Here is a 72,089-nt window from a genome sequence, read left to right as displayed (position 1 = left end):
CAGTTAAAATGAAAATGAAGAGAATACTACATATAACACTGTGGCAAATTATTGAAAACCTAAAGGAAACATGTTTCTTAGTAAAATTTTAAGTATCTAAAATTAACAAAATAATTCATAGAAATTGCAACTAGCCCAGTTTCTAGAAGAGATTTGAGGATTAAGATTTACCATTGTAAATAGGATCCAAACTAGAAGGTTACCTCTGAGTTTGAGCATATAAAAATTTTTTTTGTTATTATTGAAGTATAGTTGATTTACAGTGTCATGTTAATTTCTGCTGTACAGCAAAGTGATTCAAATATATATATATATATACACACAACTGTATATATACATTCATTTTTTTAATATTCTTTTCTATTTTTTTATCATAGGATACTGACTATAGTTCTCTGTGCCATACAGAACCTTGTTATTTATCCGTTCCATATATAATAGCTTACATCTGCTAACCCCAAATTCCCATCTCATCCCTCCCCTAACCCCTCCCCCTTGGCAACCACCAGTCTGTTCTCTGTGTCCCTGAGTCTGTTTCTGTTTTGTAGATAGGTTTATTTTTTTTCATATTTTATATTTCACCTATAAGTGATATCATATGGTATTTGTCTTTCTCTTTCCAACTTACTTAGTATGATAATCTTTAGCTGCATCCATGTTGCTGAAAATGGCATTATTTCATTCTTTTTTTGTGTGTGTGTGTGTGGTATGCAGACCTTTCACTGTTGTGGTCTCTCCCGTTGCAGAGTACAGGATCTGGACATGCAGGCTTAGCAGCCATGGCTCATGGGCCCAGCTGCTCTGCAGCATGTGGGATCTTCCCGGACCGGGGCATGAACCCGTGTCCCCTGCATAGGCAGGCAGACTCTCAACCAATGCGCCACCAGGGAAGCCCTATTTCATTCTTTTTAGTGGCTGAGTAATATTCCATTGTATATATGTACCACATCTTCTTTATGCATTAATCTGTTGATGGACATTTAGACTGTTTGTATGTCTTGACTATTGCTAATAATGCTGCTATGAACAAAGGGGTGTATGTATCTTTTTGGATAACAGTTTTTCTGAATATATGCTCAGTAGTGGGATTGCTGGATCATATGGTAGTTCTATTTTTAGTTTTCTGAAGAATCTCCATACTGTTTTCCATAGTGACTGTACCAATTTACATTCCTGTCAACAGTATAAGAGGGTTCCCGTTTTGTCCACATCCTCTCCAGTATTTGTTATTTGTAGAGTTTTTAGTGATGGCCATTCTGACAGGTGCGAGATGGTACCTCATTGTAGTTTTTATTTGCATTTCTCTAATAATTAGCAATGATGAATATCTTTTCATGTGCCTATTGGCCATTTGTATTTCTTCTTTTTTTTAGTAACAATAACAAATGTTATTTATTGAGCAAGTACACTGTGTCAGCTCTATGCTAAAAGCATCATATACTCACCTCACTTAATGCTCACAAACCTATGTCATGGGGAACAGTATTCATGCCCATTTCAAAGGTAACAAAGATGAGGTCTAGTAAGTATAAGTATCTGAGGTTCCACAGAACAGAAGTAAGTACTCAGCAAGTACATGAACACAGATCCATATAAGGATGGTCATACTTAGCCCACAGTCATTTGGGGAGATTCTTAAAAAGCACCCCTTCCTCAAGTGAATAAACAACAACTTATCATACTATTACACAACCTGAACAGCTCTGTCCAGGGGATTTTTTCCAGAGCCCTGACAGGCAGCTGACCTGGCTTCATGGGTGTGGGCAACTGTGTAGTGTATTTCTTCTTTGCATAAATGTCTATTTAGGTCTGTCCATTTTTCAATTGTGTTGTTTGTTTTTTTGTTGTTGAGTTGTATGAGCTGTTTGTATATTTTGGAAATTAATCCCTTGCCAGTCACATCATTTGCAAATATTTTCTCCCATTCTGTAGGCTGTCATTTTGTTTATGGTTTCCTTTGCTGTGCAAAAGCTTGGAAATTTGATTAGGTCCCATTTGTTTCTTTTTGTTTTTATTTCTATTGCTTTGAGAGACTGTGCTAAGAAAACATTGTACAATTTATGTCAGAGAATGTTTTGCCTATGATGTCTTTCAAGAGTGTTTTGGTGTCATGTCTTATGTTTAAGTTTTTAAGCCACTCTGAGTTTATTTTTGTTTATGGTTAGAGGGTCCATTCTAACTTCATTGATTTACATGTGGCTGTCCAACTTTCCCAACACCACTTGCTGAAGAGACTGTCTTTTTCTCATTTTATATTTTTGCCTCCTGTGCAAAAGATTAATTGACTGTAGGCATGTGGATTTATTTCTGGGCTTCCTATTCTGTTCCATTGATCTATTGATTTTTGTGCCAATATCATGCTGTTTTGATTAGTGCAGCTTTGTAGTATTATCTGAAGTCTGGGAGGGTTATGCCTCCTGCTTTGTGCATTTTCTTCAGGATTGCTTTGGCAATTCTGCATCTTTTATGGTTCCATATAAATTTTAGGATTATTTGTTCTAGTTCTGTGAAAAATGTCAAGGTAATTTGACATTAAATTAAATCTGAGCACTCTACAGAGTGCAGTAAATCTGTAGATTGCTTTGGGTAGTGTGGCCATTTTAACAATATTAATTCTTCCAATCTAAGAGCATGAATCATCTTCAATCTCCTTTATTAATGTTTTATAGTTTACGTGTATAAGTTTTTCACCTCTTTGGTTAGGTTTCTTCCTGAGTATTTTATTTTGGGGGGTATGATTTTGAAGTGTATTTTTTTATATCCCCTTTCTGATATTTCATTGTTAGTGTAAAGAAATGCAAATTATTTCTGTATGTTATTTTTGTATCATTCTACCTTGCTGAATTTGTCAGAGCATTTTTAAAGAACAAATGATTTCAAGTTTACATAAGTTATTCAAGACCAAAGAAATAACAAAATTATCTGAATCATTCTAGTAAGTCAACACAACATAACACTAAAAGCTTATAAAGATAATATAAAAATGACGTTTTCCTGACTGAAAAAGTGTTTCCATATAAAATATTAAGATGATCCAGCAAAATCACATGAGCAAGGGATACTGATAAAGCCGACTTTATTTAGATTATGGGAAATGTATTGCTTAAAAAAAATTGTTAGCCTAATTCATGAAATCAACAACTTGGAGGAAAAAAATTGATACTTACCAAACTACAATATATAAAAAGTCAAACATTTCTTTAGATGGTATATTATATATATATATATATATATATATATATATATATATATATATATATATATATATATATATATATATATATATATATATATATATATATATATAGCTTCTTTTTCTTCCTAATCCAGCAGTAAGTGCCATTTAGTGGAATTAGATAAAATATTACATGCTCTAGGGCTTCCATGGTGGCACAGTGGTTGAGAGTCTGCCTGCCAATGCAGGGGACACGGGTTCGTGCCCCGGTCCAGGAAGATCCCACACATATGCCGTGGAGTGGCTGGGCCCGTGAGCCACGGCCACTGAGCCTGCATGTCCGGAACCTGTGCTGTACAGCAGGAGAGGCCACAATAGTGAGACACCCGCATACCACACACACACACAAAATTATTAGGTGCTCTATAGGGAAAAATTGCAAAATAATTAAGAAAAAATTAAATATGAATATGGATAAAGAAAACATCCAAATCTTATTCAATACCAAGAAATGAAAATAGAAATATATGCTGTCATTGTAATAGGAAGAGATAATAGCATAAAAATCAATTCTAAAAATTGATATAATACTAATTTGAAATTAGAATCCCATGGAAAATTTTAATTTAAATCAAATAAACAACCTCAAATCTTATATGGGGGGAAAACAGTTGTCCCTCGCTTTTAGATTATGCCTATCATCTTCTACACTTACTTAGCTTAAGAATTGTCAAAGCAAGTATGAAAAACAATAGTGAAGGACATTTTGCAAAACATATTACAAGGCCACCAATATAAATTAATATAGTATTGTTATAGAAATTGATACATAGATCAGTGGCAGAAACAACTTGGAAATAGATCTCAGTATAAATGAAATATGGATATCTTAAAAGGAAAAAAGTAAAACACAGTGGAGGAAAGATAGGTTATTTAATAAATGGTGATCGCACAAATATCTATGCATCTGGAAGAATATAAAATACAACTTCTATCTTTGATCATATGCAAAAATATATTCCTGATGGTCTAAAAACATAGGTGAATAAATAGAGTAAACATACTACAAGAAAATGTAGGAGCAGAGGAGAACTTTTTAGTCAAAATTAGTAACAGATGTCACATGTTGTGGCTTATACTTTAACATTAAATGCTATACTTTAGCATTAAAGTGTCACTGAACTAACTTGCTCTAATATAAGACATCATAAGTAACATCAAAAACAGCCAGTAGATTTTGGAAAAAAAAATAGCAATGTAGAAAATAAAGTGTTTATATCTATAATAAGCAGTGAGCTTTTACAAAATCATAAGAAAATATCTAATACAAATGTAAGTAATATCAGGAGGGGATTTTTTTTAAAGATCAAATCTAGGTAACAATTCATATTTAAAACTGCCCACATCGCCAGTAGCCAGTGAAATGCAAATCAAGTAAAACAATTTATTACATTAAACTGTAAGGCCAAAACAAAACAAACTCTAGCACCTGCTACTGGCTTGGAGAGTGAGCAAAAGCTAGAGTCATACATTGCTGGTAAAAGCAAACTGGTAACTTCTTTAAATACATGGGTACTTTTACTCTTTAAACCCAGTAATTCCATTTCTTGAAAATCTACCCTTTAGGCATAAAAAAAATTAAACATGTAGAAGGATTTTGGGGGGGTTTATAGTACTAAAACCTGTCATCTGAGTGAATGCTATCATAGGAAAATGGTGGAACATACCATAAAATATGTTAGACACAATAATAAATATACTATTATTATATCTGTTGTTTTGCATGATTTTCAGAGATATTGTTGAGTGGGATATAAACAAGATACAGAAAACAAAAAACATATAGGTTCATAAGTGTTTGTGTCTATAAGTTATTTTAATAAAAATACATGAGCATGAAAAAATATGGAAATGGTTATAAAAAGTCATTAACATCAATGACCAGGGGTAGAGAGCAGTGCCTGTTAGGGTTGGAATGAGAAAACGAGGTAGAGGAAAATTCAAAAAAAAGCAAAAACAAAATAATTGTTTTTCTGAAAAAAATATATGTCTGGTACATACACACATATATGGTACAACACTGTTTTATAAAATTATGGAAATGTGCTTGTGTCTCATGGATTATCAAATGAATACTGGAGAAAAGAGGCAACATTTTATTAAAGTCTTTTAGCTTGGCTTTTCAATTTTAATTAAATCTAATATGGTAATATTCTTTCAGCTTTGCAAACATAATCTTTATTTTAGCTTCATTCTTTCCTTTTTTATTATGAAAATACATTTAAGTAGCTAATAGAAAGTCAAATGCCCATGCTATCTCAGTATGGACAAGATGATTTCAATTTCTATGCCCCCAAACATATCTATTTCCATAATTTCTAAAGATTTTTATCAGTTATTTATAGGTTGATATATAATAAAGCACATCCCAAAGATTTGTCCAGAAAAGCACTGCCTAGACTATGAAATGATTAGCTACTGCAGATCTGAAGGTTGTCCAACAGATATGCACAGGTACAACGTCTTCACAGGAATTATAAAGCTTACTACAGATGCATATAAATTTGTTTAGGGTAAGTAATGACTGTTTTAATGTGTTAGTAAAATTGTCAAATTTTAAAGTGTCTGGATCCAATGCAGAACAAATAATTATTTTATTTCTTTCATAATGATGAATATTTCAAATGGATTATTAATTAGGTTATTGCATTTCCTTTCTCTTTACATTTATGATTGATATGTCAGTTTCTTTATTAATTTACTCATTTATTGAAATTGACAAATATTCTGAGATGCACTTTCATGGTCCTTCACTTTATGAGTGTAATAACTTGGTGACCTTGACCAACTCCACTCATGTCTAAGACAAACTCAAATTGTATATAGAAAAGGTTCTGAGAAGCAAACTGAAGATTCTTTGAGATGTTTTATGAATAGAAATCCTAATAGATGATATGATGTGGAATAAATTATAGCTTTCATTGAATTATTTTTTATTTATTTATTTTTTGTGTTACGCGGGCCTCTCACTGTTGTGGCCTCTCTCATTGTGGAGCACAGGCTCTGGACGCGCAGGCTCAGCGGCCATGGCTCATGGGCCCAGCCGCTCCGCGGCACATGGGATCCTCCCAGACCGGGGCACGAACCCCTGTCCCCTGCATCGGCAGGAGGATTCTCAACCACTGCACCACCAGGGAAGCCACTCATTGCATTATTTTTATTAAAATATTTTTGAATCTTATATACTGTAATTCTTTTCATTAGTATTTTTAAAAAATAAAAACAATAGCTTGAAAATTATGTGAAAATAATATTGTGCCATTTAAATGAAGCAATATGTTTACTCAATTGAAAAGAACTACATGTATTTTTATAAACCTGGTGAACTAGTCTCTCAAGATTTTTGTCAGCTATTCAGCATATTCAATTTATTGATAGTTCATCTCCATGAATTTTAGATAGTTTCCTCTTTTATTTTCCCAAAATACAATTTGTGAAGCTATTTTTTCTCCTGAAATCTGCTGTAAGAGTTGCTTCCATTTCTTGAACACTTAATCTTAGGTATGACTCTCTATATATTTAAAATACATATAACTTTATAAACATCATGGAATCTAATATGAATAAACATTTATATAATTTAACCACAAATGGTATTGATTGAGGGAGAGAAGAAGAGTTGGTCAGCAAAATAAAAATAGCTATCCTGCTACATTGTAGCAACATTTTAATGGGAAAGGAAGTGATATAAACAAAGAAACTCTTTGTATTCTATTTACTGTAATTCATTGTGGACATCAAGACCTGGGGTTGATGATAGACCTGTCTATACTGGTTTCTGATTTATATTGTTCAAATAGATCTGGAATAGAGCAGTCATTGGTACATGCATTAAATAGATAGAATTTTCATTCTTAATAACTCTCTGTAATGAAACAAGACTCCCCTGACCAGCCATAACTTCACTTTTTGTTTCTAAAGACAAAAGTCTTAGGAAGCGTTTGTGGAGAAGCTAACATTCACCATCAGTCCCTAGGAATTAGGAATAACTTGTACATTTCAAAAATGTACAAAAATATGTCCTTTCTCTGAACCTAGAAGGTGAGAGAGATGGAACACTGGTCTGGGACATAACGGATTCAGGGGTTTCCTCAAATGAAGGGTTTGGAGACCTTGGAAGGAGGAGGTAGGAAACTTCAAGCTCATTTATGTAGCTTTTCCCAAATAGTCAGAAAATATAGTTTGCCTATACTAAAAATTAGTGTTTGGTGGAGGGTAGCAATGTTTTCCCCTCCAGTGCCTTCAGGTCACTAACGTGGTACTGACATTGAGACCAGGCTACAGTTCTCAAATTTTCAGACTGGAACATTCAACTCTATTAGGCTTTAGGAATTGATTGTTACTCAAAATTACAAGACTCTGATTGAAAAATTAAATTGGAAATGAACACATTTATGAATGGACCTACAAATTTTCACTATTTTAAATACCAGCTTATATCCCATAGTGTAATCCTTTCTCAGTATTTAGGTACTTTGAAAATCAAGTTTTTGTCAGAAGGTTGCTTACTGAGCAGAAATCTGGAAAAAAGACATGATGGTCTTGTAAATCTTTTCCCTGTGCTGAGGCACATTTGGTCACCTCTTATTATTCTAAAAAATAATAATCAAGTACCATGTATGTCTAACAGATTAGATAATTCCCTTGTTCGGTGTTCATTTATTACAGTGAGATACTGTTTTGTCTACTTACTAAAAACACATTTTAAAACACAACAGGAAGGTCAATCCTGAAATGATTGATACACCGCTTATTGGCAAGTTTAATTTTTCTGTTATACAACAGATGAGGAAGGTGTGATCAGTTATCTAAAAATTAAAGAGATATATTTTCTTGGTTGACTCAAATGAAGTGTATAACTGTGAATTTAACACTATAGGCATTATTCAAGTCAGAATAATGCTTAAAATATTAAACCCTGTTTGAATCTAAAGTGTTGTGTAAAAGTATAGGATATAAGATTGCTAATAAAAAGGTAGGTGAAAGAAAGCAATATTTTAAAATTGGGTGTAGACTGCTGTATGCTTTATATGTGTTTTACATGCATTATATAGTACACCACTGTCAAAATTTTTTTCTTTTCTGCTCACAAAAATCTTGTTAGGTTTTTGAATAGGCAAAAACACTAAGGTTCAGGGGAATAAAGTAACTTTTATCACATTTTTGAGATTATTATCTGTAAGTACCTTCCCTCCCACATACACGCAAAGTATCTTTCATAAACATTGATGTCTCGTTGCTTTTTGTAATTCTCATTTTTGACTGATCACATATTTTCGTCAAAGGACCAAACCTTATTTTTTATATCTACACTATAGATCTTTATAAGGATGTTATATATGATATTAGAATGATTATTTTCACAATACTATTTATATTACATTTTAGTAGTAACTCTTTTTTTTAAATTGGTGTACAGTTGCTTAACAATATTGTGTTAGTCACTGCTGTACAACGAAGTGAATCAGCTATATGTGTACATATATCCCCTCCGCCTTGGAACTCCTTCCCACCCTCCCCCCCAATCTAGGTCACCACAGAGCACCAAGCTGAGCTCTCTGTGCTATACATCAGGTTCCCCCTAGCTATCTCTTTTACATATGATAGTGCATATACGTCAAACCCAATCTCCCAATTCATCCCACCTCCCTTCCTCCCCATGTCCACACGTCCATTCTTTATGTCTGCATCTCTATTACTGCCCTGCAAATAGGTTCATCTGTACCATTTTTCTAGATTCTACATATATGTGTTAATATATGATATTTGCTTTTCTCTTTCTGACTTACTTCATTCTGTATGACAGACTCTAGGTCTATTCACTCTCTACAAATGACCCAATTTCTATCCTTTTTATGGCTGAGTAATATTCCATTGTATATATGCACCACATCTTCTTTATCCATTCATCTGTCGGTGGACATTTAGGTTGTTTCCATGTCCTGGCTATTGTAAATAGTGTTGCAGTGAATATTGGGGTACATGTGTCCTTTTGAATTATGGTTTTCTCAGGGTATATGCCCAGTAGTAGGATTGCTGGGTCATATGGTAGTTCTATTTTTAATTTTTTAAGGAACCTCTGTACTGTTCTCCACAGTGGCTGTATTAATTTGCATTCCCACCAATAGTGCAAGAGGGTTCCCTTTTCTCCACACCCTCTCCAGAATTTATTGTTTGTAGATTTTTTGATGATGGCCATTCTGACCAGTGTGAGTTCAGTAAGTTCTACTACTTTTAATAGATTCCAAAAAGTGAGAAGAGTATTTTAAAGGGAATGAACATATTTTCTCCTTACAATGCCAACCCTTTTGAAAGTAACAGCTTCAGTAAATCTTCACCAATGTTGGTTATTCTAAGTTTTAAAATGTGATTAATTTAGTAGGCAATAGAATGATATATATCAGTTTTAATTTAGTAGGTAATAGAATGATATATATCAGTTGTTTATTTTTGAGTTTATATTTTTCTTTGCTTATTATGTCATTCATTTTAAAAACATAAACTGCTTATATGAGAATACATTAAATATTTATATTTTCTCAGTCCCTGATATACTCTTGACATATACTAAGGTAAAATTATTATGTAATTATATTTATGAATAGTTTCTGTGCAAATATAATCATTTTTATCTTAGACTGTTATCTCTCTATAGAATTAGGCAATATTTTAATTTTCTAATATCATTCATAGTCTATTCTTTAGATAAAGTATATATATATATATACACATAGTGTGACACAACATTTACCTTATTCCCTTTGTGAATTTGCCCTGATATTATTTATAGGTTATGCTTTCCTAAACTCATAGAAATCATAGTATTTATTTCCTTGTGTGTGTGTTATCTGTTTACTCATGTCTTAATACTATACTTTTATTTTAGCTGAATTTAAATATTTATATCTGATAGAAATACTCAAAACAATTTATTTGTTCAAATAGTAGCTCTATCCTTTCTAGATGCATTTTGGAATAATTTTAGAGATAAAACCCTATGTGGTTTGGATTAAAATGCATTACATTTAGGAGTCAGCCATCTTTGCATTATGCAGTCTTCCTACCCAAAGATATGATATAACATTCCATTTATTCAAATCTTCTTTTACATCGCTTAATAAATTTTTATAGCATTTTTTATAGCGGTCATGTTTCTTGGTCATGTCCCTTGTTAAATCTATTCTGTGGCATCTTATGGTTCCTATAGCCAAGATCTTTTCTATTGTTTACTATTGGTATCCTTCCTGCTAGATGGTTATATCTCATAATTTGCATCACCTTTCACTGGTCTTCTGGCCTTCAGCTCCCTCCCCTACATTGAATGAGTCCCCATACTGACAAACTTAATTAATCTTGAGATCTGTATTTTTTAAAGTGCAGTACTCTCAATGAAAGCCAAAACAGATCTAAGGAGCAGCAGAATCTTTTGAGGGGACTGTAAAAGAAAGATGGTATCAACTATAGCTTAAAAAAAAAACATATTTTAATGATTTTATGGTTTTGACAATTTGGTCGGCATGTTCTCAGCTGGGTAGCTCTTTTTGGAATGCTTTTCTATCTCTTCTCAATTTATGAACCCCTACCCTTCAAACCACACCTTAAATATCCTCTATGTTAGGTTTTCTCCAATAACTTCTGAAGACCTCTCACCCAAAATCCTCAAATTGTCTTTGCTGAAACACATGTAGAATTTATCCATAATATCTTCCATTTTGGGTATTTCTATGTGTGCATTTTCTCTTCCAGACAGGCAAAATACTAGATTATTTATTCACTCAGCTATTCATTCACTAATTGAATAATGAGTAAGTTACCTACATAAAATGATATCTGACCAAAATACAAATATTTTCTTAGGAAGTGAATGCTACAAAATAGCAAAGAGAAAGACGATATGGTGGAGGGTGCAGGTGATCTCTATAAAATATCCATTGAAGAAAATATTCAAGTTATACAACTTTAATAATAACTACTATAATGCGTGTCCTGCATGATATCTATCTTCTAAATATTTTATATATATTTATTCACTTAATCCTCATAACAACCAAAGGGCTAGTTTTTTTCATTTGTTTTTTATTTCACCAACTTTACAGATTTAGGGACTGAAAGAAGAGGGATTAAGTAATTTGCCTATGGGCACAGAGCTTCTATGAGTCAAACATGCATTAAAACCCAGGTAGTTTAATTCCACATTTATGTTTTTAGACACCAATCTCTAATAAAATGGTTTAGCACATCTTATTGTAAACAAAATTTGGAGGTATTTTCCTATCTGTATAGTATCATCTATTATAATAAGCCTATAAAATATTATTTGGTTAACTCCTATTCAAAAGCCTTCAACTGCTCCTTGCTAATAAATATGTTATTGCTGTATCTGCAATAAATTGCATAGAGAGCTTGTTACTCTTAAAAAATACAATAAAAATATGTTTAGTGGCTAAAGGAGTACCTGAAACTGCAGGGACAATCCCCTATTGAAAAAGGCATTGTTCCTAGGTTACTAGGCTATTTGTTTTTCTTCATCTCTAACTAGACTTAAACTTTTCTTTGAGGGGAGGCTATTCTTTCAAACATAAAGAATAATTGCAAAAATAGTACAATACTATCTGGCTTACTTCACTTAGTAAGATAATCTCTAGGTCCATCCATGCTCAAATGACATTATTTCATTCTTTTTTATGGCTGAGTAATATTCCATTGTGTATGTGTAAACACACACACACAAACAACACATCTTCCTAATCCATTTGTCAATGGACATTTAAGTTGCTTCCATGTCTTGGCTATTATAAGTGGTGCTGCATTGAACCATGAACATTAGGGTGCATGTATCTATTAAAATTAGTTTTCTCCAGATATATGCCCAGGAGTGGGATCACTAAATCAAATGGCAACTCTGGTTTTAGTTTTTTAATGAACCTCCATATTGTTCTCCATAGTGACTGCAAAAATTTACATTCCCTCCAACAATGTAGGAGGGTTCCTTTTAACACATACCCTCTCCAGCACTGATAATTAGTAGACTTTTTGATGATGGCCATTCTTACCAGAATGAGGTGATATCTCACTGTAGTTTTGATTTGCATTTCTATAATAATTAGCGGTATTGAGCATTTTTTTTGATGTGCCTGTTGGCAATCTGTTTGTTTTTTTGGAGAAACGTCTATTTAACATTTTTTAAAATAGATCTTTATTGGAGTATAATTGCTTCACAGTACTGTGTTTGTTTCTGTTGTACAACAAAGTGAATCAGCCATATGCATACTTATATACCCATAACCCCTCCCTCTTGAGGCTCCCTCCTACCCTCCCTATCCCACTCCTTTAAGTCATTGTAAAGCCCGGAGCTGATCTCCCTGTTCTATGCTGCTGCATCCCACTAGCTATTTTACATTTGGTAGTGTATATATGTCAGTGCTACTCTCACTTCTCCCCACCTTCCTCCTCTCCCCACCATATCCTCAAGTCCATTCTCTATGTCTACATCTTTATTCCTACCCTGCCACTAGGTTCATCAGTACCTTTTTTTTTTTTAGATTCTTTATATATGTGTTAGCATATGGTATTTGTTTTTCTCTTTCTGACTTAACTTCACTCTGTATGACAAACACTAGGCCCATCCACCTCACTGCAAATAACTCAATTTTGTTTCTTTTTATGGCTGAGTAATATTCCATTGTATATATGTGCCACATCTTCTTTATCCATTCATCTGTAAGTGGACACTTAGGTTGCTTCCATGTCCAGGCTATGGTAAATAGAACTGCAATGAACATTGTGGTACATGACTCTTTTTGAATTATGGTTTTCCCAGGGTATATTCCCAGTAGTGTGATTGCTGGGTCATTTTTTTATTGGGTTCTTTGTTTTTGGATATTGACCTATATGAGCTGTTTGTATATTTTGGAAATTAATCCCTTTTTGATCACATCATTTGTGAATATTTGCTCCAATTCTGTAGGATGCTTTTTCATTGTTTTTTTTTTTTATGGTTTCCTTTGCTGTGAAAAAGCTTTTAAGTTTAAATAAGTCCCATTTGTTTACTTCTGGTTTTATTTCCATTACTCTGGAGATAGTTTGAAAAAATATTACAGTGATTTATGTCAAAGAGTGCTCTGCCTAGGTTTTCTTCCAGGAGTTTTATACTATCTGATCTTACATTTAGGTCTTTAATCCATTTTGAGTTTATTTTTGTGTATGGTGTTAGGGAGTGTTCTAATTTCATTCTTTTACATGTAGCTGTCCAGGCTTCCCATCACCATTTATTGAAGAGGATGTCTTTCTCCATTGTATATTCTTGCCTCCTTTATCAAAGATAAGGTGACCATATGTGTGTGGGTTTATCTCTGGGCTTTCTATCTTGTTCCATGGATATATATGTCTGTTTTTGTGCCAGTACCATACTGTTTGCTTACTGTACCTTTGTAGTAGAATCTGAAGCCAGGGAGCCTGATTCCTCCAGCTCCATATTTCTTTTTTCTCAAGATTGCTTTGGCTATTCGGGATCTTTGTGTTTCCATACAAATTGTAAAACTTTTTGTTCTAATTCTGTGAAAAATGCTCTTGGTAATTTGATATGGATTACATCAAATCTGTAGATTGCCTTGGGTAGTATAGTCATTTTAACAATATTGATCCAAACCAAGAACATGGTATATCTTTCAATCTGATTGTGTCATCTTCAATATCTTTCATCAGCATCTTATATTTTACAGAGTACAGGTCTTTTTCCTCCTTAGGTAGGTTTATTTCTAGGTATTTTATTATTTTTGATGTGATGCAAAATGGAATCATTTCCTTAATTTCTCTTTCTGATATTTCATTTTTAGTGTATAGAAATGCAACAGATTTCTGTGTATTAATTTTGTATTCTGAAACTTTACCAAATCCATTGAGGAGATCTAGTAATTTTCTGGTAGAATCTTTAGGATTGTCTATGTATAGTATCATGTCATCTGCAAACAGTTTTACTGTTTCTTTTCCAATCTGTGTTCCTTTTATTTATATTTCTTTGGTGAGAGTGGTCATCCTTGTCTTATTCCTGATCTTAGAGGAAATGCAAATATCATATGATATTACTGATATGTGGAATCTTTAAAAAATGATACAGGGCTTCCCTGGTGGTGCAGTGGTTGAGAGTCCACCTGCCGATGCAGGGGACATGGGTTCGTTCCCCGGTCTGGGAAGATCCCACATGCCGTGGAGCGGCTGGGTCCATGCGCCATGGCCGCTGAGCCTGCGCATCTGGAGCCTGTGCTCCACAATGGGAGAGGCCACAGCAGTGAGAAGCCCACGTTCCGCAAAAAAATAAATAAATAAATAAATAAAAAATTATACAAATGAACATATTTACAAAACAGAAATAGACATAGGAAAAAATTACTTATGGTTACCAAAGGGGAAAGGGGGGTAGGGATAAATTGGGAGTTTGAGATTAACAGATACACACTACTATGTATAAAATAGATAAACAGCAAGGACCTACTGTATAGCACAGGGAACTATACTCAATATCTTTTAATAATCTATAAGGGAAAAGAATCTGTGGAATATTACTCAGCCATAAAAAGGAATGAAATTGGGTCATTTGTGGAGATGTGGATGGACCTAGATTGTGTCATACAGAATGAAGTAAGTCAGAAACAGAAAAGCAAATATCATATAATAACACATATATGTGGAATCTAGAAAAATGGTATAGGTATAGATGATCTTCTTTGCAAAGCAGAAATAGAGACACAGATATAGAAAACAAATGTATGGATACCAAGGGGGAAAGGGGTGGGGTGGGAGGAATTAGGAGACTAGGATTGACACATACATTATTGACACTATGTTTAAAATAGACAACTGATGAAAACATACTATATAGCACTGGGAACACTACCTAATGCATTGTGGTAGCCTAAATGGGAAGGAAGTCCAAAAGGGAGAGGATATCTGTATGTGTATGCCTGATTCATTTTGTTGTACAGTGGAGACTAACACAACTTTGTAAAGCAAACATACTCCAATAAAAATTAATAAAACAAAACAAACAAAAGAACCTGAAAAAGAATATATATATATATATATATATATATATGCATAACTGAATCACTTTGCTATACACCTGAAACTAACACAATATTACAAATCAACTGTACTTCAAGAAAAAAAAAATTAAATATAATACTAAAAGGAACTACTTTATCTCCTTTTTCCAGATTCAAAAATTGTTTACATTTTATCCCAGTTGGTTGTTTATCAAACTCTTTTAAACAATTTGAGAATAAGAATACTGTGTTTATCCCTAAATATTTCATTGAGCATTTTTTTTACAAAGACATCCTCTTTTATGACCAAAGTAAGATCATCATAATCAAAATTTATCAGTGACATGATATAATTTTCAAATTTCTAGTCTCCCTTCAAATTTAATCTATATTCCCAAAATATCTGTTTTGAGGAATCGATTAAAGGGAATGCTATTTTATATGTTTTTGTTTCTTTGACTTTTTTGTTTTTAAATTTTTGGGGTCACCTGGGCTGGAGTTTGGCTGGCAGCAGCAGTTCCTCTCTGGCTTCCATGGAGGATATATTCTGCCTGCTGCTGCCCTGGCTCCACCCTTTATGCTTGAAAAATAATATTCTAAGCTTCAGGGAAAAAATAACACTGTACCAGGACTTTGTATATTAATTCAAGTAGATGCTTACAACTGATTTTAAAGTGTTTCATAATTAGTATTATATCCCTTGTCATATTCTTTCATTTTGAATTCTCTGTCTGGTTTAATTTATTCTACTAAGAGTTAAAAAAATAACATGATGTTAAAATTAATCTTATTGAAGACAGCAAACATTTTATTTTTGATGAGAATTTTAGTTTCTAATATTTAAGCCCTACTAACTAGGATAAGTGACATTATTTAAAAAGCTGTTTTAAATAAAACTTTCTAAATGCTACCATATTTTTATTTCAAATTTTATATATATAGGCAAATTCTTATAAAGTTTATTAATAAGGAACCAATCTGACAACCATGTATATACAGATAATCTGAAAAAAATATATTTGATGCATAAGCATATGTCATCAATATAAAAACCCTGAAAATCATATAGTAAAGATCAACTATTATATTTTATAAATAATTTTATAATATTACTATGTGTTACACATATATATAGAAATTTATATATATTATGATCTGTCATATTATCATTGCATCATGGAGGCTTTAATGAATCTATTTTCAATACAATATGGACATTTATTTTTCTCATGTAGCCTTTGTATTCAACAACATTTGTCTAGGTCAAAATGCCTTTTGTAGAATGAAAATTTAACTTGGATGACAAAGAGCATAGAGTTATTTCATGTATATAATTAATTGGGAGGATAAGACATAGGCAAAATCGTTAAAGATGTAAAGTAGTTCAGTTATGCACATTTGTAGTTATAAAGCTCCTTTAATATCAAATAAAGTTAAGTACAAATTTACTACAAAAGAAAATATAAATAAGTTAATGAACATCACCAAAAATCATTATATAAAATAATTTACAGTTTAATAATCATTTCAGTACACTAAGAAGTATTAGAATAGTATAATTAGTGAGGATTTTCATAATTATACATTCCTTATTCTTAAATTCATGTCTGTTCAATTAAGTGAGAACAAACTAAAATATGAAATACACTCTAAGCCTACCACAAGGTTATTACAAAAGTTGTTACATGAAACATTTGTAAAGAAAATAGGAAAAAAAATGTCTTCTGGCTTAAAGAGCTATGCATAATTAATTGAGTAAAAGCTGGAATAAATGATTACTGAGATATTTTTGTACAGTATTTTTGACTTTTGAAATGTCAAGATTCTCTATAATATCAGCAAGAATTTCAAAGTGCTTAAAAATGGTTTTCATGACACTGATATAGGAACTCTTTAATTCAAAACCTCTGTAGTTAGCTATTGAGATAATCTTTAATTTACCATGTTTGGTAAGGTCAGAAAATAAGTTTAAACTGTACAACATAAAAACTTTAGTGAGATCCTAGGATGAGTTCCAACATAGTCTTTGAAATGATCCAAGTCTGTATAGGTTTTACAAAAGATCAGCCTCAATACTTTTTACTCACCTGCCTTAAAACCACACCATATTTAGTATAGTTCACTATGATGTGAATATATCAAGCACCTTAATTCTTTGATGTTGTGAAAACGTTTTATGAAAAACAAACAAAAAGGCAGTTCTCTGTACTCTGTCAAAGGTCCTAGATTCATTCTGTAACCCAGCTCTTTTCTGTAAATGTATAAGCAACATATACACAGGTATTATAGCTAAATGACAGTAGGTGATTTTGACCTTATACTTTTTAAAAACTTATCTTTTCTAAGTTAACCACAAAAAAATACATTATAATAAATATCATTAAAATTAATTTCTTATGTAAGAATAGTCCTCTCCTTTCTTCAGTTTCAGTGACACAGGAAGTTCTGAGGCTATTTAAACAGGGAGATCACAAAGAAAAAAGCAAGCATAGAAGAAAAATTTTTCATAATTATCAACATGAAATAACTATGCCAGGCAAGTGGTGCCAATCTGTGTTTTATAGAACCCCAATTTGGTACAATTATATATTTATTTTGTTTAATTGTATACATAACCTTAATAATAGATAGTTTAAAAGAAATTACATAGAAATGTATAGCTCTACATACAAATATTTGTCTGTAGCTTACAATATGGGTGATATTTAGAAAATTAATTTTCTAAGCCTTAATTTTTTGTTCATGGAGACATAAGAGATACCTTCAATGTTGTAAGAAGGATTAAATGAGAAATTTTTAAACATGTGATAGAAATGGAAATTAAGATATAGTAAAGTAGATAATGCCTAGGACATAGTAGTGTTCAATAAATTGTAGATATAATTATGAAGTTGCTCTTTATATTCTTCTTGATTGATAATTTAGAGGTATTCTAAAACATTTTAACCCCATAAATGTCATTGTAAATACTTCTAGAATAATAAGGCTATTCTCCTGTAGATATAAAAATGTAACCCCAAATAACTAGCAAAATACAAACCTGGCATTCTCCTTACTCGAAAATGCATTTGGATGCAAGCCAATGCTGTGCTTATGGTACAGTCAATCTGTATGTTCCTCTACTACTATGTATTCCATTTATTACATTTAAAAATAAGAACAAGTAATAATTAAAAATTGTTTGGAATTTTGAAGAAACTGATTTATCAATAATTCTATTTCCCCTTCAATTTGTTAGTGCCCAATCCTGACTTGCAAAATCTTTAATATCATAAGTGAAAAAAGAATGTACTTTAAAAATAGAAATCTTTCATATTACCCAGATATTGTAAAAGAGAAAAGGCAGAAGAAATCCAAACAACAGTCAGATTTTTTTCTAAATAAATAAAACCAACCAAACTATGCATTTCAGCATAGCATTTCCATCTTCAACTTTTATGATTTTTTTTAGATTAAAAAGTTGAAAATTAATCTAGCTAAAAGTTAAATTTGTCAAATGTACTTGTTAATATACCTTCTCAATTTTGGTGACATTATTTCATTAAACCAGTATTCTCAAGGGAAAGCAATCTTAGTGTTTAGCTATTTTAACTTGCAGTTGTGAAGCAACATTTTTCAATTTGGGGAAGTCAACTGAGTCAGAATCCAATCAGACAATATGTCTGATTATTGCAAACAGGCATTTTTATATGTTAGTAGAAGTATATATCTAGTTAACAGGCCCTGGAGAAAATATGAATTTTGCAATGTGTACTGCTTCAGTGTAAGATTACAACTTGGCTTATGATTTAGTTTATGTTTAGATGCAGTGTTTGTTAAGCATGGATGCCATCACTCTCCTAAAGGGCTTTTGGGAAAATGGAAGCCCTTTTTGGATGTTGTGCTTGTAGGTTTATGTAATAAAATTTTGTGGGTAGAGTCAGGAGCAGTAATTCTTTTATAATAAAAGAGGCATTTCTATATAAAGAAGAATTGTCTCAACCAAAATGCCAAAACTCATAAAAATATTAATATGCAGTATACTTTTGATTTATAAATTCTGTATCAAGCACATGACAGAGGCTAGAATAAAATATGAAACATTTCCATGGAGCTATAATACATGAGAAACTGTTATACAATGAAGAGGTAATAGGGAAGGCATTGCAAGTTCTAAGTAGAGACAGTGTGATGTGGAACTGCCTGGAAAATGAAATGAAAGTTGAAGACACATGACTTGTTTTAAAATGTAACTTTTTTGTTTCTGAAGTCAAATGACTCTGTAGACTATAATACTTTACACACAGTGGTCTCATAAAAATTGTACATTAATGATAATAATGGTTGTGGTTGGAATAGAAGTTTTAAAATCTGAAAGAAATGTGAAGTAATGTAGTCTACATTTAAAAGCGTTATATGAAAAATACTTCTGGGACATTTTTACAATAGGATGGTCACTTGAAAACTTTCTATTTAAGATGCTGATGTATCCCTTGGGTTAATAGAATTTGACTATTGGGATTTCTTGAAAAGAAAGCAGCCTCCTTGTTTTATTGTACCTAAAATAAGATAATATTTATTAGCTTTAGCAACTACATTGGAGAACAAGAGCAGGAATTCTGATGTAATTTCAAGGTCTTTTTGGTTATCTTGGATTTTTTCCATACTTTCCTTATCTGCCCCTACTGCATAGTAACTCATGAGTTCTGATTCATCCAATCTCCCAGAGAACAACCTGATAAAGATCTTAAACCAAATCTCTGTTTGTTGGAAAACATAATCTATTTTCCAAACTTGGTGAAGCTTTTTTTAATTTTTGTAAAACTGGATACTGTCATTCTAGTAAGCCAGTATCTCTCAGCCACCAAACTTCTTCACTACTGCATTGTGTTTGGTTTTCTAAACACTGAATAGCATGTCAGGGCTGACTAGGTTTGCTAATGACTTACAGCTTTGAAAGTATCAGAAAAAGATTTTGTCCTCTATAATATTAGAGACTGAAGAGAAATCTAACTATTCTGGATCCTTTGGATTTGTTTATATTACAGTCAAGCTAGGGAATGTTCAACTCACTAGGGAAGTGCAGAAATAATAGATTATATGTAACATGTCTTTCCTTTGACATACATAGCAATTATCCATCTCTAAGGCTCCAGAGAAGGTGTATTTACCAGTGATGAAATTTACAAGGGGTAATAAATAAAATTCCTTTTTGAGAAAAAGAAAAAGTAACAAGATATTAACTATTCCTGTTTTGATACTAAGGGAGACATATTTTTTAAAACCAGTGTAATTGATTTTCTGGGCAAAATCTATTTCTAAGAAAAGAGCATTGAAGGGCTTGACATAAATTTGAGGGTTGAAATAATTTGTATATTTTTTTCAATCTTTACCCTGAACAAGAGAACATTCTCTGTAGAAAATGATACATCATTCATTTTAATTAATAAAGTTAATGGCTTTTCTATGTGGGAAGCCACCTTGTGTCTCTCTGATGTAGTAATGATCATGAGTAGGGTTTAGTGGGTTAAGGACAAACACATAAGTCCTTAATTTATTCTGCCACCATTTCCTCCCAGATTATATATTAAGATATCATGTAGAAAACAGTTGTCTTAATACTGCTTACTTCTGCCTGGCACAAAACACACAACAGAATGTTCTGTAGGCTAAAATCCAGACTGGAGGTCTGGAACTAAAGAATAAAATGTAAACAAATAAAAGTTATATTTCATTACTCTCTAGAAACTTTATATAACAATCCCAGAAATTTTTGGAGGTGAATTTTAATTAGTAATAAAATGTTCTTTGTTCCATTTAACATAATCTTTGTATTTAAAAGACAGAAGAAATGGTGCAAAAGTAACATCCTGGAAGCCATGTGCAGAATATGTTTTGATAAGAGAGCATTAAGGGAACATTAAACTGTGTTCAGTGTAGCTTATATTTCAAGCAAGATTAGGACTGGCAATTGACTGCTAGAGTTAAAAAATGGACCTATTTGCTAAGAGCTGTTTTGGGGCATGGTTGTGGCTGCAAAAGCCTGATTTAAGTAAGTTCAAAGAGAACAAGGACAAGATAAATGCCTAAGTCTGGAGCATGATCAAAACAACAGAGACTTCTCCCCACAACCCCAATTGCCAAGCTAACTAATATAGTTTGAATAACAAATACAGGAAGAATACTTCTGTGACAGAAGAGGAACACAAATATGCAAGAAAATTTTCCCAGTAGAAGAGAGACAGGCTAAACTTCTCCAGAAAGAAAAAAATGATTACAAATATAGGAAAGAATGTAAAAGAAAAGCAGAACACAATGTAAAAGTTTATCATATGTATAGCTGGAGTCATATATGGAGAGGAGAGTGGGTGGAAGGGAAACAATACATGAAGAAATAGAGTTAATGACTTTCAAAAAGTAATAAAGGGTGGTATTGGCCCAGAAGTTCAAATTATGAAACCTCCAAATGGAGAGAGGGAGGGAGAGAGAGAGAAGGAAATCAAGAAAAAGAGTAAAAAATGAATAAAGAAGGAAAGAAAGTCATTTATCAGTAAAACTGCCAAAAATCATAAACAAAAAGAAAATCTTCAAAAGCAGCCAGAGGAAAAAAATGTTTACTAATAAACAAATTGTAATGTATTCATTCAAAGAAACACTTTCTTTTATAACAATGACAAATATAAGAGCACACAACTTCATGGAAGAATCTCACAAACATAATGTTGAACATAAGAAACCAGGCATGAAGAAGCATATAATCATTTCATTTTCATAAAGTATAAAGATAAATAAACTGAGAGTTTTGAATTCAGAATAATGTCTACCACTGGATAATATAGTAATAGGATGGGTCTCAAGAGAAGTTTCCAAGGTACCTATTGTGGATTATATTCTTGACGTTGTTGGTGGTTATATATATGTGTTCACTTTGTGAAGACTGATTTAGTCCCATACATGTGGCTTATGTATTAACACATATTTGTTTTACTTCATAACAATTTAAAAACCTTTATATTATCAGGGAGAGGATAGAAAGTAATGATATTAAATATCTCACTCTTTTCTTTATAACTCTCCCACAATTTTCTTTTTAACCCTGGGAGAACCTGACAGTCTAAATGTACATATTTGAAATAGTACTTCAAGTGCTGCAGTTAAGATCAGATTGAAAGCCTTGGAGTTTGTACCAGTTTAGATGACATAGAGCATGTAGGTCTAGTTGTGTTTGGCATTCTAAATAGGATGAAGAAACTTTGGATAAATCAAGGAATAAAGAACAACTTTATAGCTCAAGCAAGAAGAGTAGTATGGGGATCATCCATATTATGAGAGACATAATGACAACTGTAGTGATGGTAAGGAATGCCCTAAACTTGTATATAAAGTTACAACTTTTGAAAAATAAAAATATAGATTTGGTAAGTGGAAGTCTAAGATACTCCCTCAAAACTCCTGTCTCCTGGCGTATATGCTCTGTATTACCACGTCTCCTGGAGTTTGGGTGGTCCTGTGAATTTATAGTATATCCACTCCCTTAATTAAGTTACATTATTTGACAATGGTGATGGGACAGACACTTCTATAATTATGATATATAAGACTCTATCAATCATAGCAGAGTTAGAAAAAGTTATCTTGCTGGGCTTGCAGATGTAAGCTAAGATGTTATTAGAGGACCTATGGGGAAGGGGCATGTGGCAAAGAGAGGGTGGTCCTTTGCCAACATCTCACAAGAATATAGGGACTTCAATAGAAAAACTACATTAAAAAAATTCTACCAACATTTGTGAGCTTGGAAGAAGATCTCAAATCTGAGATGAAATTATAGCCTCAACCAACATTTTGATCACAGACTGGTGAGATCCTTAGCAGAGGACACAGCTAATTCGTTCCCAGACTCTTGACCTACAGACGCTGTGAGATAAAAATAGTTGTTGTTTTATGCCATTGTGGTAATTTGTTATTCACCAAAATAATATGAATACAATAAATAGGAGTATTGATTTGAGTGTGTGCATGTGTACATTCTCAAGCACATAATTATTACACTAGATGTGTTATGAAAGATGCAATTTTATGAAAAAAATCTTAGGTTGCTTATTACCTGCATTAGACAATTTCATTTTGCTTTTGCAACCTAACTTTACCATAGGGACTTAACAAAAACTAGCTGGTTTGGACACATAAACAAATCCAGCTGTCTATAATGGCCACTAACTTATGAGCTGGACAAGTATGAAAACTTTATACAACAGACAGGATCCATAATGGGTTGTTATAGTCTTATCCAGTTAAAATGTCTCTCAGTGAGTTTGAATATCAACTAAATGGAATTCATGAACAGCTGTTGAGAATGACACAAAATGAAAGGATATCAAACAGGAACAGAGCAATAGAATCCATGAGGAAGCAGAAGCCTTGAAGTAGAAAAGAGTGCTAGAGAGACTCAATGAAAAACAGAATAGGAAAAAGAGAAAATATGGATATAGTGTTAAGTAGTGGAAGAACTAAGTCATGAACAGAGCAATCAACTAGATGTATTGCTGGGGCATTAGACCTGCTTTCATATCTAAATGTCTTCCGTAATGTGCCAAATATTGTACAAATTCAAGTTTCCAAGAAGTTTAGTTTGAAGCTTCTCAAACATTTCTCTGAGTAATCATTCAATAAATCCCATTTAACTAACATAGTGTGTAATTTGAACCTCATAATTCAATAGAATAAAACTAAAAAATTAAAAGACTGTGAAAAATGAAGCAAATTATATGATCAAGCAATTAACACAAGCAGAAACAGATTACAAATTAACATGTTAAAGTCAATTTTTCTTGTAACAAATGCAAATTTAAGCAAGCATGAGAGCATTCTTAAAGTCTCAAATTAACAAAGATGTAAAAATAATAGTGAATTTTAGGACATGTGTAGTTAGGTGGACATGTTAATAATTCTTTGGATTATAAATTACCTGAAAAGTAATTTCACATTTTACCTAGAAATTCAACATCCATGAATTGACACAAAGGGCTACACAGTCAAAGTCCTCATAGGCTGGGCAGATAGTATGAGTAAATGCCAGTCATGAGGCAATTAGGAATAGTGGAAATTTCACTTGTAAAACCTGACTAAAGGAATTTGAATTCAATTATACTATTTTGGGAATGATGTCAGTGAATAGAGAAGAGTAAGAACCACAAAAATCCTTGTCATCTGTAAAAGTAACAAGAACATTGGAAAGAAATTTGTCAGAATTAACTTTTTCAGAACTCTAGACCTTAAAAAAAGGCTTGCATCAGTCTGAGGCTTACTTATTCAAAGGAAACTACTGAATCTCATTTTCAACAGAAAATTACAAGTTATTCAAAGAAACAGGAAATTATGTCCCATACACAGAAAATAAAAAAGCAGTCAATAAAATCTGTCTTCCAGGAAGCTCAGATATTGGAATTATTAGACAAAGATTTAAATCAGTTATTTTAATTATATCCAAAGAACAGAAGGAAACTGTCTTAAGACCTAAAGGAAGATATGAGAATGAGGTTTCAGCAAATAGAGAATGTCATAAGAAATAGAAACTATAAAAAGGAAACAGAAATTCTGAAATTGAGAGCTACAATAACTGAAATTTTAAAATTCACTAGAAGGCACAGCAGCAGTTTTGAGTAGGTAGAAGAATGAATTAACAAATTTGAAGAAAGAGGTCAAGTGAGATTAACTGGTCTTTAGAAACAATTTTTAAAAAATAGAATCCTAGAGAAATTTGAAAATTAAGCCTACAGATAGGTATGCAATGGGAGTCCCAAAAGGAAAAAAAAAAAAATAGAAAAGAACAGAAAAAATATATATTTGAAACAAAATAGTTGAAAATTTCCAAAATCTGGTGAAAAATGTTAATCTACACATCGATGTAGCTCAATGGCCTACAGATTGGATACATTCAAAGAGATCCACACCCAGGTACATCATAAACTGTCAAAATGTATGACATGGCGAGAATCTTGAAAGCATAAAGAGAAAAATGATTCATGACATTCAGGTGCTCAATAAGATTAATTACTGATTTCTCAGCAGAAATTATGGAAGCCAAAGACAGAGAGATGACATTCACAATGTTAAATTAAATCAAATAAGACTGTCAACTAAGAATTCTATATTCAAACATATATATATTTTTAAAAATTAGAGAGAAATTGACATGTAAAGAAAAACAAAAACTGGGAAAAATAGTTCCTATCAAAGCTTCTGTATAAGATATAGTATAGGGTCTCTGTTAGGCTGAAACAAGAGGACACTACACAGTATCTCAAATCCATCTGAAGAAATAAAGACATGGGTAATGGTAGCTAAGTAGGTGAATATAAATTATGATATCACTGATTTTTTTTTGGTTTCTAACTGCTTTTTTCTCTTATCTGATTTAAAAGACAACTGCATAAAGCAATTATCAAATGTGCTTATGGAAACAATGTATAGATATATAATGTGTATGAACATAAAAGCGCAAAGAAGAGGGAATGCAGCTGTATTGGAATAGGTTTTATACACTCTTGAAATTTAGCTGTTAGTAATCTGAATTAGATTATAATTATTCAAGCAATCACAAGGAAGAAAACACAAAATATATAGAAAAAGAAATGACAGTGAGGACAGGACAAGCTGGTGGAGGAGAAAGACGTGAGCTCACCACTTCTTACAAAAACACCAAAATCACAACTAACTGCTGAATAACCATCAACAAAAAAAGAATGGAACCTACCAAAAAAGATGTCCTACATCCAAAGACAAAGAAGCCACAATTAGATGTTAGGAAGGGCAAAATTGTGATGAAATCAAATCCCATACCCGCCAGCTGGCTACCCACAAACTGGAAAATAAATATATCACAGAATTTCTTCCACAGGAGTGAAAGTTCTGAGCACTAGGTCAGGCGTCCCAGCCTGGGGGGTTGGCAATGGGAAGAGTAGCAACCAGAGAATCTGGCTTGAAGGCCAGAGAGGTTTGATCACAGGAATTTTACAGGACTTTGGGGAAAAGAAACTCCACTCTTGGAGGGTGCACATAGTGTCTCATGTACATCAGGACCCAGGGAAAAAAGCAGTGACCTCATAGAACATGAGCCAGACGTACCTGCTAGTATTGGAAGGTATCCTGAGGAGATGGGTCATCTGTGGCTCACTGCAGGGACAGAGACACTGGTAATGGTAGTTCTAGGGAGTACTCATTGGCGTGAGCCCTCCTGGAGGTTGTCATTTTCTCACTGAGACTGAGCCCAACCCAACAGCCTGTAGGCGCCGGTGCTGGGATGCCTCAGGCCAAACAACCAACAGAGTGGGAACACAGCTCCACCCATCAGCAGACAGGCTGCTTAAAGTCTTCCTGAGAACACAGCTGCCCACTAAACACACCACTTGACATGGCCCTGCCCACCAGAGGAAAAGACCCAGCTCCACACACCAGTGGGCAAGAACCAGGCCCTCCAAACAGCAAGCCTGCACAAGCCTCTTAAACAGCCCCAGCTACCAAGGCACAGACAGCAGAAGTGAGAACTACAAACCTGCGGCCTGTGGAATGGAAATGCCTTCAGAAAAAGTTAGACAAAAGGAGATGCAGAGGAATATGTCCCAGATGAAGGAATAAGATAAAATCCCAGAGGAATGAATAAGTGAAATGGAAATAGCCAATCATCCCAAAAAAGAATTCAGAGAAATAATAGTAAGATGTTCAAGATCTCATAAAAATAGTGGAGGCACAGATCAAGAAGATTCAAGAAATGTTTAACAAACACCTAGAAGTACTACAGAACAAAAAACAGAGATTAACAATACAATAACTGAAATGAAAAATACACGAGAAGTAATCAATAGCAGAATAAATGAGGCAGAAGGATGGATAAGTGACCTGGATGAGAGAAGGGTGGATATCACTGCCACAGAACAGAATAAAGAAAAAAGAAAAGAAATGAAGACATTCTTGGAGACCTCTGGGACAGCATTAGATGCACCAACATTCATATAATAGGGGTCCCTGAAGTAGAAGAGAGAGAGAAAGGACATGAGAAAATATTTGAAGAGATAATAGCTGAAAACTTCCCTAACATGGGAAAGGAAACAATCACCCAAGTCCAGGAAGCACAGAGAGTCCGGGGCAGGAAAAACCCAAGGAAGAACAGACCAATACACATAGTAATAAAACTGACAAAATTTAAAGACAAAGAAAAAATGTTAAAAGCAACAAGGGAAAAGCAACAAATAACATATAAGGTAATTCCCATAATGTTATCAGCTGATGTTTCAGCACAAAATCTGCAAGCCAGAAGGGAATGGCATGATATTTTAAAGTGATTAAAGGAAGAACCTACAACCAAGAATACTCTACCCAGCAAGGCTCTCATTCAGATTAAATGGAGAAATCAAAAGGTTTACAGACAAGCAAAATCTAAGAGAATTCAGCACAACCAGACCAGCTTTGCACAAAATGCTAAAGGAATTTCTCTAGGCAGAAATAAAAAGTCCACAACTAGAAACAAGAAAATTATGAATGGAAAAGCTCACTAGTAAAGGCAAACACACAATAAAGGGAGGAAATCATTCACACACAAATATGATATCAAAACCAGCAATCTTGAGGAGAGTACAAATGCAGGATACTGGGAATGCATTTGAAATTAAAAGAACAGCAATTCAAAACAATCTTGTCTATATATAGAATGCTATATCAAAACCTCATGGTAACTGCAAACTGAAAATCTGCAATAGATACACAACCACACACAAAAAAAGAAATCAGAACACAACACTAAAGTTAGTGAGCAAATCACAAGAGAACAAAAGAGGAAGCAAAGAAAGAGGACCTACAAAAACAAACCCAAACAATTAACAAAATGGCAATAAGAATATATATATTGATAATTACCTTAAATGTAAATGAATTAAATTCTCCACCCAAAAAAGCACAGACTGGCTGGATGGATACAGAAACAAGACCCATATATATGTTGTCTACAAGAGACACACTTCAGACCTAGGGACACATAGAAACTGAAAGTGAGGGGATGGAAAAATGTATGTTATTCAAAGGGAAATCAAAAGAAAGCAAGAGTAGCAATACTCATAACAGACAAAATAGACTTTAAAATAAAGAATCTTACAAGAGACAAGGACAGACCCTACATAATGATCAAAGGATCAATCAAAGAAGAAGATATAACAATTGTAAATATTTATGCACTCAACATAGGAGCACATCAAAATATAAGGCAAACACAACAGTTATAAAAAGAGAAATTGATAGTAATGCAATAATAGTGGAGGATTTTTAACAACCAACTCTCATCAATGGACAGATGATTCAGACAGAAAATCAATAAGGAAACACAGGCGTTAACTGACATGTTAGACCAGATGGACTTCATTGATATTTATAGAGCATTCCAACCAAAAGCAGCAGAATACACATTCTTCTCAAGTGCACATGTAATGTTCTCTAGGATTGATCATATGCTGGGCCACACAAGCAGCCTTGGTATATTTTAGGAAATTGAAATCACATCAAGCAGCTTTTCTGACCAAAACACTATGAAATTAGAAATTTACCAGGAGAAAAAAATGTAAAAAACAAACAAACAAACACGTGGAGGCTAAACAATATGCTACTAAACAACAAATGGATCACTGAAGAAATCAAAGAATAAATCAAAAATATCTAGAGACAAATGAAAACAAAAGTACGGTGACCCAAAACCTATGGGATGCAGCAAAAGCAATTCTAAGAAGGAAATTTATAGCAATACAATCTTACCTCAGGAAACAAGAAAAATCTCAAACAACCAAAACTTACACCTAAAGCAACAAGAGAAAGAAAAACAAACAAAATGAAAGTTAGCAGAAGGAAAAACTCAAACATAAAAGCAGAAATAAATGAAATAGAGATGAAGAAAACAATAGAAAAGATCAATCAAACTAAAATCTGGCTCTTTGAAAAGATAAACAAAACTGATAAACTTTTAGCCCAGACCCTTCAAGAAAAATGGAGAGGGCTCAAATCAAGAATTTTCTTTATTTCAAATTTAAAATAAGCTACAATGAATACCATAGAAATACAAAGGATCATAAGAGACTACTACAAGCAACCATATGCCAATAAAATGGACAACCTGGAAGAAATGGAGAAATTCTTAGAAAGGTACAATCTCCCAAGACTGAACCAGGAAGAAATAGAAAATATGAGCAGACCAATCACAAGTACTGAAATTGAAACTATGATTTTAAAATTCCCAACAAACAAAAGTCCCGGACCAGCTGGCTTCACAAGCAAATGTTAACAAACATTTAGAGAAGAGTTAACACCTATCCTTCTCAAACTATTCCCAAAATTTACAGAGGAAGGAACACTCCCAAGCTAAATCTATGGGGCCACTGTCACCCTAATACCAGTACCAGACAGAGATATCACATAAAAAGAAAATGACAGGCCAATATCACTGATGAACATAGACACAAAATTCCTCAACAAGATACTACCAAACTGAATCCAACAATACATTAAAAGGATCATGCACCATGATCGACTGTGATTTATCCAAGGGATGCAAGGATTTTTCAATATCCACAAATTAACCATTGTCATACACCGCATCAACAAATTGAAGAACAAAAACCATATGACTGTCTTAGTAGATGCACAAATGCTTTGACAAATTTCAACACCCAATTATGATGAAAAAACTCTCCAGAGAGTGGACATAGAGGGAATATACCTCAACATAACAAAGGCCATATATGACAAACCTACAGCTAACATCATAATCAATGGTGAAAAGCTGAAAGCATTCTCTCTCAACTCAGGAACAATACAAGGATGTCCATTCTCACCACTTTTATTCAACATAATTTTGGAAGACCTAGCTACAACAATCAGAGAAGAAAAAGAAATAAAAAGAATACAAATTGGAAAAGAAAAAAAACTGCCTCTGTTTGCAGATGACATGATACTATACATAGAAAATCCTAAAGATACTACCAGAAAACTACTAGAGCTCATCAAATAATTTGGTAAAGTTGCAGGATACAAAATTAATACACAGGAATCTGTCACATTTCTATATACTAACAACAAAAGATCAGAAAGAGAAATTAAAGAGACAATTCCATTTACCGTTGCATCAAGAAGAAGTAAATACCTAGAAATAAACCTACCTAAAGTGGCAAAGACCTGTACTCTGAAAACTATTAGAACCTGATGAAAGAAATAAAAGATGACATAAACACATGGAGAGATTTACCATGTTCTTGGATTGGAATAATTAATATTATCAAAATGACTCTACAACCCAAGGCAATCTACTGATACAATGCAATACCTATCATATTAGCAAAGGCATTTTTCACACATGTAGAACAAAAAAAATCTTAACATTTTTATGGAGACACGAAAGACCATGAATAGACAAAGTAATCTTGAGAAAGAAAAATGGAGCTGGAGGAATCAGGCTCCCTGACTTCAGACTACTAAAAGCTACAGTAATTAAAACAATATGGTACTAGCACAAAAACAGAAATATAGATCAATGGAACAAGATAGAAAGCCCAGAAATAAACCAACGCACCTATGATCAATCAATGTATGACAAAGACAAGATTATACAGTGGAGAAAAGACATTCTCTTCAATAAATGGTGCTGGGACAACTAGGCAGCTACATGTAAAAGAATGAAATTAGCACATTTTTAACACCATACACAAAAATAGACTCAAAATGGATTAAAGACCTAAATGTAAGCCCTGATATTATAAAACTCCTAGAAGAAAACATAGGCAGAACACTCTGATATAAATTGCAGCAATATCTTTTACAATCTGACACATAGAGTAATGGAAATAAAAACAAAAATAAACCAATGGGACCTAATTAAACTCAAAAACTTTTGCACGGGAAAGGAAACCATAAACAAAATGAAAAGACAACTCACAGAATGGGAGAATATATTTGCAAACAATGTGACTGACAAGGGATTAAACTCCAAAATTTACAAACAGATCATGTAGCTCAATATCAAAAAAAATACTCTAATAAAAATGTTAAAAAACAAACAACCCATTCCTAAAGTGGGCAGAAGACCTAATAAACATTTCTCCAAAGAAGACATACAGATGGCCAAGAAGCCCATGAAAATATGCTCAACATCACTAATTATTAGAGAAATGCAAATCAAAACTACAATGAGGTATCAACTCACACCAGTCAGATAGCCATCATCAAAAAGTCTACAAACAATAAATGCTGGAGAAGGCATGGAGAAAAGGAAACCTTCCTACACTGTTGGTGGGAATGCAAGTTGGAACAAACATTTTGGAGAACAGTGCAGGGGGTTCTTCAAAAACTAAAAATAAAGCTACCATATAATCCAGCAATCCTACTCCCGGGCATATATCTGGAGAAAAACATGGTTTGAAAGGATACATGCACCTCAGTGTTCATTGCAGTGCTGTTTACAGTAGCCAAGACATGGAAGCAACTTAAATGTCCATTGAGAAATGAATGGATAAAGAAAATGTGGTACATATACAATGGAATATTACTCAGCTATCAAAAGAATGAAATATTGAAATGGGTGTACCTGGAGTTTATAATACTATATGGAGTAATTCTGACAAAGACAAATATGATGTTGCTTATATGCAGAATCTAAAAAAAAAAATGATACAAATGAACTTATTTACAAGCAAACAGATTCACAGACTTAGAGAATTAACATACGGTTACCAAGGGGGTGGGGTGGGGTGGATAGATTGGGAGTTTGAGATTGACATGTACACACTGCTATATTGAAAATAGATAATCAACAAAGATCTATGGTAAAAGATTAATTAATTTTAGAAAACCTTAATAAAAATAAAGTAAAACTAAACAAACAAAAAAGACAGACTGGCACACTATACAAGAACAGCAAAATATTCTTTTCAAGTGCACATTGAACACTCTCCAGAATAGACATTATATTAATCCATAAAACAAATCTCAATAAATTTATAAGGATGTAAATCATACAGAATAAGTTCTCTGACCACAACAAAATGATATTGTAAGAAAATTTGGAAAATTCAAAATAATGTGGAATTTAAGCAACACACTCCTAAATAACCAGTGGGTCAAAGAATAAATAAAAATTAGAAAATAGTTCTGGGTGAATGAGTACCAAATATACCAAATCTTATGGGATGCAGCTAAACTAGTGCTTATAGAAAAAATATAGTTGTAAGCACACATATTAATAAGAAATATTTCAAATTAATACCTTACCTTCCATATAAAACACTAGAAAAATAAAAAGAGCAAACTAAACCCAAGATAGTAGAAAGAATGAAATAATGAACATTGGAGCAGAAATAAATGAATTAAAGAATAGAAATAACAATAAAGAATAGCAAAAAAAATCCCAAAGCTGGTTCTCTAAAAAAAGTCAACAAATTGACAAACCAAGCAAAAAAATGAGAAGACACAATTTCCTAACATTAGAAATGAAATAGAGGACGTTAGAGAAATAAAAAGTATTATTAGAAAATGTTATGAACAATTATATATAATACATTATATTACCTAGATGAAATGGATGAATTCTTATAAAGACAGAAACTACTAAAATATACTAAGAGGAAACAAAATTTAAATAGAACTATGGGAAGTACAGAAATTGAATTAATAATCAAAATACTTCCTACAAAGAAAATCTCATGACCAGATTTCTACTCTAGTAAATTCTACCAAATATTTAAGAATAATTAATACCAATCCTTCACAAAATCTTTCATAAAATAAAGAGAATTCATTCCATGATATAATTATTACCCTGGTACTAAAATCAGTTAAAAATATCACAAGAAAAGAAATTGCAGACCAATATCTCTTATGAATATAAACACAAAAATCCTCAGAGTAGCAAAGCAAATCCAACAATGTATAAATGGTATGCAACATGTCTTAGTGGGATTTATCCCAGAATGCAACATACAAAAATAATTAATGTGCAGTAAAAGCAGTTCTAACAGGGAAGTTTATAGCAATACTATCTTATTTCAGGAAACAAGAAAAACCTCTAATAAACAACATAACCTTATATGTAAAGCAACTAGAGAAAGAAGAACTAACAAAACCCAAAGTTCATAGAAGTAATCATAAAGATCAGAGCAGAAATAAATGAAATAGAACCAAGAATAGAAAATATCAATGAAACTAAAAGCTAGTTCTTTGAAAAGATAAACAAAACTGATAAACTTTTAGCCAGACTCATCATGAAAAAAAGGGAGAGGACTCAAATCAATAAAATTAGAAATGAAAAAGGAGAAATTACAACTAACACCACAGAAATACAAAGGATAATAAGAGCAACTACAAACAACTACATGCCAATAAAATGGACAACCTAGAAGACATGGACAAATTCTTAGAAAGGTACAGTCTCCCAAGTCTGAACAAGGAAGAAATAGAAAATATGAGCAGACCAATCACAAGTAATGAAATTGAAACTGCACTTAAAAATCTTCCAACAAACTAAAGACCAAGATCATATGCCTTCACAGGCAAATTCTATCAAACATTTAGAGAAGAGCTAACACCTATCCTTCTGAAACTCTTCCAAAAAATTGCAGAGGAAGGAACACTCCCAAGCTCATTCTATGAGGCCACTGTCACCCTAATATCAAAACCAGACAAAGATATCACAAAAAAAGAAAATGAAAGGCCAATATCACTGATGAACATAGACACAAAATTCCTCAACAAAATACTACCAAACTGAATCCAACAATACATTAAAAGGATCATACACCACGATCAAGTGGGATTTATCCCAGGGATGCAGGGATTTTTCAATATACACAAATCAAACAATGTGATACACCATATTAACAAATTGAAAGATAAAAACTATATGATCATCTCAATCGATGCAGAAAAAGTTCTTGACCAAATTCAACACCAACTTATGATAATAGCTCTCCAGAAAGTAGGCACAGAGGGAACCTAACTCAACAAAATAAAGGCCATATATGACAAACCTGCAGCAAACATAATTCTCAATGGTGAAAAACTGAAAACATTTCCTCTAAGATCAGAAACAAGAAACAGATGTCCATTCTCACCACTATTATTCAACATAGTTTTGGAAGTCCTAGCCATGGCTAACGGAGAAGAAAAAGAAATAAAAGAATGCAAACTGGAAAAGAAGAAGTACAACTGTCACTGTATGCAGATGACATGATACTATACATAGAAAATACTAAAGATGTCACCAGAAAACTACTAGAGCTCATCAATGAACTTGGTAAATTTGCAGAATACAAAATTAATACACAGAATTCTCTTGCATTCCTATATATTAACAACAAAATTCAGAGAGAGAAATTAAAGAAACAATCCCATTTACCATAGCAACAAAATGAATAAAATACCTGAGAATAAACCTACTTAAGGAGGTAAAAGACCTGTACTCTGAAAACTATAAGATACTGGTGAGAGAAATAAAGAGGACACAAACTGATCGAGAGATATACCATGCTCTTGGATTGGAAGAATCAGTATTGTGAAAATGACTATACTACAGAAACCAATCTACAGATTCAATGCAATCTCTATCAAATTACCAATGACATTTTTCACAGAATTAGAACAAAAATTTTACAATTTGTATGGAGAAACAAAAGACCCCCAATAGACAAATCAATCTTGAAAAAGAAAAATGGAACTGGAGGAATCAGGCTCTCTGACTTCAGACTGTACTACAAAACTACAGTAATCAAAATGGTATGGTACTGGCACAGAAACAGAAATATAGATCAATGGAACAAGATAGAAAGCCCAGAAATAAATGTATGCTTCTATGATCAATTAATGTATGACAAAGGAGGCAAGACTATACAGTGGAGAAAAGATAACCTCCTCAATAAATGGTGCTGGGAAAACTGGACAGCTACATGTAAAAGAATGAAATTAGAGGATTTTTAACACCATACACAAAAATAGACTCAAAATGGACTAAAGACTTAAATGTAAGGCCAGACACTATAAAACTCTTAGAGGAAAACATTCAGAACACTCTTTGACATAAATAGCAGAAATATCTTTTTCATTCCACCTACTAGAATAATGAAAATAAAAACAAAAATAAACAGATGGGATCTAATTAAACTTAAAAGCTTTTACACAGCAAAGGAAACCATAAACTAAACAAAACAAATATCCTCAGAATGGGAGAAAATATTTGCAAATGAAGCAACCAGCCAGGGATTAATCTCCAAAATATACAAGCAGCTCATGCAGTTCAACAACAAAAACAAATAACCCAATCAAAAAATGGGCAGAAGATCTAAATAGACATTTCTCCAGAGAAGTCATACAGATGGCCAAATAGCACATGAAAAGGTGCTCAACATCACTAATTATTAGAGAAATTCAATCAAAATTACAATGAGATATCACCTCACACAACTCAGAATGGCCATCATCAAAAAATCTGCAAACAATAAATGCTGAAGCAGGTGTGGAGAAAAGGGAACCCTCCCACACTGTTGGTAGGAATATAAATTGGTACAGCCACTATGGAGAACAGTATGGAGGTTCCTTAAAACACTAAAAATAGAATGAATATATGACCCAGTAATCTCACTTCTGGGCATATATCAGGAGGAAACCATAATTTGAAAAGATACATGCACCCCAATGTTTGCTACAGCACTATTTACAATAGCCAGGACATGGAAGCAACCTAAATCTTCATCAACAGAGGAATGGATAAAGAAGATGTTGTACATATATACAATATTACTCAGCCATAAAAAAGAATGAAATAATGCCATTTGCAGCAACATGGATGGACCTAGAGATGGTCAAACTAAGTGAAGTAAGTCAGACACAGAAAGACCAATATCATATGATATCACTTATATGTGGAATCTATAAAAAGGGTACAAATGAACTTGGTAACAAAACAGAAGTAGAGTCACAGATATAGAAAACAAACTTATGATTACCAGGGGATAAGGGGGTGGAGGAATAAATTGCGAGACTGGGATTGACATAAATACATTACTATATACAAAATAGATAACTAAGAAACTACCGTATAGCACAGGGAACTCTACTCAATACTCTGTAATGGCCTATAGAATCTAGGGGACTGCCCTGGTGGTCCAGTGGTAATGAATCCACCTTTCAATGCAGGGGATGCAAGTTCAATCCCTGATTGGGGAACTAAGGTCTCACAAGTTCACAGGGCAGCTAAGCCCTTGTGCCCCAACTACTGAGCTCACATGCCTCAACAAGAGAGCCCGCTTGCTGCAAACTAGAGAGCCCATGCACTCTGTAGCCTGTGTGCCACAACTACAGAGCCTGCACACCCTGGAGCCCATGCACCACAACTAGAGAGAGAAAACCTGTATGCCACAAGTAGAGAGAAGCCCAAGCACCGCAACAAAGAGACTGTGCACCACAATGAAAGATCCTGCATGCTGCAATTAAGACCAATGCAGCCAATAAAATAAAGAAAAAAAAAGGATCTAAAAAAGAGTGATTATATGTATAACTGATTCACCCTGCTGTACACCTGAAACTAACACAACATTGTAAATCATCTATACTCCAGTAAAAATTCTTTTAAAAAGGTACTATACATATTAATATAATAAAAGACAACATGACCATCTGTATTGTTAAAGAAAAAGCAATTGACAAAATCTAGCACTCTGATGTTTAAAACACACACTCATCAAACTACATATACAAGGCAACATCTTCAACCTGATAGAGGTCATCTACCAAAAAACACCACAGTTAACAACATAATTAATGATGAACAACTGAAAGCTTTCCTTATAAAATTAAGGATGAGACAAAAATATCTGCTGTCACTAATTGTATTCAACGTCATACTAAGATTCTTGCCAGGAAAACTGGGAAGGGAAAAAAATAAAAAGGCATCTAGATTAAAAAGAAAGAAGTAAAATTATTTCTTTTTGCAGATTATGTGATATTATGTATTGAAATTCCTAAGAAATTCATATACAACACAAACATGCAAACCTACACACACACACAAACACACACATACAAACTTAGAGCTAGTAAATGAGATCTTTAGGTTTGAAGGATACAAGATCAAAATATAAAAGTTAATTGTATTTCTATACATTAGCAATGAACAATCATAAAATGAAATTAAAAAACAATCCATTTTACACTAGCATCAAAAGCAATAAATTACTTAGGATAAATGTAACCAAAAAGTATAAGATTTGTATACTGAAAACTATAAAATGACACAAAAAAATTAAAGATCTAAATGAATGGAAAGACATCCCATGTTCACTGATTGGAAGAGTTACTATTGTTAAGAGGGTCATATTGCACTCTATCAAATTCATTGCACTCTATCAAAATTTCAGGTGGCCTTTTTGTAAAAATTGATAAGGTGATTCAAAAATTCATGTGAAAATGCAAGAAACACCCAATAGCTAAACAAACTTGGAAAAGAACAAAGCTTGAGGATTAAGTCTTCTTTATTTCAAAACTTACTACCAAGCCATAGTAATGATGAATTTATTCTACTGGAATAAAGATAAACATAGTTCAATTAAATTGAATTGAGAATTTAAATATAAAGTCATGCATCTATGGTCAATTGATTTTCAACAAAATTGCTAAGACAATTCAATAAGAATAGTCTTCTTCAAAAAATGGTCCTGGAGAACTGGATATCCACATTCAAAAGAAGCAATCTGAGTGCCTGCTTTACACCATATACAAATTTTAACTCAATGTGGATGAAAGCCATAAATGTAAGGGCTAAAATTATCTCTTAAAAGAAAAAATTAAGTGTAAATCTTTGTAACTTTTGATTAAACAATGGTTTCTCAGACATGACAGAAAAAGCACAAAGAAAAAGAGATAAATGTGATTTTGTCTTTCAAATGACACTATCAAGAAAGTGAAAAGACAATACACAGAATTCCATATAATTTTGTAAAGTATATATCTAATAAAGGTTTAGTATCCAGGACCATTTAAAGAATTCTTATAACTCAGCAATTAAAAGACAATCTAATTAAAAATAATGTATTTCTTCATTTATCCAAGGAAAATGACAAAAAGCAGATGAAAAGATGTTGAACATCATTAGTTATTAAAGAAATGTAAGTCTCTAAAAGAGATCCCATAAAGAGACACCACTTTATACCCACTAGAATGGCTATAATAAAAAACATGGGCAATAACAAATGTTGGCTGGGATGCAGAGTGAATGGAACTCTCACACATTGCTTATTGAAATGTAAAATGGAGCAGCAACTGGGAAAACTCTCTGGCCTTTCCTCAAAAATTTAAATAGAGTTCTATGTGGCCCAACAATTCTGCTCTTAATTGTGTGTCCAAGAGATTTAAAACATATGTGCATTCAAAAAACTTCTCCATAAATGTTCATAAAAGCATTATGCATAGTACCCAAAAGTAGAGATAAGTCAAATGCCCATCAAATGATAACTGGGTAAATGAAATTTGGTCTATCCATACAGTGAGATATTATTCATTATTCAGCCCTAAAAAGGGAATCAAATACCAATACATGCAACAACATGGATGAACTTTGAAAGCATTATGCTAAGTGAAAGCAGACCAAAAAAGCCATGTGTATATATTAATCCTTTGTAAAGAATAGATCCTTCACTTCATAGGGACCGAATAATATGTTATGGAAGGAGATGAAGTGAATGATAAGCTTTGCTTTGAAGTTTTCTCCTCATAGCCCCAAAAATATGTCTCCCCCCTCTATATGGTTATACATATACTTCTATAATAGAGATTTGGCATGTACTAACTCACTAATTAGATTTCTTATTCTATGTGCATTAAAATATATTTATGTTATACCCTCTATTTACAAGGCATTGTGTTCTGCAGTCATCTTTGAGGAGCTTATAGATTTGGGGGGAATCTGGAAGAAATATATATAATGATATGGGATATATACACATGATATATTATCTATATATGAGTGCTATGTGATATATGTATGATATATTTATATATGAATAAGTAAATTAAAATGTGTCAAGATTTTCAAAAGAATGCATATTACAATAAGTCAGGGGTGGAGAGAGGTTCCGTTAGCTGAGATACATAGTCAGGTAAAATCAGTGAGGATGGAAACAGAGGAAAATTCCAGTCAAGGGAGTAAGCAGTGAGTAGAGATGTAAAAGCAGGAAATATACCTTATGTGTTAGAAAAACAATGGATCTGGATGAGTCAAAGTTCTCACAGAATGTTCTAATGGCAACCCTCCCCCACTCTTCAATTCTCTGCCCCCCGAAAAGGTTATCACACTCAGTACTTCTTTGGTAAAGGCTCCAGTAGGGACTTGAGGAGATCTTTGGAGCAGGCCTGTAAGATATCACTCCTCTCTGATGGATAATGAGCCCTGAAAGAAACCCCACCTAATACCTGGGGTACTTTCTCATAATGTACTAGGCAACACATTTTACAGTATTGAACTATGCTAAAACTCATTTAAAGTATAACTCAGTGGTTCTATAATTTCACTTCTAAATATGTAGATAAATAAGCACTTCCGAGCCATATTTTTTAAGTGATTACTTTTCTGTATTATCCATTTAATATTATACAAATACTATGGGAACAAAAGCACTACTTTTTTATGTATTTTGTAAAGTCTCCTAAGTTATGGATAAATGGTGAATTTTAAATAATAGCAACAATGAGCATAGTTAATATTTACAAGGTTAAACCTTAAATGATGTTGTCCTGATGATGGTGTTTCCAATTGTTCCTTTTGCAAAAACATGGGCATCTTTAGAACTCAACAGAAAATAAAACAAGCGATATGATGTTGTTATCCATACAACACACTTTCTCCATTGGTATCTTCAATTGTACTTTTCATGTGAATAACATTAATAGGGGTTTTCAAACATTTTTGACAGCTACACTTGGTCCTTAAACTCTTGTCATCAAAGTGTCACTAATACTCAAATTTGCATATAAATTCTTGTTCTCCATCATATACCATGTGAATAAAGAACATAACTGTTTGCTTTTTCAGTCATATTAAAAGCATTTCAGGCAAATTGAATGTGTTATGTTGATAGCAAGATACAGAAGCAGCTGCTGGAGATGACGATCACTGTGAAAGCACATCTTGGGAGGCATTTGAAGATATGTTTTCAAGGGTGACTGTTCCCCATAGTTAAGACAACACCAGCCTGGTAAGACCCACACATTCCAGCAAGCAGATTTTCTAAATTACCTCTTTACTGCATGCCTCTCCCATTAGCACAGCCACCTCCTTGTCATTCACACCGATGTAATGATCACCTCTGCAGCATTTACACCCTGGGCCTGGCTGGCTGGTTGCCTCTTACTCTGTGGTAAGATTATTGATTGCAGGTGCTTATTAAGCAAGTATGAAGCAATAAGCCATGAGAGCTGTTGATAATTCAAGAGCCAAAGCTAGTAATTATATAGGGATCAGGAGGATTATTATATATGAGGCCTTTTGGTAAATATGACTGATTGCTATTGCAGGGCTGTGATGACTGTTTGAATTTAAATGTATTATTATTGATTTTCTTTGGTTTTATTGCATTTTAAATTGACAGGTTTTTAATGCAAATTGTCCATTCTACCCAACTGCCAGGTCCTGCTCCTGTAACTTGATGATTAATGGACATGTGCAGTGGTTACGGTTTCTACTGCTCAGTCCAAAGTGAAGCCACTATCTTTTTTCCTCCAAGTGTACTTTCCTTTCATTGTTTTCTGAATGTAACACATATTGTGCATCAGAATTTCATGATCTATTGGCACTGTTGTGCTGCTTATAAAAATGTCGATTAAAATCATTAAATAACATTAAAGTTTCTTCCAGATTGAACTTATACACCATTATGTCTTCCTGTCTTTTTCTTTTGTAAGTTAAATCTCCCAAGAAGACAAAATTTTCAAAAGGCAAAATATGATAAAATCTTAAGGAAAACTGGATAATGCCAATAGTCTGAAATCTGAACACAGTAAAGTGAACATATACAGTAATAAGTTACTTTAAATGGACAGTATTGTGATTCCTTGAGGCATTTTGAACTGAGGAGGTAGAGAGATGTCGATTTCCTATAATACTGATATATAATAAAGATACTGAATAGGGGGAAGAAAAGCATGTGTTTTATTTTATGTTCATATTTAGCACACTTTTAGTTCATTTGAAATACTCACCAGAGAATGAATTCATCTTCAGAATTGTGGAGATTTGCTTATTCTAAAAATGGGTATCAAAATATTCAACTGCTCATGGAGTAGATGCCTAAACAGATCCCAGAAAATGTAAGAAACTTGGCTAAGTATATCTATCACATCAAAGTTAACACTGAAATAACAATTATTATTTCTATTCTTATTATAGCCAACACATTGACTATATGCCATACACAAGTTTTGTATCATTCTGGCACTGTAATAACTTTCTAAAGTAGGTATTCTTATAATCTATGTATACATAAGAGGGAACTGAGGCTAAATCAGTTCTTGAGGATAGATTACTCATAAAAGGCAGATCCAATAATAATTAATGTCTTGCTACAAAGATCTTGCTCTTTAATCTCAGCATTGTTGGTCTATGACTCTAGTACTGTGATTCTTCCTTATAAAATGCATGTTTTTCATTCATTTATTCATGAGATATTGAAGGATTACTATATAACACTATTCTAGACTCTGTGGATAGAGTGGTGATAAAGATGGGTAAAATCCCTTCTTCATGTTTCTTACATTATAATCAAGGAAACAGCAAAGATACATAACCTACTAAATAATAGAGTATAAAATAATGGAGTGATAGTGCCATCAAATTTTAGTAATCTAAATGAAGAGATAAAGAGTGAAAATGACAAATTTTACATGGAAAAGTGAGAGAGATCAAGTCGGTGTGTATGCCTAAAAAAATCAGAGCCCTGAATCCAGTGGATATTAAATTTGAGATTCTTATAGCATATCCAAAAGAAGACATAAATTAGGCAGTTGGTTTATATATCTAGAGCTACACTATCCAATATGGTCACTACAACCACATGTGGATATTTTAATTTAGATTAATTTTAATTAAATAAAATTAAAAATTCAGTTCCTTATTTACACTAGCTGCATTTTAAAGAGCTAAATAAGAACATGGGTAGTTAGCTACCATATTGGATAGTACAGATATAGAATAAGTCTGCCACTACAGAAGTTTCAATTGGACAGCACTGGTTTAGAGTTCAGAAAAAAGGTCAGATTTGGATACACTAATTTATAAGTCAAAAAATGATTCAATGTTTTATTTGAGCAACTGGTTAGATAGTGGTACCAATTTCTGAGATGAGTAAATTAGAGAAGAGGTTAGTATGTAGATTGTGGATTGAATGTTTTTCATCTAAGGAGTATAAAATTGAATAATATATTTAAAACAAGATGAGATATCCTATAATGGACAAGAAAAGAAAATTTGTAATTAAGAAAGTCAATATCAAACTCTAAATACTATTTACTCTCCTTTGCAAGGAAAAAAATCTCTATGGTCCTGAAGTATGGGTATGTATTCTATATATCTTATAATCTGTGGAAACCTATTGTGGAGTTTTTTAGTATTATCATCTCCAATTCATATAGTTCTGTTCCCACAGATGCAAAATAACTTGGATATTAAAGATATAACCATAAATAACTTACTCTATTACTAGGATACTGGTATAATTACTCCTACTTTCACATATGCACAAGAATTAACATTTCTCCTGATAACTAAGATTAGAGAAGTTTAGCTCCATCACCTGAATTATCCAGTTAACTCTATTTTAGAACACAATGGACAGTATAAGCAAAATCCATATATATCAAATACATATATCCTTACTTTGATCTTATACATCTTTCAAGATTTGTCTCCTTGAACAAGATAAAGATTCCAAGAGCTTAGTGTGCTTTATGTATGCTTCTCTAATTATTCAAAGTTGCATTATTAAAAATATAAAAAGTAACTGAAAAGAAAACTATATCTCACTCCTATCATAAACTTAGTTTTAGCTCTATCTTCTCTTTTCAGTTCCTTCTTACTTATTTCTGATTTATCCTACTTAATCTTATTTAGAATAATGAATCTACTGCTACTATAATAATAATGAGGAATGTCTTAAAGTAGGGATGGTTTGCTTTTTAAAAAATCCTCTGAACATGAGAGCTATCATGTGTGTGTGTAATCACTAAATCATTATAGACAATGCAAACAACACATGGCAAAGAAGCAAAGGTTGTCTAAACAGATGACAATAGGTCAGAAAAGAACTTGACTAGACTCATATTGAACATGAAATAAGCTTGAGTAAAATCTATATGTAAATAAAAATATTTGGTAATTTTTATTAGTTTTTTTGACTGATAAAAGTATTTTAATACTAAATTTTTCTTTCCCAGAAAGAACACCCTTCATTCTTAGTAAATATTGAAATATTATAATTTAATTCACCATTGTGAATTATATAATAAGCCACATAGCATTTTCCATGCTAGGACATCCAATAAGTACCATTCAGTTTACAGATGGATGAAAAGTATGAATAATTCCTCTATTATATATTCTTTGGGTTTAGCAAATTTAAGGTAACTTTCAATCCCAAACTGAATACAGCCATTTGTATATAGAGCAGATCAGCAATGTTAATTATTAATAAATTTTATAATTATTCTTTCTGAATACTAGTGAGAAAGTTAAAACATAAAATAAACAAATCCAACTTAAATTGTTCTCAGTTTTATTCATGAACAATTACTTTGATCAAAACAATCCAAGATGATTTTCAAGGTCACCTGGTATAGACCTCATAATTTGTAGCTAAGTAGTAAAATAATTATACATGTTCTTAAGTCTTTAGCACCTTTGAAAGCAATCAGGTTGCCAGTGTATGCTTTGCTTCACCTTTGGCTTAAGATCTGAAAGAACACATATCTGTCTTTCGTGAGTTCTGAGTATGTTGTGGTATTTTTCCTTTAAACCCAGCAGGATCCTGACTTTTCTAGATATTTTCATACTTGGTCATTTTCACTTTCCCATTATGAATAAATCAGCCTGATAGCCAAAATTATACAGATTTTGTGCATCAGCAGAGGAGAGATGTAGTACTTTAGGAAAAAAAATAGTGGAGGTTTTAATAAGATGCTGCACTTGTAGAAGGATACCAAATATATATTTTGGTCAGATTTTATGTGTTTAAGGGTTAAAGTCAATTACCTATCATTGTCTTTATGTCAACAGAGTAGATTAAATTAGTGAGGTACAAACATACATCTAAAATTTAATTTGAGATAATAATATTACAATTTTATTACTAAAGCTTTGGTAGACAGATTTTTAAAAATTTGAACCTGTTGTACATGAACAATAGTCTTTCAGTGCAGCAATCTGCTTGATTCTATCAGTGGTCATTTCATTGTACATCTGTGCTATAAACAGTTTTTAATGTTCATTTTCTGTTGGTAAAAGAACAAGGTATAGTTTGGCTTATTTTATCATGTAAGAGATTTTGTTGAAATAATTCTGGTAACAAGTAAGTACGTTTATCTTCCCTAGTAAAAGCTAAGATAAAGACTATTTTTCAATCCCTGGACTTGAAAATTTAACAAGGATGATGATGATTATGATATTCAAGTTCCTTTAATACAAACTGAAGATTTATGAAATGATAGAAGAATACAAATTTGACTATTTCTGAAGCTGACCAAAATTTTTTATCATATTTTTACATACACTCATTTCTTTACATAATCATTCAAAAAAAAAGATATGCTGTTAAACTTTGGATCTAGAAATGTGGCAGTGGAACAATGTAATTAATATTCAAAATAATAAAATAATCTCTGAAGCTTTATCTGCATCAACTTCCAATAGGAGAATCTGAGGGGATTTTTATAGCAATTAGCAAGTAAGAATCATTTTTATTTTCAAGGCCCAATACTTCAACTGTCTCTTCCAGAGTTTCTCACAAATAAACTATTTGGGTTATCTTAAGAGTCCCTCTAACTACTGAAAAAGTTGGTAGTCATTAACAATAATTTAGAGGATTAATTATTGGTAAAATATTGCTATTTAGTACTGATTGCCTCACATTGTGCTATAAAGTTAGACTGATTCAAGCATTCTTTTATACATTTATTAGTTGTTTCTCTATCTTTTTAAAATAACCTGTAAATGTACTTGATAAGGAACATCAAAATTAGTGAAGAAAAATGATGAAAGTGATCCACTATTTTTTCATACAGCCAATAATTTTGTTACATTACACTCTGCTATAATTCCAATCCTAATATTCAATTGAAGTGTATTAAGGGAAAATGTATCCTTATGATTACTTAATAAATTTTAAACTACCACCATGTATGTTCCATTGCTATTGACACTTGCATGAACATTATCTTCACTGATTTCTCTTCTCATAAATATTTATTCAAAGAGATTCATCATGATTTTGCTGTATTATTCCCAGATATTTTGTGGCAAGCAACTAAAATGAGAGAAATGACTCAACATGCTGTCAGACCTAAAATAGAATTCCGGTGGTTTCTCTATATCTAGATGTCTTATGAATAAAGCAAAAAATAAGATGTTTAATGATTTTGGTAACCTTTTGGACATAGCAACAAGTAAATAAAGGAAATGTTCTAGTAACATGTTTTTTAAAAGGAACTATCCTAGGGGCTATATAATCCACAAACAATGAAAGTTTTTCTTCTTTAACTGTTGAAAATAGTTGGCAGCTTCTAGTAAATTACTTAATAATTTTTGTTTGAATTTTGAGCTTCCAAGATCTCAAAATTATAAAGAAACATTTTAAGCATTTCAAAGTTTTTTTAAAGTTTAATTAGTGAGAATTAAATGTGTATTGGGGGACATTTTCTTCGAAAACTTTTTTCTTATTATTGTTATTTTTATATCTGTGTGATTGATATTGTAGATGATACTGGAGATTTTTCAACTCATGAATATATTGAAGAGTTAATATTATTATATAATGTGAAGAATTTCCAAATAAGGTATTTCCTGAAATACTTATAGCTGACATGGAAATATCTAATTTAAAGAATTGTATTGAAGAGTTATTTTGATGTTATGAATGCTGTTATCTCAAACAATTATACAAAATTAGGTTTATACTATATTGTAATTACTGTTATCAAGCTTGATATTAATAGTTAAAAATCAAAGAGATTTATGGACTCCATGATATTTTTCTTATAGACATATGTGGTTAATAAAACTCTTTGAATAATAATTTTATAAATCTATTTCTCTATTTTAAAAATATTTTATATTTCTATATTGGAATACACATAAAATGAATTTTAACAATTAACATTATTTATATGAAATATATACATGTATGTGTATTTATACATGTATATACAAACTGAGGATCAAAGTTGAATAGGTAAAGCATATAAAGGTATTTTTCAATACAAATTATATATAGAATATAAAAGTGATTTAAATTTAATATTAAAATATTTTCTATAATCCAAATAAAATATCTTCTTCATAGTACTGAGATTACACTAATTAATAGGGTTTACCTGTGTGACCATTTTATAACTGACCACACACAATATTTTCATAAATGTGACTGACATACACATTTGTCTATTTAGCATTCTAAAGGGCAAAATTAATCTGACATTGAATGATAGATGTTGTCTAAATATCAGGGATGAAGCTCAACTCTGGTGTACCAATAAATAATCAAGTGTAGTATGAAAAGTCTTATTTTACTTAATCCTATAGTAGTTGTCTGATGCTTAACTCAGAAGTCCATTTTACTACCCCAATTCTAATGAAGATAAATATACATATATATAATATTTATTTACTGCATTTTATTGAATAGACACTAAACTAAAATTTGTATAGGCTTTATTATATTCACTTTTCATATCAGTCTTAAATTGAGCATTATGTTAATTTTAAACATGAAAAAAATTGATCTCTGGACTAGTAGGCAGCCAAGCCAAGATCGTTACACAAATCAACATGGCTTCATTATCCATGTTATTATATCTTATTTTATAATGTCTATATTATAATATATACAGTTAATAATTATATGAATATTTAAATATATATGGTAAATTCACAAAAGGAATCCTTTCTGCATTAGTGATCCAAATGTGATCACTAATGCAGAGAAGCTTGAAGAAGCAGACGAATCGAAGAACACATATAATTCCTTTTTCATGAGTGGCCAAAATTGCATCCCACTTAAGTAGAAACAGCATCCAGCATGATAAATATGACTGATCTCCTGTTAATGAATGGTCAATTACTGAATCACTTTATGTGCTTGCAAATAGCCTTGTGTGTGTAACAGAAGATTTGAGAGGAGACATATCTAAACAAAGCATTAAAAATAGAAAATGTATGACAATTTTAAATATAGATATCAAATACAAATAAATTTGCAAATCCGTCACTGAAGGCAAACTTTACAGACTATAATAAACACTCACAAAAGCCCATGCTATAAAGATCAGGGGAGTTCCTTGGATAGCACAGATTACACTCATGATATTCTGACTATGACAATGGGGCATGAACTTGTGTTTGGAATCAACTTTTGTTTATAAAATCTGCCTTGAGTTCTAACTCTGTTAAAAACTCTGCTTCCACCTTAGTTATTAGCATGCCCAACAGAATTTTCACAAGGGGATTACCTGGAGAAACTAAAATAGATATGTCTTTCACAGTAGTTCTTATCTTTGGTCATATAATTTGCCAGGATCTGTACTGTTGGGATACTCAGTACCCACAGCTGGTGTTTGCTAGAGCTTTTTTTTTTTTTTTCCAATTTAGAAAAATCCAGAAGCATTTATATGTACCTCAATGTTTAGGTGACTCAGAACCAAGTCAAAATTGGTGGTATCTCCAGCTCTGATATCTTGACTTCACTCTAATATATAAGCTTCTGTCCTACTCTTGTGAACAAGATTACACATGCTACCTTAATTACTTGGATCCTTTTTTTGGTTCTGAATCTAAATTATTGTAGTGATAATCTGTCCAGTATTCAATTCCATCATCACTGACTCCCAGCTTGGTCTTATTCTCTTGCTTCTCTTCCTCTTCTTTCTCTTCCTCTTCTTTCTTCTAATAAGTCTCTAATAAACATTTTATATGTTCTAGCATTGTTTTAATTGATATTTTATTTAAATTTCATGTTATTGTGAAGTATTTTATTAATGTTATCTTGCAGAATAATAATAATAATAAAGTAACAACTTATCCAGAGTTGCACTGACAGAAAATGGCAAAGTTGGCCCTTTCTTACTCCATCAACTATACTCACAAAACCTCTAGCAAATTTAAATTCTGATTCTAACTTTATTATAAATTGCCATTTGCTGAATGATCTAAACCTTGTAAAACATTTATGATGTCTGCAGACCTATCCAGATCTCTATACATAACCTGTTCACGGCACTCCATCATTACACTCTGGAAATCTGCTAGATTTTTACCCATTCAGATCTCATTGATATCAATTGCTTGGCAAGAATCCCAATTCTTATCTTCCCAGTCCTGTGCTGTGAATACTTGGCTCTTTTACTCCAGATGGAATTTCTCTTTAAATCAGTATATGGGTCTTCCCTTATTCATTCAACCATTAGATAATTAACTTCCCAGCCCTAACTATGAGAAAAGAGTGTGGAACCATGATAATAAACAAGATAATGAAAGTACTTGACATTCTACCTCGTGCTAACATTTCATCTAATTTCTAAGGACAGTTTATCTCTCAATGACATGCTCATCCATTATATGAAGCACAAAAACTTCTAAACTCTCCCTTTTCATTCTCATTTCCTATGGGCTCAGGAATATGAAATAGATTTTGTATCTATTCAATATTTGTGTACACATGTGACTATAAACCAGTTTGGTTTCTATTGGTAACTCGTATACTGTTATTCATCAAGGGACAAGAGTTGTATCCCTTAAAATTCACTATATAGGGTCCAGAGATGAGCCCTCAAAACATCTGGCTTTGAAAACCAATGAAACCCGCATTACCAAGACCCAAAGGATCGTAGCAAACTAAGAAATGCCTCTTCAAGGGCATGCAGACACACCAAACCCAAGGCCCAAGGCAGAAGCAGCCATTTAAAAAGCACTAAGATTTTATGTGAAAGAGATTCATTTACTAATCATAAAGCATCAGTTGGAGGGACAGTGGCCTGTTGGGATACTCTCCAGGGAGAAGTGCTGGCAGGCACCATTTTTGCACTCTCTTTATACATTGCTAAAGTTGGTGAGCACCATCTTTTCTGTTTTACTCTTTCTTTTTCCTCATCAGAGGCTATCATTGCATTCTCCCTATGCCACACTTCATAGCACAAGTATCTCTTGGAGGGGGGCTTTTACACACATCTGGTGCCCTGGTTTTTACTTCTAATATCCTAGTCTCTGTGCCTGCTGCCCAGAGAATGCCCCTTGATTGCCTGGCTGTGGTCAGGAGAGTTTGATTTCCTGGGTTGCAGAGAACTGTAGCAATTAGAGAGAATTTTTGGCAGGTTATATCCTTAAGACACTGCACAGAAAGAAGACTGAAACAAACCCCCATCTCTTTCTGTGAAAGAGGATTTTGTTCATCCTAGAGCTTCAGTCTGAGGGGCAGACTTCAGGACTTGCACACATCTAGTAGCCTACAAATGTGCTCTGAAGGAAGGTAAGCCATACACACCATATTTGCACTCTCCTTCTGCCTTATTAGCACTCACTGATATCTCCTAGAAAGGAGCTTATATACTCATCTGGAGCCCCAATTTTTGCTACTTCATACAGAGGACACACCTAGATCGCTGGCACTGGTAGCCAACAAGTTTTATCCTTACAGTCTCATAGGACTATATATATTTATATACTATAAAAGTAGCTGCCTGATGATGTGGCTTCCAGTCAGCCTGAATCTAGTGTTAAGTGAGATCCTTCCTTTGGGACACTGATGGGTCTTAGCACACCCTCAACTATTGGGGGCCATTAAAAATAAAATGGGCTGCTTTGAAAATCAGAAAAGTTTGAGACAACCAAGAGCCAGGACAGGGTTGAACAATAAATTTCATCTCCTACTTCAAGACTGGGAGAGTTGACTGTTCTATCTAATGTATAGAAACCAACAGAGGGAGTCAAGCAAAATGAATAAACAGAGGAATATGTTCCAAATAAGTCTCCAAGATAAAATGTAAGGGAAAAAAAAAACCTTAATGAAATGGAGAAGAGTAATTCAACTGATAAAGAGTTCAAAGTAATGGTCATAAAGATGCTCCCTGAATTGGGGAGAATAGATGAACACAGTAGAACTTCAACAGAGAGATTAAAAGTATAAGAAAGTACTAAATAGAAATCATCAAGCTGAAGAATACAATAACAACTGAAAAAACACACTACAGGAGTTCAACAGCAGACTAGTTGAAGTAGACTAAAAGATAAATGAACTCAAAAGCAAGGCACTGGAACTCATCAAACCAGCTCAGCAAAAAGAAAAAAAAAAAGGAATGAAAAAAGTGAAGATAGCTTAAAGGACTATGGGAAGACATCAAGCAGATGAACATTTGCATCATAGGGCCCACAGAAGAAGAAAAGAGAGAGGAAGAGACAGAAATCTTATTTGGAGAAATAATGGCTAAAAACTTCCCAAATCTGGGGAAAGAAATAGATATCCAGATCCAGGAAGTTCAGAGAGTTCCAACAAGATGAAATCAAAGAGGCCCAAACAAGACACATTATAGTTAAATTATCAAATTTTAAAGATAAGGAGAGAATCTTAAAAGCAGCAAGAGACAACTTGTTATATACAAGGGGACCCCAAAAAGACTCTCAACAGATTTTTTTTTTTCAACACAAACTTTGCAGGCCAGAAGAGAGTAGCACAAAAACAACAAAAACAAAGAAACAAAAAAACCCACAATATACTAGGGAAAAAAAACAAACTTCTAACCAAGAATACTCTATCCACCTGGCAAAGTTATCATTTAGAATTGAATGAGTTATAAAGAGTTTTATGGACAAGCAAAAAATAAAGGTGTTCATCACAACTAAAAAAGCCTCTTAAGAAATGTTAAAGGGACTTCGTTAAGTTGAAAATAAAGAGCACTAATTGGGAACAATAAAACATATGAAATCTCACTACTAAATGTTTGTTAATATATAGTAAAAGTAGTGGCTAAATTCATGTATAAAGCTAGTATGAATATTAAAACACAAAAGTAGTAAAAATAATTGACCTCAATAATTACTTAAGGGATGAACGAGATAAAAAGATGTAAAATGTGACCTCAAACATAAAATGTAGAAGAGAGGTTAAAAATATAGAGCATTAGAATGCATTCAAACTTTAGCTGTTATCAATTTAAAATAGACTATTATAAATATAAGTTTTTATATATACATCTTGTGGTAACCAAAGAGAAAAACATGTAGTAGATATGTTTGTAGTAGATATGTTAGTATCTATGTACAAAAGAAAATGGAAGCACACCACTAAAGAAAGTTATCAAACCTCAAAGGAATAGAATAAGTGAAGAAGAAAGGAACTGAGAGGAGGTACAAAACAGCCAGAAAACATTTTTTTCCCAATGGCCATAAGTACATATCAATAATTACTTTAAATATAGATGGATTAAATTCTCCAATTAAAAGACATAGAATGGATTAAAAAACTAGACATATCTAGATACTGCCTACAAGAGATTCACTCCAGTTATAAGGACACACACACAGACTGAAAGTGAGGAATGGTAAAAGATGTTCTATGTAAATGGAAACCAGAAGAAAGCTGGAGTAGCTATACTTACATCAGGCCAAAGAGACTTTAAAACAAAGACTGTAATAAAGAACAAAGAAGGGCATTATATAATAATAAAGGGGCCAATCCAGCAAGAAGATATATTTATAAATGTATGTGCACCCAACATAGGAGTACCAACATACATGAAGCAAATATTAATGGACATAAAGGGAGAAATAGCAATACAATAATAATAGGGGACCTTAATAACCCATGTACATCATTGGATAGATTATTCAGACAGAAAATCAATAAGGAAACATCAGGATTAAACAACACTTAACAGATATAGAGTTGACAGTTGAACAATGTGAGGATTAGGGATGCTGACCCCACACACACAGTTGAAAATCTGTTATAAAATTTACAGCCATCCCTCCATTTCTGCAGTTCCACATCTGTGGATTCATCCAACTATAGATCATGTAGTACTGAAGTATTTGTTGAAAAAACCCTGTATATAAGTATACCTGCCAAGTTCAAACTTGTGTCATCCAAGGGTCAACTGTATAATAGAACGTTCCATCCAAAAGTAAAAGAATACACATTGTTTTCAAGTGTACATGGAACATTCAGGAAGATAAGTCATTTGTTAGGCCACACAACAAATCTTGATAAACTGAAGAAGACTGAAGACATATCAAGCATCTTTTCCAACTACAGTGATATGCAACTAGAGCTCAATTACAAGAAGAAAACTGGAAAATTCACAAATATGTTGAGATTAAACAACATGTTATTGAACAACCAATAAGTCAATGAAGAAATCAAATGAGAAATTTAAAAAAATACCTTGAGAGAAATGAAAATGGAAATACAACATAACAAAACTTGGGAGATGCAGCAAAAGCAGTTCTAAGAAGGAAGGTCATAGTGGAAAATTCCTCCATCAAGAAATAGAAATATTTGAAAATAAACAAACTGACTTATGTCTCAAGGAACTAGAAAAAGAACAGCAAAGCCCCAGGTGAGTAGAAGGTAGGAAATAATGATCAGAGTGAAAATAAATGCAATATAGAGGTTAAAAAGACAATAGAGATATCAATGAAACTAAGAGCAAGGTCTTTGACAAGATAAACAAAATTTATAAAACTTTAACTAGACCAACCAAGAAAAAGAAAGAGGACTCAGATAATTAAAATCAGATATAGATAATTACAACTGATTACCACAGATTTATAATGGACATAAGAGACTACTATGAACAAATATACACTAGTAAATTTGACAATCTGGAAGAAATGGATGAAATCCTAGAAACATAATCTACAAGATGGAATCACAAAGAAATTGAATATCTTGACTAACTGACCAATAGTAAGGAGATTGAAAAACCCCCCAACAAACAAACGTATACTTCCAAACACATTTCACAAAAAGAGTATTACCCCGATACTAAAACCAGACAATGATGCCACAAGAAAATTACAGACCAATATCCCTGAAAAATATAGATGCAAAAATCTTCCACAAAATATTAGCAAACAAAGTTCAACAATACATTAAAAGGATCACACATCATGATTAAATGGGATTTATTCCAGGGATTCAAGGATGGTTCAGAAATCCACAAAAATGTGATACACCACATTAACAAAATGAAAATTACATGGTCATCTCAACAGATATAGATAAAAAAAAGCATTTGACAAAACTCAACAGCGATTTATGATAAAATTTTATAATAGAAGAACTGTACCTAATAAAGGTCATATGTGACAAACCCAGATCTAACATCATACTCAATGGTGAAAAGCTAACACTCTTCCTCTGAGATCAGGAGTAAGATAAGAATTCCCACTCTTACTATTTTATTCAACACAGTACTGAAAGTCCAAGCCAGAGCAATTAGGCAAGAAAGGTAAATAAAAGACATCCAAATTGGAAAAGAAGAAGTAAAACTGTCATTCTTGGTAGATGACATGGTATTATATAGAAAACCCTAAATACTCCACCAAAGAACTAATTAGTTAGAACTAACACATGAATTCAGTGAAGTTGCAGGATACAAAAACAATGTACAAAATTCTATTGTGTTTCTATACATTAATAATGAACTATCACAAAGAACAATTAAGAAAACAATTACCTTTACAACTGCATAAAATAGAAAGAGAACAAATAATTCTAAAACTTGTATGGAACCAAAAAAAACCCTGAATAGCCAAAACAATCTTGAGAAAGAAGAACAAAGCTGGAGTCATCATGTGCCCTGATTTCAGACTATTATAAAGCTATAGTAATCAAAACAGTATGGTACTGGCATAAAAACAAACACACAGATCTATGGAACAGAATAGAGAGCACCAAGATAAACTCACACATATATGGTCAATTAATTCATAACAAAGGAGTCAAGAATATACAATGGGGAATTTACAGTTTCTTCAATAAGTGGTATTGGGAAAATTGGAGAGCCATGCAAAGGAATGAAACTGGACCACTTAAACAATACACAAAAATTAACTCAAAATGGATTAAAGAAGTTAAGACCTGAAAACATAAAATCCCTAGAAGAAAACATAGGTGGTAAGCTTATTGACATAGGTCGGGGTGATGATTTTTTGGATTTGACACTAAAAGCAAAGGCAAGAAAAATAAAAAAAACACAAGTGGGACTACATCAAAATAAAAAGCTTCTGCACAGCAAAGGAATCCATCAACAAAGTGAAAGGCAACCTACTGTATGGGGGAAAATATTTGCAAATCACATATCTATTAACAAGTTAACATGCAAAATGTATAATAAACACATATAACTCAATAATAGAAAAACAATCTGATTGAAAAATGGGCAGAGGGACTTACCTAGTGGCACAGTGGTTAACAATCCACCTGCCAATGCAGGGGACACAGGTTTGATCCCTGATCTGAGAAGATCCCACAGGCCGTGGAACAATTAAGCCCATATGCCACAACTTCTGAGCCTGCAAACCACTACTACTGAAGCCCACACACCTAGAGCTTGCACTCTGCAACAGGAGAAGCCACCTCAATGAGAAGCCTGCACACCACAGCAAAGAGAAACCCCTGCTCACCTCAATTAGAGACAGCCTGCACACAGCAACAAAGACCCAATGCAGCCAAAAATAAAAAATAAATAAAAAATAAATAAATGTATTAAAAAAAGAAAAGTGGGCAGAAGATCTCAATAGACATATTTCCAAAGAAGACATGCAGATAGCCAATAGGTACATAAAAAGATGCTCAAAAACACTAATCATCAGGGAAATGCAAATCAAAACTACAATGAGATATCACCTCATACTCATCAGAACGGCTATTATCAAAAAAGACAAGAAATAACAAGTGTTGTCCAAGATGTGACAAAAAGGGAACACTTGTGCACTGTTGGTGGGAATGTAAATTTGTATAGCCACTATGGAAAACAGCATGCAGCTTCCTTAGAATCTTAAAAATATAACTACATTTTTCATTTCTAATTCTATTAATTTGAGTCTTCTCTCTTTTTTTCTTGATGAGTCCATCTAATGGTTTATCAGTGTTTTTTACCTTCTCAAAGAACAAGCTTTTAGTTTTATTAATCTTTGCTATTGTTTCCTTCATTTCTTCTTCATTTATTTCTGACCTGATCTTTATGATTTCTTTCCTTCTGCTAACTTTGGGGGGTTTTTGGTCTTCTTTCTCTAATTGCTTTAGGTGTAAGATTAGGTTGTTTATTTGAGAATTTTCTTGTTTCTTGAAGTAGGATTGTATTGCTATAAACTTCCCTCTTAGAACTACTTTTGCTGAATCCCGTAGATTTTGGTTCATCGTGTTTTCATTGTCATTTGTTTCTAGGTGTTTTTTGATTTCCTCTTTGATTTCTTCAGTGATCTCTTGGTTATTTAATAATGTATTGTTTAGCCTCCATGTGTTTGTATTTTGTGCAGATATTGTCCTGTAATTGATATCTAGTCTCATAGTGTTGTGGTCGGAAAAGATACGTGGTACAATTTCAATTTTCTTAAATTAACCAAGGCTTCATTTGTGAACCAAGATATGATCTATCCTGGATATGTGCCAAAGCACTTGAGAAGAAAGTGTATTCTGTTGTTTTGTGATGGAATGTCCTATAAATATCAGTTAGGTCCATCTTGTTTAGTGTCATTAGAAGCTTGTATTTCCTTATTTATTTTCATTTTGGATGATATGTCCATTGGTGAAAGTCACTGTTAAAGAAAAAGGAGAAGTAACAACTGACACAGCAGAAATACAAAGGATCATGAGAGATTACTACAAGCAATTATATGCCAAAACATGGAAAACCTGGAAAAATGGAAAAATTCTTAGAAAAGAGCAACCATCTGAGACTGCACCAAGAAGAAATAAAAAAATTAAAACACACCAATCACAAGTCCTGAAATTGAAACTGTGATTAAAAATCTTTCAACAAACAAATGCCCAGGAGCAGATAGATTCACAGGTGAATTCTATCAAACATTTAGAGGAGAGCTAACACCTAACCTTCTCAAACTCTTGTAAAATATAGCAGAGGGTGGAACACTCACAGACTCATTCTACGAGGTCACCATCACCCTGACAAAAAAAGAAAACTACAGGCCGATATCACTGATGAACATAGATGCAAAAATCTTCAACAAAACACTAGCAAACAGAATCCAACAGCACATTAAAAGGATCATACACCATGTTCAAGTGGGGTTTATCCCAGGAATGCAAGGAGTTTTCAATATACACAAATCAATCAATGTAATGAACCATATTAGCAAATTGAAGGAGAAAAACCATGTGATCATCCCAATAGATGCAGAAAAAGCTTTCAACAAAAGTCAACACCCATTTATGATAAAACCGCCCCAGAAAGTAGGCATAGAGGGAACTTACTGCAATATAATAAAGGCCATATATGACAAACCCACAGCCAACATCATTCTATACATTGAAAAACTGAAACCATTTCCACTAAGATCAGGAACAAAACAATGTTGCCCATTCTCACCACTATTATTCAACACAGTTTTGGAAGTTTTAGCACAGCAATCAGAGGATAAAAGGAAATAAAAGGAATCAAAATTGGAAAAGAAGATCTAAATTGTTACTGTTTGCAGATGACATGATACTATATGTAGAGAATCCTAAAGATGCTACCAGAAAGCTACTAGAGCTAATCAATGAATTTGGTTAAGTAGGAGGTTACAAAATTAATGCACAGAAATTTCTTGCATTCCTATACTCTAATGATGAAAAATCTGAAAGAGAATTTAAGGAAACACTCCCATTTACCATTGCAACAAAAAGAATAAAATACCTAGGAATAAACCTGACTAAGGAGACAAAAGACCTGTATGCAGAAAACTATAAGACACTGATGAAAGAAATTAAAGATGATACCAACAGATGGAGAGATATACTATGTTCTTGTATTGGAAGATCAATGTTATGAAAATGACTATACTACCCAAAGCAATCTACAGATTCAATGCAATCCCTATCAAACTACCAAAGGCACTTTCCACCGAACTAGAACAAAAAATTTCACAATTTTATGGAAACACAAAAGACTCTGAATAGCCAAAGCAATCTTGAGAAAGAAATACAGAGCTGGAGGACTCAGGCTTCCTGACTTCAGACTATACTACAAACCTATAGTAATCAAGACAGTATGGTACTGGCACAAAAACAGAAATATAGATCAATGGAACAGGATAGAAAATCCAGAGATAAACCCATGCACATATGGTCACCTTATATTTGATAAAGGAGGCAAGAATATACAATGGAGAAAAGACAGTCTTTTCAATAAGTGGTGCTGGGAAAACTGGACAGCTACATGTAAAAGAATGAAATTAGAACACTCCCTAACACCATACACAAAAATAAACTCAAAATGGATCAAAGACCTAAATGTAAGACCAGACACTATAAAACTCTTAGAGAAAATCTTAGAGAAAAACATAGGCAGAACACTCTATGATATAAATCACAGCAAGATTCTTTTTGACCCACCTCCTAGAGAAATGGAAATAAAAAGAAAAATATACAAATGGGGCCTAATGAAACTTAAACGTTTGCACAGCAAAGGAAACAATAAACAAGATGAAAAGACAGCCCTCAGAATGGGAGAAAATATTTGCAAACTGACACAGGATTAATCACCAAAATTTACAAGCAGCTCATGCAGCTCAAGCAGCTCAATGTCACAAAAAAAACCCAATCCAAAAATGGGCAAAAGACCTAAATAGACATTTCTCCAAAGAAGATATACAGATTGCCAACAAACATATGAAAGGATTCTCAACATCACTAATCATTAGAGAAATTCAAATCAAAACTACAATGAGGTATCACCTCATACCAGTAAGAATAGCCATCATCAAAAAATCTACAAACAATAAATTCTGGAGAGGCTGAGGAGAAAAAGGAACCCTCTTGCACTGTTGGTTGGAATGTAAATTGATACAGCCACTACGGAGAACAGTATGGAGGTTCCTTAAAAAACTAAAAATAGAACTACTGTATGACCCAGCAATCCCACTACTGGGCACATACCCTGAGAAAACCATATTTCAAAAGGATACATGCACCACAATGTTAATTGCAGAACTATTTACAATAACCAGGATATGGAAGCAAGCTAGGTGTCCACTCACAGATGAATGGATAAAGAATATAAAATGGAATATTACTCAGACATAAAAAGAAACGAAATTGAGTTATTTGTAGTGAGGTGGATGGACCTAGAGTCTGTCATACAGAGTGAAGTAAGGCAGAAAGAGAAAAACAAATACTGCATGCTAACACACATATATTGAATCTAAAAAAAAAGTGGTTCTGAAGAACCTATGGGCAGGACAGGAATAAAGACGCAGATGTAGAGAATGGTCTTGAGGACACAGGGCGGGAAAGGTAACCTGGGATGAAGTGAGAGAGTGGCATGCACGTATATACACTACCAAATGTAAAATAAATAGCTAGTGGGAAGCAGCTGCATAGCACAAGGTGATCAGCTTGGTGCTCTGTGTCCACTTAGAGGGGTGGGATAAGGAGGGTGGGAGGGAGACGCAAGAGGGAGGAGATATGGGGATATATGTATATGTATAGCTGATTCACTTTGTAAATCAAAAAGCAGAAACTAACACACCATTGTAAAGCAATTATACTCTAGTAAAGATGTTTAAAAAAATAGATCTACCATATGATCCAGCAATTCCACTTCTGGGTATATATCTGCAAAAAATAACACTGGTAACTTGAAAGAATATATATACACTCTCATGTTCATTGCAGCATTATTTGCAATAGCCAAGGTATGAAAAAAAATGTAGTGTGTACACACATACATACACACACACACACAGGAATATTACTCAGCTGTGAAAAAGAATGAAATCTTGCCATTTGCAACAACACAGATGAACCTTGAGGGCATTATGCTAAGTGCAATAAGTCAGACAGAGAAAGAGAAATACTGTATGATCTCATTTATACATAGAATCTAAAAAAATAAACCAAGCTCATAGTTACAGAGAACAGATTGGTGGTTGCCAGAGCAGGGAGAGGGTTGTGGTTGAAATGGATAAGTGGAGTCAACAGATACAAACTTCCAGTTATAAAATAAGTCATGTGGATATAATATATAACATGGCAACTATAGTTAATACTACTGTATTCCATATTTGAAAGTTGCTAAGAAAGTAGATCTTTAAAGTTATCACAAGAAAAAATTCTGTAACTGTACATTGTGATGAACGTTAGACTTACTCTTGTGAATATTTCATATTATATACAAATACCAAATCATTATGTTGTATAACTGAAACTAATGTAATATTGAATGCCAATTAAATGTCAAAAGAAAAAGGAAGAAAGAAGCCCTTGTGAAACTGAAAAATAAAGTTTGGTTTTAAGTGAACAGTTTTATACCACAAATAATTATGTATTCGTATTCATATTCACACAAAATAAATAAATAGGTAAATGGAATATGCCAGGTCTTTAGTGACCAACAGGCCTCTCAACTATTCCATTACTCTAATATTTGATAACTGTACTACCTCTTCCAGGGAATTCTCTATTAATAAATTAGAGCTTATAAGAGAATAATGGTCACTATGTTGATTTTTGAGCTGTTAAGAAGGTAAGGGGAAAATTGCATATTATTGGAGCTTATAGTAACTAAATGTATTTTTTCATATTCCTTTAGACTCAAAGTAGCCCATCATATTTCAAAGGTGTAGGGATATGATTTTTTATTACCTATAAAATTTAGGATTGAAAAGCTAAGACAACAGCAGATAACTTCATCTATAACAAGAACATGGTCAGTGTATAAAGTCAAATGCACTTATTCTTACCATACTCCTGACAACTTTATGTTTAAATCCCACCAAAATGTAAATATAGCCAGAAATTCTTTGATTCTCTCCTTCTCTATATGTGTTGTGATATTTCAAGTTATCTCAAATTTAAAGAGAAATGTAACCGGTAAACCTAAAAGTTTCCAGACACTTGTTTTTTCAGTAGGGGTTTATATTTCTGATAGGTCTTGCTTATTCTCTTCTTACATTATTAAATAAAATCCATTCTTCACATGAAACCCTCAGGGGAAAAATATTTCATGAACCCAAATTGTGTGTAGCCTACCCCAGTGTCTTGTACATATAACCAACACACTTCATTATACATCGGGAATCTTGTTTCCCCTTGGCCTAAATCTATTCATCTACACTTTTGTATTTCTTCTTATAGAAACTGATTACAATTGATTTCAACTTTATTACCAGGAACAAAATATATTCTAGGTACTGAACTCCACTTCCTGAGAGATCTATCTGGAGTATATATAATGGCATACACATTTAGGAAAATGTAGGTATGATGGTCTTTGTTTTTTTCTTTCTATTGTTATTGATGTACCTGGACTTCAAAACAAGCAGGGTGAAGTTCTGTCTTAGAAGCATAAGTTTCCCAACTCACCAAAATCCCTCCTTCCAAAGCACTTAAACAATAACCCTAAAATAAACCCCACTATTACCCCACTATAAATTGGATCCAACCCCTTTACTCAGCAATTTCCATTTGACTCCAACAGTCTACATGGTCGTTATTATATAAGCCACTGATTCCTTCCGCTGAGATAATAAAACTACCCCTCTATTCATTTATGAATATTCAGCACTTAAAAATCTATAACTAAGTAATATGTTTCTATTTCCTAATGTTGAGACTCTCTGGTCACATTACAGGCCTGCCTAAAAACTCAGACTTTGATGGCCATACCTACCATAAGATACATGTGTGACATATAATTAATATGTACATAAGCAAGAGGGTGAGAAGTTTCCATTGAATCATTCAGTCAAACAATGAAAGGATATTGTGCCAAATGACTGCTGAGGCAAAACCAGGAGATATACAATCACTTTAACAAAAGAGAGGTGGTTCACAGTATTGGTTCACTGTCCTTAAAATGTAGTTTTGCTCTATTGTCTCCTGAAATTATTGGCTTTATACCTTCTTGATGCCTGCTTCACCTCATCCCTGATAGCACCTTGTTTTTTCCCTTCATTCACATTTTGCCCTTTGCAATTCCAATTCCCTCATGACTATAATTCTATTTGCCTCTCTTGGCATTTCCCTTCATATGAATATAAGCATTTTCCTCTGAATACTTTGCATGGCAAAATATTTCACATAGCTCTTATGAATATTCCCAAGTAGACCTTTTGTCCTACTTAAATATTCTGAGTATCTATTCATTTGAGTCAAAGCCCTACTGGTAAATGCTTACTTCCTTTCAACAATGCCAGACATTTTTTTAATTTTATTTTTACAAATTTAAAAATTATCATAGAAAGAATAGTTCATTTCTTAGCTGTTAAATATTTAATAACACACATTTACCTTCTCAATACAGCAGAGTACCACTAAAATCACATGCGTGTTGTGATTAAGCAATTGTTTACAAAATGTCTAAACTCAAGTAATAATAAAACTTTGAATGTGTTCAAACAGAAAATTCCTGGAATCTTCTAAGAGGACATGTTGAGCTTCCATATGAAAGTGAATCATGATCATTAGTATCAGAAAGTTTATAATATGAACAATTAATAACCCCTTTGTTTTGGCTGAACAAATCAAATCAAAGATACTTAATAAAAAATAATTTTAAAATATTACTTTTTATACTTTTGAATACAAAGTGTTAACATTTCAGAAAGAGAAGAATTCAATTTTATTTGACTAATATTTATCAAAATTGCTCAACGTTTTAAAAAGCACTAATCAGCATTTTGTTGCTAAAATTGTTAGTTTTTAATTTGTGGGATTATTATTCTTGGGACTCATTTATGTGATGACGTTTGAGCTGTAAATATGCTATAGAAATGCATTATTTGACATCTATTCTTACCTTCATAAACATATATTTGTCTGTCATTCAACTTAATTTATAGCCTCTCTGGGATATTTCCCGATTCTAAATATACTAATGGTTGCTATGAAATAATAAAAGATATGTCTGCCTTGTATCTCTAATTAAAATCCTGAAAGTTAGCAGTTTGTGGTAGTCTCAGATGACATAAATATGAACCTTTGTTTTGACACTTTGAGACACTGAATTGCATATTATGTGTATATTTTATTTCATGCTCTCAAAATTTGTAAAGCCTGGTGTTAGTAGATGGTCCACTGATATAGCTTCTATGATGGGTCCAATTATAATTTAACACATGAATTATTTGTCAAATTCGATTGTTGCTCTAGATTATTTGAATTGAGAAGAGGATGTAATTTTCCACTTAAGTAAGTTAGTTTTAACTCTTATTCTTTCCTTAAACATTGTACTTAGTAAAAACTAGTGAAGGCCTAATAGGACAGAAATCTTTTCTATACATTCATTTTGTTGCTGACAAGAAGAAATTACTGCAAATATAGGAAACTCATTAGATTATATTGGCCAGCCATCTCTCTTAATAGGATATATTTAGCCCGATTTTACAGATACCCAGATGCAACTGCATGAAGGAGTGATGAAATTAAGTACATGGGAATACAGGCCCAAACCTCCATTAACAAGAATAGTTTTATTATCTGTTTGATAGAGACATAATTACACAGATATACTCAACTGAAAAGGATCTTTCCAGTTCTAAACTTATAAATTTCCAGTCCATCCCAATACTAAAAAACAAAAATTTGCTTATATAACATATAGCATTCAATCTTCAAAAAGGAAATACTTTTTTAAAAAAAAAGTTTTATTTCATTTCTTTTGTACTATTTCTATTTGATTGTTTTACCATCACCTTGAGGTCATTACGTTTTTATTTTATATCATGTCCTCTCCCCCCAAATGTACTATCTTTCTATTCATTCTTCTATTTAAAACATCAAAGTTTGAAGACTGGGGTATATGATTTTAAATCATTGTATCCTTTTTTGGTTACCTCCTAAATGAACACTACTAAAGGAACATTGTTTTATTTCTGGTGAATAAAATTCATATTGAGATTATAAACTTTGGTGATCAGGTGGCATTTCTTTTTCTTGAAAAAACTACATATAATAAACCTTAAGACAATATCTCAATACAAGTTCTGCTCAATACATAGTTGTTGAAAAATGGACAAATATAAAAGAGGAAAACAAGCTAAAACAAAAGAGAATTTGGCTTGTCATTGAGACCTGAGCATTACTGAAAATAAATCTTGAGACTTCCCAGCAATCACATTGAAAATATATAATCAGGGACATATAAAAGTAGACTGAATTGTCTTATTCTGATAGTATTATACACCCCTTGAGTTACTTTGTAATTTCATTAGGCATTCTTGATTTTATTCCTTTCAGAAAACTAGAGTGGCCAACACCTTATACTGAAAATTATTTGATTATTATTTTTTCTTACATTCTGTACTTCACTTATCTATTCAATCCATCTTGACACTAGGTAAACTTTTAAGTTAAATAATCCAAGCACAGGAAATTCTACTGTAATTAGTGGTCACACATGACCAAGGAGCAGTACAAATCTATTTTTATTAAGCAATTGAATTAAGTGTGGACAAGCTGATTCATTTATTCATTTGAACACTTGTAGTTACTTAATATAATTACTGCCAATAAACTTTGGTTTTTATACTACTCAGTAATGATTTAAGAATTTTTAAATAGCATGTCTTTGGTCCTATCAATTTAATGCTGAGACAAAATGGAAAGTTTCAAGGTAAAACTGAAATTTTGCAGATATGTATTTATAAGCACATGAAATATATCCCTTATAACTCTTTATTCATTTCTTGATGTTATTGTGTAACTATTCTTCTCTCAGGACACTTGTAGAGCATGTAGCCAGATGGTTCATTTGAAAAACAACTGCTAAACAGCTAATATTCGTGGTGTGACTATTTATCATAGTCCTAGCTTTACCATTTTGTCAGTGAAGAGGTCACAGTTCACTTGTTAGACAGGAATTTGCCTCTAAGTTGTGCAAACATAAATGTGACTGTAATACTAATTCCTTGCAGTATATCTATCCATAAGCCTTTAGTTTTTTTATTTAATAATGTGTAAACCAAAATGCTAGAGTGAAAATTGATTGACAAAGAAATCCCAAACTAAAACAAGTCAAAGTAGAATGCTGGAAGGCATGAGATACCCTATACAACTCATTGATCAAACTGACACAAAACTATAGGTAGTAGTATATTATTTTAAAATAAATACTATATGAAGCCAGCCACTACATTAGTGTAATGTGATATGTAACTATTTGCGTCCAGTCAAACTTGACAATTATTATTTTTTGTTTCTACCTTCAAATCATGGGATTATTATTTTGTAAGTGAAGCTCGGGGAAAATAACCTTAAGGTTAAAAATAAAAGGAATATGTAGATTGTTTTATTCCATGGATTCAAACAAATTTTTTAAAACTTTGAAAACCATTATGTATGCACATATGAAAACCAAAATGGACTAAAATCCTAATTCTCATCCTTATTAACATTTAAAAACTAAAATGGAAAACATGTAAGATTGAAAACTTTCAAGTTGTACCTAAAAGTAAAATAGCAAAACATAAACCATAGGCCCTCTCCATAAATTTTAATGTGAAGGTTTCTCGAGACTTGTGTGTGTATATATATTTTATTTTTTCAAATGATTTTATGATGTTTACTATATGATTCTCATCTATCACATATATTGCAAATAGCATCCTCACAAACACACACTGACAGACACATGCACAACAATTTCTTTGAATCATTTGCTTTTAAATTTAGCATTTTAGGGACTTACAGAAGTATCAGAATAACAGGGTTTTGTTTAGTTAATAGTATCATTCTTAATGTTTTGACTAATGAGAATCAATTTAAACCCTAAGTACATATAACTCCCCAAATGTAGGAGGACTGTCAAATTTTTAAAGTAGAGTAAAATGTTCAGTTAAATCAAATTTTCTCTGTTTTTTAAGCTTAAGTAAACTTTCTAGCATAGGTCTCAAAATCTCACTATTTTAAAGTTTGTACAACAATCTATTTGTCCCTGGTTTCCCTGATTAAGCTCCTAAAGTTGAATATTATGACTTGTTAATATTTCACCTGATATTTTGCATATTATAAAAAAGATTTAAAAACTGAAAAATAAAAGTTATGAAGCCATTGGGAGGTCTCTCATTTATATTCTTTGTCAGTGTATATGAGTATGTACTTGTGTGTCTGATTTATCCAGCTTATGTGGTTCTGTACCACATAATATGATGCAATGTCTCAAAGTTTTTCTCATCAATAGTTATTAAACTATTATTTGGGCAAATTGACTTTTACTCCTTCTTAGCAAGATCCAGACTTAAATTTGCTAGTTTGAGGTCTAATCAATACTGTGCTAACTGCTCCATTAATCCTCTCACTGCTTTTCTCTCTCATCTTTCCAGAAAGCTGTTCACTGTTGTTACCTCACAGTAGATAATTGATTTTCTAAGGTAATAATTTTAGAAGCTTATCACTTATTTTTTCCTTTTCCTCAACTGCAGGACCCAATCAAGTTTTGACACATAGCACTCATTTCTGAAAAATGGATCATTCTGTAGTCTAACTTAAATAGAAAAAGGGAGAAAAGAAGAAAAAAGGCTTCACCACTACAGTTTCCAAATGGGTGTAATTAACAGAGTTTCAAATCTTTGATTCCATGAATTGAAACAATTTCACAATTCCAGAACAAATGTCTTCTGGAGACATTTAAATAATTTCCTGTGCATTTAACAACATGGAACATGATAAAAATGTATTTGGACACCCCACGTATTCAAAATTACAACTATAGAAAAAAAATTTTATAAGCTGAAGCTTGTAGATTCTGACATGAAAATGTCAGAATTTTAAACTTCTAGCTATTGTCTAGGAGCCTAAGCTTTACCTTTAGTTCTGACTTGATATTACTATGTGTAAAATGACAACTTATTCCTAATGCCTTATATACACATAGGAAGGGCATGCTATTGATTGGTTTGTTTTACTCCTGTCTCATTTCTAATGATGTTTTATAAATTGGTTCTTTGAGATTCATCTGATTAACTACACATATATTTTGTTTTTTAAGCTAATAACCTTCACATTAGCTTTTATACATTATAATAGTGACTATTGTGACTTATGAATATAAAACTTTCCAGTTATCTGACATATTTAAAATGTCAATTCTGTACATGGGTAGGAGAATACAAATTATGCTTAAAAGAGCATGAAAAGTCTGGATTCTTTGCATAATTCACTTGCTTGAGTTTTATTCCAGTGCTGCCCATGAGACTTGAAGGGTACATTTGGGTCTATGTGGAAGTTGCATTATGACCATTGAACTGAGCTCTTGTCTTCACCTTTAATAAGGGGTACAGAGGCTTTCGCAGTAGCTACCTGAGTCGTCCACCAAAGAAGCAAAGGAAGAGAATGGGTAATGGTGTACTGCTAAGCCATCTCTTTCAAGAGGGGGAGAAGAAGAGTTCTAATTTACAACATTTGCTGATTTCTGTGGTGTAAATCCTCCCACGATGGCCAATTTCAAGTTATCAACAGTTTAAGAACTGCTTGAAAATTTATAATCAGATATAGTGAGCCAGTGAAAATCAGTTTTATCACACCACTAAATAAGGGCTCACACATTGTCAACATTCCTTAAAATGCACACTTTAATTAAATGTTATTTTATTTTAAACATTACTTATTGACTGAAGGAATTATAATTCCCCATAGACCTGTTTTGTATCTGCATGCACATACATACACACTCGTACACACACGTCAAAAAGTTTCCTTGAGTCTCTTCAGCTACATTGCTACAGTATATTCTACATTTTCTTGAATATGCTCACTCTCACCCAAGGAAAGATCAAATATATGATAACTGTCTTTACCAGACCTTCATCAATCAGCAAAGTAATAAAGATATCTTTTCTTGTTTTGTCTTTGTTGCTCACATATGCATATTAGATGCTTGTTAGCTACATTTAAGTTCCTAATCTTTTTATATAGATAAAATTATTATTCATAATGTAATAAACATTACTATATTGTAAATATTTAGGAGACTGAGTATATTCATGATTATACTCATCCCAAACCAGTCAATATGGTAAACACTTCAATCAATAACATAAATTATCTGGATAAATTTAAAAGACATATTTCTTATCTCTCAATTATTGATAATTTCAATTCTGACATTTTATTTCATGTGAATAAATACTTATTCTTTTATGAAAAAGCCAGTCCTTAACCATTCTCAGGAGTGCTCAAAACAAAGTTGCTTGAGGAGAAAGCTTTGTAACAATTCTTAATCTTATTTAGGAAGTCACAGATGCAAGAAACCTCAGTGTACTTCCCAATGCCAATATAGATGTTTCTAGAACCACAAAATAAAATGTAAAAAGACATCTGTCTAATCCAGTGAAGAGTTTTAAAAAATGGCAGAGCTCTTTTCCAACCCTCACCACAATACTCTCACCTTTGCTACTCAACACTGGTGGGTAGAGATGAATAACTGATTCTTCCCTTTCTCCTTAAGTCATACTTTTAAGTAGATTTAACATGATGTTAAAATTTAGAGTGTGTAGAAGTGAAAAATGGGTCATTGGTATTGACATATAAACACTACCATATATAAAACAGATAACTATTAAGAAACTACTGTATAGCATGGGAAACTCTACTCAGTAGTCTATAATGGCCTATATGGGAAAAGAATCTTAAAAAAAGAGTGGATGTATGCATATGTATAACTGAATAACTTTGCCATACACCTGAAACCAACAGAACATTGTAAATCAACTATATTCCAATAAAAATTTAAAAAGAAAAGATACATGCACCCCTATGTTCATAGCAGCACTATTAAAAATAGCCAAGACATGGAAAAAACCTAAATGTCCATTGACAGATGAATGGGCAAAGAAGATGTGGCACATATATACAATGGAATACTACTCAGCCAAAGAAAAGAATGAAATAATGCCATTTGCAGCAACATGGAAGCAACTAAAGATTATCTTATTAAGTCAGAAAGAGAAAGACAAATACCATATGATATCACTTATATGTGGCATATAAAATATGACACAAATGAACCTATCTATGAAACAGAATCATGGACATAGAGCACAGACTTATGGTTGCCAAGGGGAAGGGGGTTGGGGGAAAGATGGAGTGGGAGGTTGGGGTTAGCAGACGTAAGCTTTTATATATAGAACAGACAAACAACAAGGTCCTACTATATAGCACAGAGAACTATATTCAGTATCCCATGATAACCATAATGGAAAAGAATATTAAAAAAAGAATGTATGTATATGTATAACTTAATCACTTTGCTGTACAGCAGCAATTAACACAATATTATAACTCAACTACACCTCAATAAAAAAACAATAAGAATAAAAATACAATGGGTCAAAACTTAACTTATAAAAACAGATTTTCATACATTTACGCTTTATACAAATATCACTGCAGTTAGTTGGTTCCTGAAGGACTTAACAGTCGAATAGTAACAATCCTAAATCTGCTCTAAACATTGAAATTATGAAGCCTGCTATTTTCTAACTTGAACTTTCTGTTTCAACCAAATCATCCAATCTTTAAAAATTACTATAATAGAAGAATTAGTGCTCTGTGGTGACCTAAATGGAAAGGAAATCCAAAAAAGAGGGATGTATATGTATAGCTGATTCATTTTACTGTACAGTAGAAACTAACACAACATTGTAAAACAACTATACTCCAATAAAAATTATTAACACCCCCCAAAAAAGAATTATTCCATTTTCAATATTTCATGTCTACTTCTATAAATGATAACATTATCAGCATTTATAATTCTCCTTTCATCACTACTTTCTACTTACAAGTCTAAGTAAACTACCTTGTGTGTTTTGAGGACTAACACTTATTTAGTCTATGAGAAATAAATGAAGAGACTTCTCGTTTTATTTATGACATGTAAGATCTTGGAAGTTGATGTTTCTGTCCTTAAAGCAAGAAAAATATGTAGTAACTGAATATCAATGACATTTTTGAACCCATCAGAGAATTGAAGATTTGGGGCAAACTGATACCCCCAAAATGTGGTGAGACAGGCATATCCAAAGAGATACAAAAATTACAAAGCATAGCAAAAGGTAAGAAAAAACACAGACTAAAAAGACAAAGCAATCCATAGAACCAGATTTAGATATGACCCAAATGTTGGAATTATTAGACATTCATTTAAAACAACTATAAATAATATGTTAAACACTCTGTGTAGGAAAGTATTAACTCATCAGGCCTGGTTTCTCACATTGCATATTCCCAAGAAAGGCCTGTTTAGAAATGGCCCTTGACTGGCTCCCTGATGAGCCTTGTGTCTGTGGACTATTCTGCCTGATAAGAGCATTTTTGGATGCCTGAGGCCTTGGACCAAGTGGTATAAGTTTGATCAAATAGGTAATAAGGTAAATGCCTGTTTTTGTTCACAAAGGTTAGAGTCTGAGTAACCGAGGTCAGTCACACAGGTGCTACATGTCTGTGTGACTGATCCCCAATAAATGACCCTGGGCACCAATGATTGTGTGAGCTCTGTGATTAGCAATACTATGTATGTATTACATAACATTACGGAAGAATTAAGCATGTGTGTGCAACTCCACCAGGAATCTTTTGCCTGGTTTCTTTTTCCTGGACTTTTCCCCACATTCCCTTTCCCTTTGTTAATATTAATCTGTATTCTTTAACTGTAATAAATAGTAACCACACATACTCGACTTTTTCTAGGTTCTGTGAGACCTTCTAGTAAATCATCAAATATGAGAAGATCTTAGGAATCTGGCCACAGGCTTTAATGGAAAAAAAGTAGACAACATGCAAAATCAGATGGGTAATGTCAGCCTAGAGATGAAAACTTACAAGAAGAATCAAAAAGAATGACTAGAAGTAAAAACTAATGTAACAGAAATGAAGAATATCTTTGACAGTTTCATTAGTAGACATGAGAAAAAAAAAGTCAGTGAATTTCAAGACAGCTCAATACTAATGTTCCAAATTAAAACACAAAGAAAACCAAAAATTAAATATGGAATAACATATCCAAGAAATTTGGGGCAATATCAAAGTTGTAATTTTGCATTATCAGAATACTAGGAGAAAAAAAGAGAAATGTTTGAAGAAATAAATACACAGGGCACAATTAAGTTTTCAAAGATGGAACAGACATGAAATGTCTCCATGTTTCTTTCAGTTTAGATTTTTTTTAAAAAAGGCAATAATACAGTATTAATGCCTTCACTTCTAGAGATGTGTGAGGGACATGCAGATGATTAGGTATGGATGGCTACTTTATAAGTGTGTTTGCATATATGAAATTAACTTCAATATGCACAATGTTCTTTTTAAAAATGCATGGAGGCTTTCCCTCACATGTACTCATGCATACATATTTTTTCAAATTATACTACAATTTGAAAACCTAACAAATTTAGCTCATATTAAAATTAGTACATGGACTATATCTGGGAGTAGACAACAAAAACAGAGACTAAGTTGTCCCAACTAGACATTCATTTCTTAAGATGTGTAACTTATATTTTAAGTGCTTGGTACAAAGTTCACAGAGTGATTTAGAATTTCAAATGTATTAGGGAAGATAGATAGTGAAATGTCTTTTTAAGTCAAAGAGTTCAGAGGAAATACAAGTTTTAAGTTTCAGGAGCATGCTTCCAGTTCATCTAATTTTCAAGTACTTATTGTACCAATAAATGTGAAGATAAACTTTAGGTGTCAGTATGCCTGAATGTTATGACTGAATTGCTTCATATGATGAGAATTTAGTGACAGCCAAAATTTGATTAGATGTTGGTAGTCTGCTTCAAAAAAAAATTATCTTCTCAAGTAATGTTTCTCTGTATACTAGCTCAATAGAACTCAGAAGTCAAGAAGAGCAACATAACCGTGGGGTTAGATAACATTCTTACAGTGTCAGTATAATCATTTATATCTAAATGTTATCAATTTATATGTCACAATAATGTAATATAATGATTCTTCTTAAACTTTGGTTTCATATTGCTTGGATAAATGTGATTTCTGGATCTGACTATAATTCTAGACCATAGTAAAATTTATTTTAAGAATGATTATACTTCTTCAATCATTCCTCTCCAAGATGAGGGAATGACTATCTGGAGGCTTTGGGAGGTGAAGCTGGGCATCTCTTTTTGGAATCCATCTGTGGGCAGAGTTAAGGCATTCTGCTCTCCCCTCTGAGCAGCTAGTTGTATAAGAACAGGGCCCTGTGGTGGAGGTCTGTAACTGTCCAACTGTTGGTGTCCCTGAATTTTTAATGACTTAACTTGAACACTTGGAAGGCTGTACATGCCCAACAATGGACAACTGCCCAGTGTACTGTGTGTAACTGACCTGGATTTTGAGGCAGGGACT

Source organism: Mesoplodon mirus, assembly GCF_964341445.2.
Source record: "Mesoplodon mirus genome assembly, chromosome: 2".
NCBI classification, from domain to species: domain Eukaryota; kingdom Metazoa; phylum Chordata; class Mammalia; order Artiodactyla; family Ziphiidae; genus Mesoplodon; species Mesoplodon mirus.
Note: the sequence above shows the minus strand (reverse complement) of the source record.